Here is a 71,417-nt window from a genome sequence, read left to right as displayed (position 1 = left end):
TATATTTTAAAAATATATATATTATATATATTATATAATATATATTATATATTATATATATATATAATTTATTGTCAGATTGTCAGATTTATATATATATATTATATATATATTATATATATATAATTTATTGTCAGATTATCAGATTTATTGTCAGATATAATTTATTATATATATATAATTTATTGTCAGATTGGCTTGGATACAACACACGGTGCTCATTCCAACAAGTGCCCTTCTCAATGCCCATCGCCCATTTTCCCCTCTCTCCCCACCCACCCTCAGTTTGTTCTCTGTATTTAAGAGTCATCCTTGACATTCTACATGTGGACCCAGGAAAACGAACTGCAGGGCCTAGATCTCAGCCACTGCACTATACTACCTCTTGCTACATAATAACATCACATTTTCACAGTGCTCTACCGTGAACAAAATGTGCTTACATACATGATCACCCTTCACCCTCACAGGAACCTTGGGGTAGGGGAACTCTTACTTTTGCATGTTTCCATTGGCGATTGATAAAATTGAGGCTCAGAGACACTGAAGTGATTTGTCCACAGTCACACAAGTTGTTAAGTGGTAGCTGGGGTCCTGACTCAGAATCCCAGACTCTCTCTGCATTAACTCGCTGAGGCCGTCATAACAACGAAGCACAAATAAATGTCAAACGGGCAGACACTTACTCTCTCACAGCTCTAGAGGCAAAATCAAAGTGTCCACCCAATTGGTTCCTTCCGGAAGCTCTGAGGGAGATCTGTTCCTTGTCCCTGCCCGAGCTTCTGGTGAGGCTGATAATCTTGCGTGTTCCTTGGCTCAGAGCTGCGTCACTTCAGTCTCTGCCTCCCTTCTCACGTAGCCTTCTCCTCCCCTGTGTCCCTCTCCTCTTATAGAAGGACAGCAGCCATATTGGATTTAAGAGCCCACTCTCCTGGCCTGATCTTAACTTACTTCTTAATTATATGCGCAAAGACCCTGTTTTCAAATAAGCTCACGTCCACAGGTATCAGGGGTTAGGACTTCAACATATCTTTTCTGGGGAGGTCACAAATTAGCCCACACCACTGTCATAAATTACATTCTTGCCTAATAGACAATCCACAGAGAACCATCAGACTGGGCCTAAACCAGAAGTAATCCTTGCTGCTGCGGTCTTGCGTTGCCAGAGCCAAGGTTCCTGGAGAGTACATCGAAGTACCACAAGGGGGCACCACTTGACCAAGAAAGTAACAAAAATGCCTGCGCTCTTATTAAATCCCTCGCTGAATTTGTTCCTCAACTTTTTTTTTTTTCCTAAGTTTATTTATTTTGAGAGTGTGTGCATGAGCGGGGAAAGGGCAGAGAGGTGGAGGCGGGGAGGAAATCCCAAGCAGGACCTGCCATCAACACGGAGCCCGCCACCAGATCATGACGCGAGCCGAAATCAAGAGTTGGACGCTCAACCGACTGAGCCACCCAGGCGCCCCATCTTCATTCTGTTCCTTAGATCAGGATCTTCAAATAGGACAGCCCAGAGAGATTCAAAGATTTCCTGATTTCCCAACGATGATTTCCAAGCAGCTTCAAAACTCACTGTTCCCGTCGTGTAGCAGTGTATCTGCCCTGTGCTGGTAGATTTTTCAGGAAGAGAGAAGTAGCTCCTCAGTGTCCTTACCATGGGGCACCCTCTGGGGATTCCAGAAAAGCTCAATTAGAGGGGCCAGAAGCTCCCAATGAATCCAAGATTCAAGTGAAATCACTCGTGAAAAAATAAGTTGAAGAGTAAGATGGCCACCCTTCCACGGATGGACCAACCTTGCATCTCTGAGCTAATTTTCAATGCTAAGCAAATCTGGCCAAGAAGAGTCTGCATTAGGCCACCACTTCCTTGTGGACCCCATCACTCCACCCCTTCTTCCATTCAGACACATGCTCCAGCCACCTTGTTCCCACACCCCCATTGCATATTTGTTCCCACAGAGCCCCTCAAGTTCCGAAACCACTTCTCCTGCAAACAAAATTTCCATTCCTTTAAGCTCAGTAGTGAGGAAAGACGCCTCTTGACTCAAACACGGTGTGAAGCCTTCTAGGCTGAGCAAACAAAGGAGGCTGGAAGGAAAACCCATAGAAAGAGCCTCAGTAAAAACAGTCTCTGATTCCTACCCCTAAGTGATTCACCTGTTCCTTGGTACTCTGGCACTTAGCCTCCACACAGCCTTAACATGGACTCGTCTGAAATGGTTTAAAGGCTCCATATATTCTCCACAGTCAGCTCTGCTGTTTACAGGTGGTAACAGCATTCATTTGTTCATTCATTCATTCATTCACTCATTCAATTCCACAAATACTTTGAGGCACCTAAAATGTGCCTGGCACTAGGGCAGGTGCTAGAGGGGGGAAAAGAGTGAGAACAATGAAGGTCAAGTCTCTGCACTCAGAGAGTTTACATTCTAGTGTCAGAGGCAAACTCCTTGCCCGGTGAATCCGGGACTCTTGCTAAATTATGGGGGCAAGCAGAGGAAAAGAAAGAAACCAGACTGTGCTCTTAAGAAGATTCACCACCTCAACAGAGGATCGAGGGTAAGTCTTTGAGTCAAGATCCTCCTTAGGAAGGATCAGTCGGTCAAGTGTCCAACTCTTGATCTTGGCTCAGGTCACGATCTCACGGTCCGTGAGTTCGAGCCCTGCGTCGGGCTCTATGCTGCCAGCTCAGAGCCTGGAGCTTGCTTCAGATTCTGTGTCTCCCTCTCTCTCTCTCTGCCCTTCCCCCCACTCATGCTCTGTCTCTGTCTCTGTCTCTCTCAGAAGGAATAAACATTTTTTTTTAATTTTTTTAAAAAAAGAAGAAGCAGCACACTTCACCCAGCTGTTGGTTGGAAATGGTATTGACTGCTGTTTGGGCTCAGAGAGCAGCAAACACAAAGGCGATTAAAAGAGGGAGAAGGACAGTCTGTCAAGATGTCTGCAATCAGAGGAAACCGTGGTTAGTCTCTGCAATGGGAAATCCCTACCCAATCTCATACGACATATTTTCTCATGTGACAGCCAGTAATCCTCTATCAAAGCTTCCTACGTCAGCCCAGAAGGCATTGCAAAGGGACGTGGAAGAAGTTTGCGGGGGATATAAAGGTTCTATATCAAGGGGCGCCTGGATGGCTCAGTCGGTTAAGCGGCCGACTTCAGCTCAGGTCACGATCTCGTGGTCCCTGAGTTCGAGCCCCGCGTCGGGCTCTGGGCTGATGGCTCAGACCCTGGAGCCTGCTTCTGATTCTGTGTCTCCCTCTCTCTCTGCCCCTCCCCCGTTCATGCTCTGTCTCTCTCTGTCTCAAAAATAAATAAAAAACATTAAAAAAAATAAATACATAAAGGTTCTCTATCAAGATTGTGTTGTCTTTTGTCACACAACTACGTATAATTTGTCAAAACTTATGGAATCGCATAGTTAAAATTGTTGAATTTTACTGTATATAAATTATACCTCAATAAAGCTGATTAAAGTAAACAAATCAGCTCATAACATAAAGTTCTGGCTAAACGTATTTGGTAATCAGGAGGAAAAACAAAAACCACTCATTTTGCAATCTTTTTTTGAAAAAAAAAATTTTAACATTTATTTCTTTTTGAGAGACAGAGTGAAACAGAGCATAGGTGGGGGAGGAGGGGGGGGGGGACACAGAATCTGAAGCAGGCTCCAGGCTCTGAGCTGTCAGCATAGAGCCCAACGTGGGGCTTGAACTCACGGTCCACGAGATCATGACCTGAGCCGAAGTCGGATGCTTAACTGACTGGGCCACTCAGACGCCCCTACAATCTTTTTAACAAGAAACCAGACTGGAAATAGGCCAGTTGATTCAAAATGTGTAGAAAAGTTTAGATCTAAAGATTTAGAAAAGAAATGGAAAAATAAAACAAAGATAATTGTAGTTTTAACAGAAAATGGGAAGAAAACACATGTATTCTAGTATCCTCAGTCGGATAGTTAATCTGAGCTCTAAAACATGATTAAAAGAGGGGTGCCTGAGGGGAGCCTGGGTGGCTCAGTCGGTTGAGCGTCCGACTTCGGCTCAGGTCACGATCTCGCAGTCCGTGATTTCGAGCCCCACATCGGGCCCCTGTCGTGACAGCTCAGAGCCCGGAGCCTGTTTCAGATTCTGTGTCTCCCTCTCTCTGACCCTCCCCCGTTCATGCTCTGTCTCTCTCTCTGTCTCAAAAATAAATTTAAAAAAATTAAAAAAAAAAAAAAAAAAGAGGGGTGCCTGGGTGGCTCAAGTCGGTTGAGCTCAGGTCATGATCTCACATTCCGTGAGTTCGAGTCCTGCTTTGGGCTCTGTGCTGGCAGCTCAGAGCCTGGAGCCTGCTTCCTATTCTGTGTCTCCCTCTCTCTGCCCCTCCCCTGCTCATGTGCTCGCTCTCTCTCTCTCTCTCTCTCTCTCTGTGTGTTAAAAACAAATAAACATTTAAAAAAGTTTTAAAATATGATTAAAAGAAAAGAAGAACCAGAAAACCCTCTTTACTGAATGCAGAACAAAAATCAAAAGGACTCAGAAAAAAAAATCTCTGAGTATCAATGTTGTTAAATGCAGAAACAAGCAGAGAAGCATTCCCATTAGAACTAAGAAGATTTGCTGGTAACTTTCAAATTAAAAGGTGAAGGTGAGGGACTATTACGTCACCAAACTAAGCACTGTGCCCACAGCTCTAGCCTCTACCTTTCATACTGTTACACGGAACATTTGCAGTATATTCTTGTTGGGTAAACACAAGTCTGTTTGCCTTTAGAAACAGGTTCAGAGACTTGAGTGGAGTACTGGAGAATTGGATGTGACCTTCAGGGTTCATGTTCTAGCTTAGAGCTAGCTTGAGCTTATGCTTAATTTATAGAGGTGCTCAGGGAATTTTTTTCTCCAGGAAACACTTTCCCACTCCTGTCTCTGTCTTTATTTAGCATCATAGTGCAGTAAAAAAAAAAAAAAAAAAAACAAAAAACCCTGGCCTGGAGCCATCCTCGACTATACAAGGAGGGTGAGGAAAACCACCTTGTCAGGAGACGGTCAGGGAAGTTACATAAAGCATCCAGTACAGGGCAAGACCCCAAGGGCACTATTTTCCATAGGTTCCCTTCCATTGAACAGTTTGATGCCTTGTGAAGTCACGCTTGTTTGGGATGTTTTTATACTGCATTTTCTTCCCTGTTACACACTATCGATGAAAAGGAGAGGTGTCTAGTTTAGTGTGGGTTTAGAGAAAAATCCAAACATTGACACACATTAGCCCTGAGAATTGGGGCAGACTATATAATGCACCCGGACCTTTGTTTCCTCATCTACAAAATAGGATAACATCTCATGAGTCTGTAGTAAGAAGCAGGTTTTGCAATAATACATGTGAAGCAGGAGAATCTCAAGCAGGCTCCGTACTGTCAGCACAGAATCCAACGTGGGGCTTGAACTCACGAAACTGAGATGGTGACCGGAGCTGAAATCAAGAGTTGGGTGCTTAACCAGCTGAGATATCCAGGTGCCCCACCAAATGCTATTTTAGGCACGAGGACAGACCTGAGAATAAGAGAGATACAACCCCTTCTCTTATAGACCGTGCCATCTAGAGGTAGAGTAGACAACATACTAATAAATGATATATGTGTTAGGTGGTGGTAAATGCTATGAGGGGGCACCCGAAGTAAGGAGTGTATGAAATGCTGTGCGGGGGGGGGGGGGCAGGGGAAGAGGGATCACTGTTCTGAAAGGGAAGGCCTCACAGATGAAGTGCCATATAAGCAGAAAACATAAAGGCCACGAGGGCACAAGCCATGTAGAGATCTGGGACAAGAGCATTCCAGGCAAAGGAAAGGGCACATACAAAGGCCCTGAGGCCAAAATCTTCTTGATGGGTTCAAAACACAAGAAGGCCTATGTGATCAGAGATAAGAGAGTAAGTGTGAGAGTGGAAGGAGAGAAGTTGGGAGACCATAGACGATCTTTCAAGCCAGGGTAGGTAAGATGAAGGGTTTTGAGCAGAGTGTCAGGATGGAACTTATATTTCCCTTCCCTCCTTCTCCACCCACCCACCTGCCCCCAACCCTGGCTGCCTTTAAAGCGGTATTGTTCTTCTTGCTTTTGTTTTTGTTTACTTACATTCACTAGGATCGCTCTGGCAGCTGTGTAGAGAACCGACTGCCAGGAGACAAGGACAGAAGCAGGAAGGCCAGTTAGGAGCATAATGCAGAGAAAGGTGATGCAGGCTTGGACCAAGAGAGAACGACACAGGGGTAAAGTGGCCGTGTTCTGGATGTCTTGAAGGCAGAAAACTTGCTAATGGACCAAACGTAGGCATTAGTGACAGTGAGGAGTCAAGGAGGAAATCAAGATTTTGTCCGGCACAAACTGCCACTTAACTGAGATAGGAAAGATTGCACAAGTTCGGTTGAGGAATTTGGATGTTTGCTTTTTATTCTTTTAGTGTGAAGAAGCCTAACAAACGTTCAAGTGAAGGTAGCAAATGAACAACTGTATGTAGGAGCCCAGGCAAGAGAGAACTTCAGGAAGCATCAACTTTAGATGGTATTTAAGGCCTTTGCAGCTGGATGAGATCCACTAATGAGTAAGTGAATTGGACAGGGGAGGAGAAGGTAGCACTCCCTGAGCTCGGGAGACGGTGCTGGGAGGCCATGGAAGCTGAGAGGTAGCTAGGGCCCTCAGGGCCCAGTAAGGGAAGGAGGGAGCTGTGCAGAGACATAGCACCAGAGATTTGAAAGGGTTCCCTTCCAGCCCTCACCTACTGATGGGTGCAGGCACCTGGGGGAAGTACCCAGGGCCAGGTAGAATCACGTCTAAGGGCGCCTGGGTGGCTCAGTTGGTTAAGTGTCTGACTCTTGATTTCAGCTCAGGTCATGATCTAATGGTCTGTGAGGTGGGGCGCTGGGCTGACAGTACAGGGTCTGCTTGAGATTCTCTCTCCCTCTCTCTCTGCCCCTCCTGCACTTGCTCTTTCTTTCTTTCTTTCTTTCTTTCCCTCTGTCTCTCTCAAAATAAATAAAGATTTAAAAAAAAGGATCCCCTCTAATTTTTACATCAATCCCCAGCACACACACAAAGCCCAGAAGAATTCCTAATCCTTATATATTATACATACAATTAAACAAAGTAAGCTCCTCAATGTCTGGCATCTAATCAAAAATTACCTGGCACATAAAGCAGGAAAACACCACCTACAACAATCAAGGGGAACTGTGTCAGAAATTCCTCAGATGATAACATTAGTAGAAAATGATGTTAAGAGCATTATTATAACACATTCTATACGCTCAAGAAGCTAAAGGAGAAAATGAGAATAAGTACTGAACATGATAGGCATATATGCAAATGGAACTTCTAAAAATGAAATTACAATGTCTGAAAGGGAAAAGACACTGGATAGGATTAACAGAGTAAATATCGCAGAAAAGATTAGCGAACTTAAAGACATGGCAGTGGAAGTGATCTAAAATGACACAGAGAAAGAGAAAAGGTTGGCAAAAAATGAACAGAGCATCAGTTACCTGTGGGATAAATTCACATGGCCTGATAGATGTACAATGGAGTCACCAAAAGAGAAGAGAGGGAGGGGCAGAAGAGACATTTGAAGAAATAATGGCTGAAAAAAAACAAACCAACTCCGATAAAAACTATAAATTCACAGACCAAAGGAGCTTAATGGAACGTGAGGACAAGAACTAGGAAGAAAACCACATGAAATCACATTGGAGCACCCCATACAAAAATGCATACACTGGTAATAAAGACAGCATCTTTAGGGGCGCCTGGGTGGCTCCGTCGGTTAAGCGTCCGACTTCGGCTCAGGTCGCGATCTCACAGTCCATGAGATGGAGCCCCGCGTCAGGCTCTGTGCTGACAGCTCAGAGCCTGGAGCCTGCTTCCGATTCAGTGTCTCCCTCTCCCTCTGCGCCTCCCCCGCTCACGGTCTATCTCTTTCTGTCTCTCAATAAGAAATAAATGTTAAAAATTTTTAAAAAAAGATAGCATCTTTCAAAAAGGCAGAGATTAAAAAAAAAAAAAAAACCCAATGCATACAAAGGAATCAAGAATGGCCACAGACTTATCAGAAACAATATAAGCCAGAAAACACTGTGTTAGAAGGAAAAAAAGAAAAAAAAAAACTTCTGAGAAATCTAAACTTAAGAAAAACATCACTCAAAATAGAAGTGAAATAAAGATATTTTTAGATATATGAAAGCAGAAACAATTCATTCCCAGCAGACCTGCCCTTCAGGATCTGCAAAGAGAATTACTTCCAGCAGAAAGGAAATGATACCCCATGGAATCTGAATCCACACAAGGGATGGAAGAGTGCTACACATAGTAACTAGGTGGATACATGGAAGTATTTATTTAAATCGATTGAGGACAGAATTTTCTGGAAACTATTCCAGAATTTTCTGGAAACGCATATGTGTATGCGTGTTTTATAGATCTCATACACACACATAGAATGTACACACACACACACAGGAACATTATTCATTCTCGAAAAGGAAGGAAAGTCTGACACATGTACAACATGGATGAACCCTAAGGACATTATGTTAAGTGAAAGAAACCAGTCACAAAAGGACAGATACTGTTTGACTGCATTCATACGCGGTACCAGGTTCTTATACTCTGCATAAAATGGCATGGCACTTGAAGGTGGACTGTGACAAGTGAAAAACCTGTACCATGAACCCTAAAACAGCCACTAAGATAACCTTCCAAGAAGGTATTCCTAATCAGCAACAAAGAAGATAGAATGGAATCGTAGAAAATGTCTCCACTGAAAAGGCCCACAGTAGTAACATCCCAGTGGCACAAGCATGGGTAGACACCTATACCAAAAGTCATCACTTGTGTACTTCAAATACACTTCAACAAAGTTGTTTCAAACCAGAGCAGACCGAGCTGCCTCGACAGGTACAAAGCCCTGTGGTGGTCATCACATCTTTCCAAATACACCCTCTTCTCCTTTCCTTCTGGGACATACAATGTGGTACCCCCCACCCTCTTCGAAATCAGGTGTGGGCACGTCACTTGCTTTGGCCCATGAAACATAAGTGGAAACGATTCTATCCATTCCTGATGGAATCTTCAGGAGTGGATGCACAATCGGTGCCGGTTCCTTCTCCTGCCTGGGTAATGGTGGGAGCGTGTGTTTATCCGAGACTTGGGTCAGCCTGGGTCTATGGGTGCTCACGCGGAGCTGAGTCTCTGCACCATGAGTGGGGCAGGTGGTCTGAGAGATGAACGCCATTGTGTCAGTCATAGGCATGTTGGGAGATCTTTGTTACTGCACATAATTTAGCCCATCCTGACTGCATATTCCCGAACAACAGGCGTGTCCAATGAGAGACGTGGTAGTCTTGTTCGGCCCTGGAGAGCAAACTGGTCTAGTGGCCTCTGAGGTCTCGTTCAACCTGAAGAGTTACAGGTCACAGGTGTCACCAGCCTGGGTGTTTAACTGAGGTCACCTTTTCAAGCCTCTACCTACCTGGGCAGAACCTGGGTCCTTCTTTTTGTTGTCGTTTTTTTTTTTTTTTAATTTTATTTGAGAGAGCATGCAAGCAGGGGAGGCAGGCGAGAGGGGCAGAGGGAAAGAGAGAGAGAATCTTAAGCAGGCTCCACGCTCACCACGGAGCCTGACAAGGGGCTCGATCTCACGACCATGAGACCATGACTTGAGCCAAAATCAAGAGTCAGACGCTTAACCGACTAAGCCACCCAGGTGCCCTTCTTAAAGTAACACCAAGATATTTCTGAGTCTTCAAGGACCCAGACATAAGTTGGCTCGTGTTCTTCAACTCCAGCCGTCAAGTAAAGTCACCAAACCACATAGGCTGTAACCAATGCTCTCCACCAAGCCTAGCTCCACCAAGGATGCCATTTCCTTTCATTCCCAATGCCATTACTTTCTGGGCCATCAAGGCTATGCTGGATTCTCATTCCTAAGGCTTTTTAGGGATCCACTCCATGGGACTGGACCACTGGTCTCGGTCCAACCCTTGCCTAGGAGTCTAAAAGGCCCCTTCAGTCATTGTCCATCTGTGCTCACTGTTTCCTACAGAGACCGCTGTCCCTACCCCCTGTGGTCCTCTGCTGGTCCTGGAGAACATGAATCCTTGTGAGGCCGGCAGCCCCCTGAGATTCCTAACTGCTCATTTCATGTGAAGCATTGCCAGGGAGCAAGAAGGAAAGTAAAGGAGGCGTTGGAGGAGTGGATCTTCTGGAAGAAATCCTTCTCCCTTCATTTCCTGTGGACACAACCCCAGTGTGCTGAGGCTTTTGGAAACTTACTTTTACTCCACCACAACCCCCCCCCCCCGAAAAGAAAGGAGAAAATAACTGGATAAAACACTAATTTTGCAATAAGTTTTCCTTCCACAATCAACAGCACCTCAAAATCAAAGGTGGTCTCGAAGAGATTTTAGGAGAAATTTGGTTTCTCTCAAAGATCCACAGTTACTGAGATGCAAAGAACCTTCCACACTGCTATTCCAAAAATGTGGCTCCTTCAAGCCTCAGCTCTTGCGTATTTCCTTTTCTAATTGTGATATGTGCCTCTGTATTTGCAAACTAGATTTCTTTGGGTAGTTTTTCCAAAACAAAGAGTTTTCCCCAAAGGTCTAAGTCTTCATGGTCCACAGAATAGAAAACTTCTCTCAGCTTTGAAACAGCAGCTTAATTTTTTTATTTCTACCACTCTGTCCAGAGTTTCAGAGATCTTGAGGTCCAGTTTTAATCAATAACCCAAGCAATCACTGTAACTTGGTGATTTCTTTCTTATCCACAAAAGCTTCTGGCAGGCAGAAATCTTAGATTTAAAGAATGGGATCCCTGTCTTTCGTTGGAAATAGCTCCATCAGATTAGCCTGCTATACTCAGGAGTGTAAATCAGAATTAACATGCAGAACACCAAATTAAGAAAGCAACAAAGTATCTCAGCCACCGAACAAGAAATATATGCAAAATAATTCTAGATTATAGTCCTCACAATATTTCAGCATGGGGCTTCTCTGTGATTTAGAAGCAAGGATATCTATTTGCTATTAAGATCAGAGAGAAGAGTAAAATGTAGAGCCAAATGGCCATTGGGGAAGAGGGGAAAGTTCTCAGTCGAAGTCTGATGCCAATTTATGAGGAGGATGGAGCCAAACGGACTCGAAAAAAACGTATTTACTAGCCTTTTCCCCACAGTGCATGTTACTTGCGAGCTTAGCCAAGGCATATTTTAGTATCTATACCTTTTGAATAAGGTTGGGCCTTAGGACATATGACGTGACTCTGGTCATGCTCAGACGAAGCAAACTCCCAGCCAAAATTCTCTTCCTAATAAACATTTACCTCTGCACTTCCAGCAGAAGGGGATTCTGAATTCAGCTTTGCGCCTTAAATCAGAATACCCAGCCACCGAATCCTAACCTAAGCTGAGGTCCAGGAGATGCTTCCTGCCCGTAAGCCAGATTCCCTTAACATGGGACGCAGAAGGGCCAATGTCTACAGTCTTCTGGGGACTCTCTCCAGCACCAGGGCACCTTAAGTTCTGACCGTTTTCTCCAGACACCAGCTTAGCCCAACAGGAGAGGGCCTGGCAGGTCTGCATAAAGCTCAGTTTCCCGGCTAAGCCAGCCTCCCCGGCCACAGGGGCTGGTCTTCTAGCTGGACAACTGGGGCTACCGCCTCCTAGTTACCCATTAACCACGTTCCCCGGTTGACCATAATAGTTTAAAGAAGTCTCTTCCTGCCTGCGAGCCGCTAACGACGACGACGACAAAGTCTTTACCGCGGAGGGCCAATCCGGCAGGACTGTCTTCCCACTGCAGGCATTTTGCCGTCCCTGCCCAAGAGCTAGACCCCACTGTCCCCAACACTCGGTCACCCCACAAGCCTGCGGATCGCAGGCCCCTCCCCACCCCTGCAACCCGACCTCGGCCAGCCGCAACCCTCCATCCGCGCCCTGCCCCACCCCGGTGCTCCCACTCCAGCCCCCGCCTCCCCGCGCCGGGCGCCCCCCGCCCCCGCCTCCCGGCGCTCCCCGGCCCCGCCCCTGGCCCGGGCCAGCTGCCCCCCCGCCCCCGCCGCCGTCTGCGTGCGCACGCGCGACCACGGAAGGGCCGGGCCTCGCGCCCCCTTTCCTCCTCCTCCTCCTCCTCCTCCTCGTCCTCGTCCTCCTCCTCCTCCTCCTCCTCCTCCCAGTCCCCGTCCGGGCCCGGCGGGGGGCGGAGGCCGTGCGCCTGCGCGGAGCCCGCAGTCCGGCAGGGCCGCAGCCGCGGGGTGGCCGGCCGTTGCCGTGGGGACCGCGGGCCCCTCCCTCCTCCGCTCCCCTGCCGCTCGCCGTTCCCACCGAGGCGCGGAGGACGACGCCGGCCCCCCACGCCCGCCGGCCCGGCCGGAGCTGCAGCCGGTGACCCGGCGAGAGGCGGTGCCGCTCCCAAGATGTCGCAGACGGCCATGTCCGAAACCTACGGTACGAGGCGGCCGGGCGAGGCGGGCGGGTGCGCGCGGGGCCGCGGGTCTCGGGGGCGCGTCCGGGCCGCGGGAGGTCGGGGGCGGCGGGGACGCGGGGGGCGCGGGCCCGGCCGTGCGCAGCCCGTTTACGTGATCTGCTTTCTCAAGTTTCCTCCGGCCTTTTCTACGCGCTCACGCGCGGAGGGTTTTCCAATTTTCAGTAGCTCCGGGTCTGGAAAGCCAGTTGAAGACTTTCCTCTGCGATGTTGTCCCCGGCGAGGGGCCGTGAAGGACTTAGGGCGACGCCTGTATTTCAGTGTGTTCTTCGAGTATTCCAGCATGACCTTTCCTGGGTTGGAATTCCTTTCTTTGCCCTGGGATTACAGTGAGAAGTAATCGATAGACTAACCCGTGTCTTCGTGCGGAGACCTCTTGCCTCATTTATTTCGCTCCTTCTCCGTCTCTCGGGTGTTTAGTCCTTTCTGGGTTGCATTATGGCTGTTTATAAATGTGCCTTTTTAAAATCATGAACACCCTGGAAGCAGAGCCCTGTCTGCCTGATCTTTGCTGCCCCTGTAGCACCCACACCTGGATGCTATAAGGGAATCATTTTTTTTTTTGAGTGATCGAAAGCCTTCCCAATTCACATACTGTGTTGTCGTGCTTTGTTTTAGTCCTGCGTGGTAAAAATCACTGATATCGTACACGTCTCCTTTGCATCAGGCTCGAGATGTTTACCAGTCTCTGATTCCTTGTTCGGAATTGTACGTTCTCAGATTAAGACTTTGATTGGGAGTTTTACAATCCCAGGGAGAGGTTCGAGTTCAAAAGTATGTACCCGGACTCAGGTCACGTGTGGTGGCCCGCTGCTCCTTCAACAGACACGCGTGGAATGGCAGGGTGGAGGCCGCAGGGTGCTGCAAATGCCGCAGGCCAGGCGACAGGCGTGGTTCTGGTCTCACGGAGCATGCAGTCTAGTGGCGGATACAGGGTTAATGCCGTCAGGGCACTAACGAATGAGTAGTTAAAACAGCGGGCAGGAGTTCTGGAGGATTGTGCCTTCGGAAAGTATGTTAGAAGGAACCCTGGCCCAGAGTGGGGAGCCTAGGCGGTAGTAACTGGTCAGGGCGGCAGAATGGCAGATGCCCAGGGCCGGAGAGAAGTGGAGTTCCAATAAGGGGAGCCTAAACAGTGGTACAGAGGCGAGGGCGAGGTGGAGAGAGCCTATGGAAGGTTCTACCTTTCCCCTAAGAGGGGTGAGGTCACAGTGCATTTGCTTCACCTTCAGCCTCTCCTGTGACTTGTGATTGCCCTGTTCTTGGTGCCCCTCGGGGCATTACACCCATTCCTAGAAGGCTTAGGACATCCTCCAGGAACCCGATGGCTTTTGAAGTGTTGTCAGAGCCACAAATGGTCGCGTTCGTCCATGTGGTCGGGTCCTCCCTGTACAGAACCACAGTCGGGAGATTTTGCAAAGAAAATACGCTTGTCTAGCGATTTTTGGTTGTCCTTGTGCTTTTCTTTATTTTCGAGTGCTCCTTACCCACACTTTTTTTCTCTTACCTGAATAGGAGCGTTAGGGAGGGGTGGAAAGTCTGAATAAGAAAACCAGGTGGGGATTTTGAATGAGGAGGAAAGGACTGGAAGAGTTCGGGAGACGGAGCTTTTACATTTCATTTGTGTTATATGAACTAACCTTCATAAAATATCGCATGTCTCTACTACACTTTGGATGCAGTTAATTGAACTTTTGAGCATCACAGATTAACTGATTAAATTATGATCATAAGGGGGCACCTGGGTGGCTCAGTTGTTTGGGCGTCCGACTTCAGCTTAGGGTATGCTCTTACAGTTCGTGGGTTCAAGCCCCACATCGGGCTCTGTGCTGACAGCTCAGAGCCTGGAGCCTGCTTCGGATTCTGTGTCCCCTCTCTCTCTGTACTCCCCTGCTCACGCTCGCGCTCTCTCAAAAATGAATAAATGTTAAAAGAATTTAATAAATAAATAAATATCATAAGGCTTTAAGCAACAGTATTCTTTTGTCATGATTCCATCCAAATGTGTTTTTACTCACAATTTAATCTTTTTCTCTAATAGAGAAAGTTAGAAGAAACTAATGGAATAGAAAATTGGTTTTTAGGGGCACCTGTGTGGCTTCAGTTGGTTCAGCATCGGACTTCAGCTCAGGTCAGGATCTCGCGGTTTGTGAGTTCAAGCCCCGTGTCGGGCTCTGTGCTAACAGCTTGGAGCCTGGAGCCTGCTTCGGATTCTGTGTCTTCTCCTCTCTCTCTGTCCCTCCCATGCTCATGCTCTGCCTCTGTCTCTCAATAATAAATAAACGTTAAAAAAGAAAAGAAAACAAAAGAAAAGAAAAAGAAAGTTGGTTTCAGAAACTGCAAATGTGGCAGTTGAAACTGCCAGCCAAAAGTCGTAAGCTGTCACCTTCATTTATCATTGACCATATTTGCACAGCATTGTTCCCCAAAAGTAAAACAATCAGGTTCCACCTTCCAGACGTGTGCCTCTTGGCTAGCTGGTAAAGGAATGTTTGCCTAACCTTTAAACTCCTTTGTGCTCTATACTTATTTTCTCTTCCAGAAAAGGAGGCTCTGTGTAGCTTAACAGCAATAGGGTGAAAAATAAAGAGCCAGTGCTTATAAAGTACTAGCGATGAGCTATATCTGCCTTTAATGCTTTTTAGCAAATTAAGGCAATATGTCTTCTTCCATCGACTGAGTAGTAAACATTTTGCCCGCCCTGAAACTAATAACCACATGAATACTGTATGTAAGATTGTAACACAAAGTTAAAATCTAAAACAGATCTGTTTCCGTTTGAAACCCTTGTCTAAGTATATCTAAACTGAAACAGTGTTTCCCCAGTGTAGATTTCAGAGCATTCTTAAAGCCAGTTAGTATGGCTAAAGAACTCCAGCCATCTGAGACTTGGGAGGTGACACAAATTGGCCTTAAGTAATTCCTGACACCAAGATTTGCGAGACAAAATTAACAAGTGGATTAGGTAGTCCCAAGCAATGATGGCCAAGAAGGGGCTAAAAAATATATAAGTGGTGCAGAAAATGCTAGGGGAAAAAAAGCAAGGACTAAAGCAGGCTAAGACTGAGGAAAAAAATCTAAGCTCAGTCTCCACACTTTGGACTTTATGCTTTCTACAACGAACACGGTTTAATGAAACAAGAACGCAAATTGTTAGTCGTGTGCTGAGTTTATTACAATATAGTCTTCATATTTTTATTTTGTGCCTTATTTGGAAAGCACAGTATTACAGTATTTACCACATCACTTGGAGAATTATCAAGATGTTTTCTTTTAGAAATATTTCATTGTAGGCCGTTGCGGGTTGAATTGGATCCCCCGAAAGATACGTTCAGGTCCTAACCCCAGGTACCTGCGAATTGTGACTTTATTTGGAAATAGGAATGATGTAATCCGGTTAAGATGAAGTCCTGTTGGATTCGGGGAGGCCCTAATCCAATGACTGCTACCCGAATAAGAGGGGAGAGATTTGGGTATAGACACGTACAGGGAGAATGTGATACGAAGGGCAGGCTGAGACGGCAGTGGCCAAGGACCACAAAGGGGGTGGGCACCCACCAGAAGCTAGCAAGAGGCAGGGATGGGTCCTTCCCTAGAGCCTTCAGTGAAGGCATGGCCCTCCTGACATCTGATTTCAGACTTCTAGCCTCTAGAACTGGTGGACAATAAATTTCTCTAGTTTTAAGCCATCCGGCTCGTGGCATTTTGGTATGGCATCTCTGTGACACTAAAACATAGGCCTTGGTAGTCAGAATATGACTCATGGAGAAATTTGGGCTTAATAGGGGAAGTAGAGTAAGGATATTTGGGGTAAAGGAAGTAACATCTTCAAAGGTATGTGGTGCCAGTAAAGTATAAAATAACTTACTGTTAGAGAAATCACCAAACTAACCATCACCTGAATTTCATAAAAGACATAAACGTCAGTCAAGGAAGCGTCTAACAGCGGCATAAAGGACCTTTCTCCAAATCGAATCTATTTATCATTTCTAACGTTTGTGTTTTCCTTTCCTCATGTGCTGGAAACGGGTGACCATTTAAAGAACTAGAGTGTGGCGAACACTACACCAGAGGTCCTCAAACTGCTGGGCCCCCGAGTCCCCTGGTGCGTAAAGTGGCAGTTCTGATTCAGTAGATGGGGGGTGATGGCGGCTCCACGGCTGATCAGCTCGCAGCCCACGCAGGTGCTGTTGGTCCAGGGACCTGATAGAAGGTCGAGATCCTATGCTACATAATGGCTCCCGTGCCCAGACCTTTGAAAACTTGTTTGTTCGCTTTTTGGTGGTGTGTTTGTTTGTTTGTTTGGGGGCGCTCTTGAGATCAAGGCTGCCCTTTATTTTTTTTTTAATTAATTTATTTTCCAACATATATCCAAGTTGGTTAGCATCTGATGCAACAGTGATTTCAGGAGGAAACCTTGTTCTTTAGAAAAGCAAAAGTGGACGATAATTTTCACAGTCACTTGAACTATAAAGCATTCCGTCCCAGTCCTTGCCTGTGACTTCTGCCACTCCTGAATCTCTGTTTCCAGTCATATCAGTCCCTCAGGCTTAAGAGCCTGTTTTGAACTCCATACCTAACTATTCCATTTGGATGGCCTGGGGTATCCTCACACACTGCATCCCAAACCCAACCAACCCATTCCTACTCCCCAGCCTTCTATTTGTCCCTGGTACCCATCCACCTGAGAGAAAGTTGGAATCTTTAATTCTTCATCATCCCATCTCCTGAGTCCAGTTGGTTTCTGTCTTTTAAATAGACCCCTTAACGTAGTTCAAGTTACTGTTAACCCTAGGAGAGGCAAGGGAAGGTTGGGGGTGGGGGCAGATTAGTGGATTATAAAACAATGCCTGTCTCCAGGCACAGCAACCCGAGTAGTTGGACCAGTTGTTTGCTGCTGGTGGTATGGCGTCCTTGTAACTGGCGGTAAAGCAACCTCTGTAGCTCCTGCATGCAGGAAGGGAAACCGACCGCCTGGGCAAGGGTGAGGTGGGTTCGGGTAGGGGTGAGTTAGAAGGGGTCCTGGTAAAATCTATTCGGGAACCCGGACTACTGGCAACTTAGGCCACAGCTTCACGGGAATATCATCATGATTTAAGTAAATGGTGTTTCCAAAGCTTCTTGTGCTCCTTGAAAAATAATTCCACGTAAGCCTAAAATGTGAACTTTCCTTCTTAACTTAGTAATAATAGTAATACCTCTTCTGTTAAGAACCACGTCACCAATGTGTTTTGAAAAGTATCTCACGCTTTGGGCCCCGAGGCATGGAATTAGCCATAACACGATTCTTTCCACTTTTAGCATATCTAATCAGGCAAGCGTTTTGCTCTGAATATTTCTTTGGAATGAGGAGAAAGCTGATGTTGTTTCTTGAACGTCTTCTCATAATCCACCCTCTAGAGATTGGTTAGGCTAATGGAATAGATTTTCCTTTTTCCCAGTTCCTGAAAACTCCGTTAGGATACATGCCAGTGAAAATAGTTTGAGAGAAAAACCTTTGAATCCTCTGTGCTCTGTGTTCTCTGAATATCGCTGCTTTCTCTACCAGTCTGATCTTAGTAACGGACCATGCTCTGTATGTTTGAAGAATCCTTTTGTGCTTCTCTGTAGCCGTGAATGTAATTTAAAAGCTAAAATGACATGCAGGGTACTGTGGTTTAAAGGGTGAATAAAGCTGGGTAAATGTGAAGAATAAACACCACTGTAACATATGAGTCAAATAAACGCCGTGTAACTACAAGTTTTCTCCCTTTGTAATCCCCCTCTGAGCTCCCCAAACCAGGGTAAATTAATGTGGAGAGGTTTGGCCAATACCAAGAAGTCCCTGATAATGATGGCTGTGACACCTGGAGAAAGATGCTTTGTACTCTGCCACAGCCAAGTGCATTCTTGCGCTACTCAGAATGGCAGGCTCCTGTATGACAACGCGTAGTTATCTTGGTCTTTGTTTCTTTCTGTCTCTCTTCTGTGCTGTGTCTTTGGCACCTAAGTCCTTAAAAAAGCAGCTAACGATATTGAGGTGTGCAGGGTAGGGTACACCGTTCATCAAGGGCTAATAAATTATGGGCGAGTGGACGTATGTTAGAGGGAGGCTTGTAATTTTTCAAATATGAATTTTTAAGCATGCAGAAAAAATTTGGAACTTAAAAACAAAGTATCTCTCTCTTTTGGTATCATTTAAAATGTTACTGTATGTGGTGTGCTCCCTTAGTTATAAGACTGTTTCTCTTGTTCATTTGCTTGTGCCCTGTTATTGCAGAAGTCCTCATAAAATATATACTATCTTTGCACTGGACTTTGCATGTCTTTTTTTTTTTTTTCTATGTTTATTTATTTTTGAGAGAGAGAGAGAGACAGAGCAGAGCATGAGCAGGGGAGGGGCAGAGAGAGAGGGAGACACAGAATCCGAAGCAGGCTCCAGGCTCTGAGCTCTCAGCACAGAGCCCAACGCGGGGCTTGAACTCAGGAACTGCAAGATCGTGACCTGAGCCGAAGTCGGAGGCTTATCTGACTGAGCCACCCAGGCACCCTGCATATCTTTTTTTTTTTTTTTTTTTTTTTAAGATTTTATTTGTTAACTAGTCTCTACACCCAGTGTGGGACTCGAATCCACAAGCCCAAGGTCAAGAGTTGCATGCTCTACTGACTGAGCCTGCCAGGTGCCCCAGGACTTTGCATATCTCTTTTATAATTTGCTCAAATCTCAGTTGCGACAAAGAGAATGTTTCTTTCAAGATGAGACCATGAGCTCTTTGAAAGCAGGGGTCTGCTGAGACGTCTCTGTGTCCCTGGTGCTCCTGGACACAGCCTTCTGGGACTGCTAAAAGCACCTTTGATTTGATTCCGTTTGAGAGGTGGCGTTTTTCTTCTGAGTTACAGAGTATGAAACAAAAGGCCAGGTTAATAGGAAAACCGACTTTAAGACATAGTTTTTTTTCTTTATGGTAGAAACCAAGCAGTCTTTACATCATGTGTAATATAAACGCAACACTAATTAAAACGTCTTCCACAGACCACGTTTGCTTGACTTAAAGAGGTCACACAGGGCATCCTTTAAAAAATAGATTTCCCTTCTAAGAACTCGGATCTGAAATCAGTTCACAGTCCACGGTGGGGCAGAGAGTTGTGGAGGTACTTTCACGGCTTCCTGGAGCTTCAGGGCCTCACGGCTGCCCAATGGTGAATGTACCTAGGGAGAGAACAGGTCGACCAAGTGGAAGGAAGTTGGGCAGGCTTTGGTGTATCCATCAGGCACTTCAGCAGGAGACTGGCACCCCGCTCAGTAGCCTGGGAGCACTTGGGGGCAGACATAACCCTGTTGTGATGGCAGATGTCTCAGATGATCTGAATGTGTGGTTCCTAAGCATTCAGATGCCTGGCACTTGGTAGTTGCCAAGTAGCCAGTGGTTGGGTGAACTCCCCTAGTCCTAAATCCCGGCTTACTTGACCGCCTTTTGATTTTAAACCGATTCTATATGACCAAAAATAAAAGAATTTTTGAAATTGTGCGTAACACAGTTTCTGTTTAGTCGATGATAGGTGATGAGCCCTTTGGGTCGTTTCATCAGGCGGAATGCTTCCAACTGCAGGGGGCAGAAAACCCCACTCAAAATGCTGGAGGTAATATGGAAAAGTATTTTTTTCAAATAACTGTCAGTGGGGAGGGTGTTCAGGGTTGGCTGAGTCAGGAGCTCAGCTGTGAGGGCAAGGACCTGTAGCACCGTCATCCTCACCCCTGCAGAGCCATAAAATGACTACTCTTTGTAATCCGAGTTTCTTTCTTTCTTTCTTTCTTTCTTTCTATTTATTTATTTAGAGAGAGACAGAGAGAGTGCAAGCGGGGGAGGGGCAGAGAGAGAGAGAGAAAGAGAGAGAATCTCAAGCAGGCTCTGCACTGTGAGCGCAAAGCCCCACTCCCGGGGCTCAAACTCTCGAAACTGAGATCATGACCTCAGCCGAAGTCAAGCGTCAGATGCTTAACTGACTGAACCACCCAGGCACCCTTCGGTCACTTCTTCTTACGTCCGTAGGAAAGAGGAGCTCTTCCCTGCATTGATGGAGTAAAAGTTCTTCCTCTCCACCCGGTTGAGCCACATTGGGTCAAGTCCCTGTCCCTGGACCCATTATGTGGCCAGGGTAATAACACTTTGCACTGATTAGCTTAAGGCTGTATATTTTTCTTTTTAAAATTTTTTTTAAGTTTATTTTGAGAGAGAGAGAGCGAGCAGGTGAGGGGCAGAGAGAGAGGGAGAGAGAGAATCCCAAGCAGGCTCTGCACTGTCAGCACAGAGCCCAGTGTGGGGCTCAAACTCATGAACCTCAAGATGATGACCTGAGCCGAAACCAAGAGTCTGACGTTAACCAACTGGGCCACCCACGCGCCCCAAGGCTGTATGTTTTTCTAATCCAGTCTGGCAGGGAGGAGGGGGCTGGGAATGGCCATAATTGGCTTAAAATAACCAATGCCTGTCTCCAGCTTTGGGGTCACATTCACCTGTTCCTTTGGCTCCTTGGGGAGTAGCTGTTAGGCAGACAGTTATCTGCGACGACAGCATCTACCGCAGCCTCCAAAACATGTAAGCTGCAGTTCCCTTTCAACTGTTTGTTCCAAGTAAGGATCTTCCCGAAGAAGATGATGGGCTTAAATGTTCCTTCACGCCTCCCCTCCTCCGGTGAGGAAGCAGTCCGAGAAAGCAGCACAGTAGTGGAAACAGCGTGGGCTTCCACATTGGCCGTATGCACACACGTTAGAATCCCTTGTCTTCTTAGAAAACAAGAAATTTCTCCTGTCGTTTTGCAAATGGGATACACTTGCACTCGTTCTTAGTTCTTACGGTCTTTGTGAATGCACTAAAAATATTTGGTGTTTTGAAGACTAACGTTCCTCTTCAGAGTCACTTTGACCATGGTAATATTTGGGGGGGAAATGGAAGTTGCTATTTGGTGGCCATCGCTATTTTCCCACTTGTCGTACATTAGCACCTTGAATAATTTTGTCATAAATATGTATATAACCTAGGATACTATATAAGAATGAAGTCCAGGGGCTCCTGGGTGGCTCAGTCGGTTGAGTGTCTGACTTCGGCTCAGGTCATGATCTCACAGTTCGTGAGCTCAAGCCCCGCGTCGGGCTCTGTGCTGATGGCTCGGAGCCTGGAGCCTGCTTCAGATTCTGTGTCTCCCTCTCCCTCTGCCCCCCCCACTCCACCTCGCTCACACTCTGTCTCTCTCTCAAAAATAAATAACCATTAAAAAAAAGGAGAAGGAAGTCTATATTTTGGATTATCTTTTTTTCAATTTCATGGAGACCTCCATAAGTCTGGACATTGACTGGTAAAACTTTATTGGTAAAATTGATTTTGAAGTGTCTTCTGTTACCATGTAAACAAGTTCCTTTAAACGTTTACAAGTATAAAAACATTGTGAGTTAGAAGTGACCCATCTCTGTATTTCCTCTGGGACCTAGTATACAATAATAATTTTCCCTATTACATTTTGCCAAGAACAGTGTTATTTCTAGCTATTGCATGACCAAAGAAGCTTTTAGGTCAGTATCTTTGAATATGTACCGATTGAAGATTCTTCTGGTATTAACGTGTTGCTCTGTTTCCATGGTTGTACAGGAAATTTTTCCTTACTGAAAAACCGATGGTGTGCCGAGCCTAAATTATAACTCTTACCTCTGGATAAAGATGAAGTTAGGGCACGTGGTTGGTTCAGTAATAGAGGATGCACCTCTTTTTTTTTTTTTAACGTTTTATTTATTTTTGAGACAGAGAGAGACAGAGCATGAGCAGGGGAGGGTCAGAGAGAGAGGGAGACACAGAATCCGAAACAGGCTCCAGGCTCCGAGCCTTCAGCCCAGAGCCCGACGCGGGGCTCGAACTCACGGACCGCGAGATCATGACCTGAGCCGAAGTCGGACGCCCAACCGACTGAGCCACCTAGGCGCCCCGAGGATGCACCTCTTGATCTCAAGGTTGTAAGTTGAAGCTCCACGTTGGGTGTAGACATTGCTTTAAAAAAACAAAAAAGATGAAGTTCTAATAATCTACGCAGAATAATCTACTGGGCTTTGTGTCCAGTGTCTCTGACCCTTACAACAACAGTGTAAGGTAAACACTATGTCCCACTTACAGGTGAGGAAACTGAGAGGTTCGGTGCTCTGCCTGAGTCTCAGAGCTGGGAGTTGTAGAGCCAGAATCTGGGCTCAAATTTGCCTTGTGTCACATTCTCAAGGGTAGTTAGGTTTTTATTCTGCATATCTTGTACAGAAATCTCTTCCATAAAATCTCCGCTCAGTGGTGACCCAGATTAAACATTGCCACTGGATGTCATTGCTCCCCTGCATGTTCTAAACAGACATGGACATTTAACATGAGTCAAAATCTATCTCTGAACTCAGGGTAAAACTGGGGGGTGGAGGGTAACGGGGACCAAAGCTTATACCTTCCAGACCAACGCGGAAGACCTTTAACATTCACAAGGGATGCTTTCACAGATCTTTGTAAATGTGCAAATATTGTTAACGGTATTCAGGTTTGCTCCAAAGTCGCAAGTCAGAAAGACAACATTTTGTGTATGTATCCTCCAATAAAAAATTAACTGTTCACGTTCTCTTTTTTAATTACACCAGTTGGAGTGTTCTCTGAAATATTTGACAAACAACTTGCCCTTACTTCTTAATATGATTTTATCTTCTCGTGTATCAGAATCAAATGGAACATCCTACTCTTGGAAGTATCCAAAACTGGGCACCTGGGTGGCTCAGTTGGTTGAGCTTCCGACTCTTGATTTCAGTTCAGGTCATGATCCCAGGGTCATGGGACTGAGCCCCTTGTCAGCTCCGTGCTGAGTGTGGAGCCTCCTTAAGATTCATTCTCTCTCTCTCTCTCCCTCTCCCTCTCCCTCTCCCTCTCCCCCCCCCTCCCCCTCTCTCTCTCTCCCTCAGTCACTCCGCCACCCCTCCCCCACTCGTGCATGGTCTCTGTAAAACAAATAAAATGAAAAAAAAAAATGCTTGAAGTATCCAAAACTTGTTCCCTGCTTAAAGATGATTGTTTTTATTAGGTCTGTTTGTCTCTGTGTACCACACTGGTCACTGATTTCCTTTTCGGGACAGTTTTGCATGTTGGGAGAATTCTTTCTGTTTTTATGTTATTACATCACATAGAAAGCAACTAGGAACTCACAGCTTCAGTGCTGGTGGCTGACCAGGCTCATTCATCTGCTAACTACCTTGCATCCACACCCCCGGGCCCCACAGCGGATTTGATCCAAATGAGGTCTTCGGCAAAATCACAGAGCCCGTCACCGGACCTTGAGCAACCATCAGAGTCTGTGGTGCAAATGTTAAATCCACACACATCATGCTTCCTCTCTGCCGGCATCTAACTCAGAGTACCAGAGTCGGGCTTTAGGCTTTGCCTTCTTTCCCACCTCCCTTGCCTTATTTTTACCTGTCCTTCACAGGTCATGTGTTCTTCCACCACCCGAACCATCTCTCTCTCCCAAGCCAACACTTCAAGCTTTTGCAGCTTAATTCCTGCCTGACCAGCGTTACCAGAACGTTTTTCTCTTTGAAGCTCGTGCCATCTTGCGTTCTATGCCCTACTCGATCCTGCTCATCGCTGTGACGTGATGACCTCGGGGCTATGCCTCATTCTACGAGGTCCCCTCGTGTAGGGTCTCATGCCCCGCCCCCGCGCCTCACCGCTCCTGGGTGACTGCAGCGTCCGTGCAGAGGGGTCAGTCCGCAGCTTAGTGTCCATTTCGTCACTTCGTCTCTAGGCACCTTCTCTTCCCCGCCCCCCCCCCCCCCCAGGTACTTCCCTGGCTGCTCATTGGACACAGTCGCATGGCACCTGCTCCCCTTCTGTCACGTGATGAGCTGCTCGCTCTCCACACGTGATGCTGTGATGCCGTGATGCCGGCGCCTTTCCTTCCACCCGTCCCTTCTTGGTCCTTCAACCATGCAGATCCCCGGCCCTGGCTTCCCAACCCGCGTGACCTGCCACCGTGCAGACAGAGCGCTCTTTAGATTAAGCTCACTGCGGATTTGTGGTCTGCTTCGAAGGGGCTCTCGGTAGTACTTGGCGATGCCCTCTCATCCTGGCCATCTTGCCCTTTGTCCCCACCTTCGCTAGACCCCTTGTCTCCTGTCCAGTAGGAGACAGGGGAGAACGTGCCACGCCCAGGAAACCACCTCTCCTCCCCTGCCCTTCTCCAACCCGTGAAGTGACTTACCTCCACACTCGCTCGTCCTCTACCCTTCTCTTGCAGTTGTGGAAGAAGGGAGGTCTCTCTTCCTGTCTGCGACCAAGCCCTCCCTCCCACCTTGGACTCACCCCTCGAGTCTTCAGACTCGCGCCACCGATCACCCTGGAAGTTCCACTTTGTTCGCCCTACACTCTGCAATCCCCCCGGACGCCCAGGCTCCTTGTGAGGCTGTCAATACTTTTCATCCACCGCGTCCCGCCTCTAAATCTTCAGCCGACTGACTTTGCCCCGTCTCAGGAGAGGATGAATTCACCTGGGGTGCTGGGGCCTCCTCCCTTGGGAGCACCGCTCCCCCCACATCTCCACCGTGTCGGCTCACCGGTATTTTAAGTTTCACCTCTCTGTATTTGCACTCATTATTTTGCCATGAAATGGATTCCTCTTCCAAACCTTCAGTATCTCTTATCACAGGTGTTGGTGTCCCACACCAGCTGGTTGCCAAAGCCAGAAACCAAGGAATCCTCTCAGATGGCCCCACTGTCCCAGCACGCCACATTTCTTCTGCCGGGAAGTGAAACGTGGAACCAGTCCTGTGGCCCGGGCCACCAGCCCTTGCCTCCTTTCTGACCTTTGGAAATCTTAAATGCCAAACCATTGCTCATGGGAGAAACTAGGAAGGCAAAGGCCAGCTTGTCTGCTCACTATGACTTAATTTTCTGGAAGATTCAAGGTCATCGTTGGCAATCAATTGCTGAATAAGTGTGCTGTGCTCTTAGAGTCACTTCCTGGCTCATTTCCTGGTCCGTGGTTGCCTTTGCTGTGAGCACTTGATTGTCCTTGTACCTGAAGTTCACAGTCCTGCTTAGTATATATGCTTCTAACCTGCTCTGGTCTGAGAAGTTAGAGGTTCTTGAAAGGAATGTAAAGACAAGTCAGCGAGTCCCCAACGAGTGAGGTTTCTCCCATAGAGTTAATCCTTTGGCTCTCTGTTAGCTATTTCACTTGGCATGGAGGCCATTTGTTCCTGATCTGTACTTTGTCCGTGTTCCTGAATTGCTGACTTTTAAATAGGAACTGATTTTTATTTATGTGATACCTTTCCTATTATCACATTTAAATTTCTTGTGAAAAATTAAAAGTACATTGGTAGCATATATTCATTTTAGATTTTCTACTTTGGGATATGGTCTTTCCCCCACTTCTAGGCTAAATTCATGCCAAGGAAACCCTCATCAGGTGAATGTAATTATCATAGATTCGATGCAGAAAACTTCTTTGTGATTTTGAGCCCCCAAGTTAGCAACCATTATGATAAAACTACATCAGGTCTGCTTGAAGTAAACCTAATTATTTAACAAGTTCTCTTTAGGTTATCTTATACAACCCACCTGGGCATTTTTCCTTCCTTAATTACTCTGTAATATGGTTAGTTACCTGCTCCTAATTAAAGCCTTTTGTAGCCGTTAAGCACCGTCCGCTTGACATATAAAACGTATATGTACTTTATATTTGATGTGTATGTCCTTCAGTTTCAAAGACAAGAGAAAAAGAAAGTAAAACCCCACGGTGATAAAAACAAAATAAGTCAGTAAAATCAATTCAAATTCTACCCTACCCATGGACGTGGGGGCATGAGGCCATCAGACCTCAAATACTACCTCTCTGAAGAGAGAACATCAGGCTGTACTCCTGACCCCGGGGTTGAACATGAGCACACGGGGCTCCCGTCTCCTGGCACTCAGTTACAAAGGAGGTGTGTGAAATCCAGATCCCCTTGTAAACAGGAGGGGCATTAACTGAAACTCCTCACAGGGTTGGATTCTTCTCACCTACAAAGAATAACTCATTACCCATTGTGGTGCTTGGTTTTATCTGTGTTAGCCAAACACCAATATCTCCAGGCAGAAAATAACATACTGACTGCACTGCTTGGCTTTGTAGCTGCCCTGCTTCCTTCTGGGTACCATTTCCTTCTTGAAGCACATCCGTTGGTAACTCTTCCAGTTTAGGACTGTGCATAGTAAACTTATAGAATCGTTATTTGATATGTTACCTATTCTTTTCTTTTTTAATTTTTAATTTCTATTTATTTTGAGAGAAGGAGACAGGGAGCACATGCAAGCACAGGGGAGGGGCAGAGAGACAGGGAGAGAGAGAATCCCAAGCAGGCCCCATGCAGTCAGCACACAGCCTGACATGGGGCTCGATCCCCCCAAACACAAGATTGATCGTGACCCAAGCCAAAATCAAGAGTCGGATGCTTAACCAACTGAGCCACTCAGGCGTCCCTATTGTTTAATTTTTTGTAAAGCTTTTTATCTTGAGATAATTATAGATTCACGTGCAGTTTTAAGCAGAATTACAGAGATCTCATGTCCCCTTTGTGTTTTTCCCTGGTGGTAACGTCTCGAAAAACTTGTAAGACACCACAACCAGGATATTGATGTGGCCACAGCTGCAGGTACAAAACATTCCTAATCAGCACAAAGATCTATTGCCCTTTATAGGCACACACTCTTCCTTCCTGCCCCCACCCCCTCTGGAGGCCCTGGCAACTACTAATCTGTTCTTTATTTCTATAATCTTGTCACTTCAACGGTGCTGTATAAATGGAATCATGCATTGCATAATCTTTGGGGATTGACTTTTTCATTCAGTGTATTTCTCTGGCGATTCCTCCAGGTGACTGCATATGCCGACGGTTCATTCGTTTTTACTGCCCAGTAGGATTCCCTGGTATGAATGTACTAGAGTTTGTTCACCGGTTAAAGAGCATCGGAGTGTTTCCAGCTTGGGGCTATGACAAATAAAACTGCTGCAAACATTCATGTGCAGGGTTTTGTGTGAACATAAATCTTAATTTTTCTGGGATAGATGCCTAGGAGTGCAATTGCTGAGTGATACGGTAGTTGCACGTGTAGTTTTTTAAAAACTGCTATTTTCCAAAGCAGCTACACCATTTTGTATTTCCACCAGCAGTGTGTGTGATCTGGGTTCCGAGCATTCTTGCCAGCATTTGGTGCTATCACTATTTTTTATTTTAGCCATTCTGATAGGTGTGTAGTGATACCTCACTATGGTTTTAATTTGCATTTCCCTGGTGAATGGTTAATGATGAGAGACATATTTTCACGTGCTTATTTGCCATTTCTCTATCTTTTCAGTGAAATATCTCTTCATATTATGTGCATTTTCTAATTGGATTATTTGAGTTTTTATTGTGGAGTTTTGAGAGTTGTTGTTTGTTTGTTTGTTTAACGCATATAACCTAGATGCTAGTCCTTTGTTGGATATATGTTTTGCAATCTTTTCTTCCATCCTGTAGCTTATCTTTTCATTCTCCCAACAAAATTTTCTACAAAGCAAAAGTTTTCAGTCTTGAGGAAGACCATTTGATCAGTTTTTCCTTCTCTGGCTTGTTTTGGGTTTTTTGTTGTTGTTGTTGTTTTTCCGAGTCAAGTCTAAAAACTCTTTGCTTTTTCCATAGATCATGAAGAATTTTCTCCTAATTTTTCCTAAAAGTTTTATAGTATGATGTTTTACCTTTAAGTCTGTGATCTGCTTTGAGTTAATTTTGCATAAGGCATGAGACTTAAGTCAAGTGTCATTTTTTCCCCTTATAGATGCCCAGTTGCCACAGCACTATGTGTTGAAAAGGCTAACTTTCTGGCACTGAATTACTTTTGCAGTTTTAACATCAGTTGGATGACTTCGTGTACGTCTATTTCTGGGTTCTTGATTCTGTTCCATTGATATGTGTCTCCTCATGTCAGTACCATTCAGTCATGATTACTATAGCTACATAATAAATTTTCAAATCGGGTACAGTGGTTCCTTCCACTTTATTCTTCTTTTTTCAAAGGTGTTTCATCTATTCTAGTTCCTTTGTCTTTCCATATAAATTCTAGAATAAGCTTGTCTGTATGTACCGAAAAGTCTTGCTAGATTTCTAGTAGAAACTATTAAACATATGTATCAATTTAGGGAGAATCGACATCTTTACTGTGTCCAGTCTTCTAATCCATGAACATGGTATATCTCTCCCTTTATTTAGATTTATTTTGGGTTTTTTTCCATTATCATCGTATACTTGTCAGTATAGAAGTCCTTTACATGTTTTCTTATATTGAGACCTAAGTATATTTTTTGAGTGATTGTGAGTGGCATTATATTTTTAATTTTGATGCCCACGTGTGTGCTGTTAGTATTAGAAATACAGTTGATTTTTATATTCTCTAATCTTCACCTTGATGAATTCACTTATTGATTGTAGGAGGTTGTTTTGTTTGAGAGTCCTTGGATTTTCTACGTAAACCGCCATATCGTCTGCCAATAGGAACAGTTTTATTTCTTTTTGATCTGTGTGGCTTCATTTCCCTTTCATGTCTTATTGCCCTGGCTGGAACTTCCTATATGATACTGAATAATAGTGGCAGGAGCAGATATCCTTACTGTGTTCCTCATCTTTGGGGTGGGGGGGGGGGGGGTAATCTTTCATCATTGAGTATAAGGTTAGCTGTACAATTTTTGAAATGTTCTTGATCAATTTGAGGAAGTTCTATATTTATTTTTTTGAGGGTTTTATCACAAGTGAGCATTGACTCTTGTGAAATGCTTTTTCTGCACCAATTGGTATGATCGGCTGGCTGGCTTTTCTTTTTAGCCTAAATAGAGTAGTGACATTGATTTTCAAATATTGAACCATCCTTTTATCCCTGAAATAAAGCCTACTTGGTCATAGTATATAATTTTATTTAAATTTGTAAATGTAAACATTACTGAATTCAGTTTCCTAGTATTTTGTTAAGGATTCGTGAGAGATACCGTTCTATAGTATGTTTTGTTTTAATACTGCCTTCTTCCGGTTTTGGTGTCACTGTAATATATGTAAATAAAAATTTTTAATATTTTTATAATATGCAATTATGTATTTAATAATACATACTTAATATATTTTAAGCTTAAAATATGTATATGTATATAAAACATAACATATTTAATATATAACGTTAAATATATAACATTAAAATATTTAAATAAAAATGTATAATAAATCAGGTAATAATAAATATCAGCTTCATAAAATGACTTGGGTAGGATTCCCTTTTCTATTTTCTCAAAGAGGTTATATGGAATTGTGTTCTTTTTTAAATATTTGGTAGAATTCTCTAGTGAAAGCATCTCAGCCTGAATATTCCTTTTTTGTGAGTTTTAAAATTACAGATTCAATTTCGTTAGTCACTGGAGGGCCATTCAAATTGTCTGTTTTATGTCGGGTGAGTTGTGGTACTTTGTGTTCTCAAGGAATTGGTCCATCTCATCTAAGCTGTTGAATTAATGTGTATGGAGTTGTTCGTGTTATTCCTTTGTTATCTTTTTGATGTCTGCAGGGTCTCTGGCGACATGCCCTGTATCATCCCTGAGACTGACTATTTGTGTCGTCTTTTTTTCCTTGTTATAGAAATGGATTAAAGATGGCCCTGTATATTGGTCCCTGTGTTGTTTTCTTTCTCCTGGCAAGCTGGGACATCAGTTCAGAGTCTACCAGCACTAACCTCAAATTCTTACACACTCAGTTGCTTAAAATTCAGCCCAAATAAGCATATTTTTAGCCATTTAGAGACTTCCTGCTTTGCATACCCTGTGAAATTACAGGCACCATCTGCTAACCTTTGACAAACTCAAGGGCTATGAAGGATCTCAAGCTGCTAGCTGCCCCACCAGACTGCTGGCGACATCATCCAGACACATAAATCCCCTCTCAAATCCCTTCCCCCCCAAAAGTCCCCTTGCCCTGTTCCCCTTCTGGGCATCTTGTCTGGAAGTTCTCCTGCTGAGAGGGATGTCCCCTCCGATGCAGCCTGTCCAAGTGTGCCCAACAAAGTTTATTGTGCCGTCTGACAGTCTTGCCTTTTTCCTTGCTCAGACCTCAATTCCTTGAACTCATTATGGTTTTGCCAGAAGCTTATCAATTTTATTGATCTTTTCAAGGAGCCAGCTTTTGGTCATGGGTTTTCTCTTTCGTTCTCCTATTTTCAGTTTCATTGATTTCTGCTCTTTATTATTTCCTTCCTCCCGCTTGCTTTATTTTGCTCTTCTTTTTCTAGGTTCTTGAGTTAGGAACGTAGATAATTGCTTGTGACTTTCTTTTTTTCCTGATGTATGCATTTAGCGCTCCAAGTTCACCTCTCGGCCCTGCTTTTGCTGTATCCCACAAAGTTTGATAGGATGTGTTTTTTTTCCATTCGGCCCAATATACTTTTTCGATTTCCCGCGAGACTGCTTTCAATCATAGATTATTTAGAAGTGAATTATTTAGGAGCACCTGGGTAGCCCAGTGGGTTGAGCGTCCGACTCTTGATTTTGGCTCCGGTCACGATCCCGGAGTTGTGGGGATTGAGCTCCACGTCAGGCTCTGTGCTCAGCATGGAGCCTGCTTAAGATTCTCTCTCTGTCTCCCTTTCTCTCTTTCTTTTCTCTTTCTCTGTCCCTCTTCCCCACTCGAATTCTGTCTTTCTCTCAAATAAAAATTAAATAAATGTTAAAAAAATTTTTTAAAGAAGTGGATTATTTATAAGTATCCAAGTATTTGGAACTATTCCTACCATCTTCATCTTATTGATTTCTAGTTTGATTACATTGGGGTTGTAGAACACATTGTATGTGATTTCAGTTCGTTTAAATGTGTTGAGGTTTGTTTTACGGCCCAGGATATAGTCTAACTTGATGGGTCCCTGAAAAGAATGTGTGTGCTCCTGTTGGGTGGTATATTCTATAAATGTCAGCTGGGTCCGGTTGGTTTACTGTGTTTTTGTTCTTTATGCTTGCTGATTTTCTGTCTCGTTCTCTTGGTTGTGAAGAGCTCTCAGTGGTGTTGAAGTCTCCAACCATAATTGTGGGTTTCTCTGTTTTTCCTTTAAGTTCTCTCAGTTTTTGCTTGATAAGCTTTTCAGCTCTGTTATATACACATTTAGGATTCCTAGTCTTTTTTTTTTTTTTTTTTGAGATATAAATGACATAGCATTGTATTAGTTGAAGGTGTGGATTCCTGCATCTTACTGGTCGATTTATCCTTTTATCGTTATATAATAACCCTTTTGGTCGTAGGCAGTTTCTTTGCTATGAAGTCTGTTTTACCTGATAATAATATTGCTTTCCTTTGATTAATGTTTGCATGATACGGCTTTTTCTATCCTTTCACCTTCAGCCTGCCTGGGTCATTATAATCAAAGTGAGTTTCTTGTAGACAGCCAATAGTTATGGCATATTTTTAATCTAATCTGCCAATTTTTGTCTCTTAATTGCTACATGTATACATTACCCAATTATTGTAATTACTGATATATTAGGACTTATTTTTGCCATTTTTTTATTCTGTTTTTCATTTCTCTTTCCAGTGTTCCTGTGGTTTATGTGAACATTTTTAAGAATTCTTTTTTATTTATGTATACTATTTTTGAGCATCTCTCTTTGTATAGCTTGTTTAGCGGTCGCTCTAAGTATTACATTGTATATACATCTCAGTCTACTGGTGTCACCACTGTATGCATTTGAGGGAAATATAAAAACTTTACCTTCTTTGACATCCCTTTACAGCAACCCACCTTTAACAAAATTGTCTGAAATGTTTTCTGCACTCATATTTAGAATCACATTGGACAGTGCTAATCATTGTTGCTTAAATAGCCAGACATAATTTAGAAAACTCAACAGGACAAGAAGAAAAAGCCTATTGTAGTTATCCATGGTTTTGTGTCCCATGGTCCTCCTTCCTTTGAGGATAGGTCTGTTGCTGACAAATTCTGTAGTGTTCCTGCCCCCCTCCCCAAGAACGTCTCGATTCCCCCCTTCATTCCAGAAGGTCACTTTCACCATATATAAGATTCTGGGTAGAGAGTTCTTCTGTTCCAGCCCTTGAAAAATATTGTGCCACTTCTTTCTGGCCTCTCTGGTTTTTGATGAAAACTCTGCTGTCATTTGGATTACTTTTTTCCCTATTAGGTAAGCTGTGATTTTCTCTGGCCTGTCATTTTTCTCTGGCTGCTTTCAAGATTTTTTTTCTTTGTCTTTAGCTTGCAGAAGTTTAGTTATGATGTACATTGGCATGGATTTATTTGGATTCATCTTCTCTGTGATTTACTCAGCTTTTCAAATCTGGGTTTGTGTCCCTTGCCAGATGGAGAAAGTTTTCAGCCACTGATTCGTTGAGTATCTCTGCAACCTTGTGGTCTTTTTCCTCTCCTTTTCTGACTCCATTGACACAAATATTAGAGCTTTTTTTTTATAGTCTCAAAGGTCTGTGAGGCTCTACTTATATACTTTTAGTCTATTTTCTCTTTGTTGTTCAGAATTGGATATTTTCTATCATTTTGTCCAGTTCACCAATTGTTTCCCTGCCCCTTTCCATTTTGCTGTTGAGCCCATCTGCTGAACTATGTATTTCAGTTACTGTATTTTTCAATTCTAAAATTTCTACCTGATGGTTCTTCCTTATATGTTTTATTTCTTTGATAAGACCTTCTCTTTGCTGAAGATTTCTGTTTTTCATTTGTTTAAAGAGCAGTTAATGTGTAAAAGTTTTCTCTCTTGCTAGGTTGCCCTTGCCTAGTCCTATGGCCAGAGAGAGCTGACTTTTGTTTGTTTTTTATTTAATGTTTATTTTTGAGAGAGAGAGGCAGAGCATGAACAGGGAAGGAGCAGAGAGAGAGGGAGACACAGAATGTGAAGCAGGCTCCAGGCTTTTAAGTTCTACTGAGCAGGAGGAATAGGGAAAAGTCTCCTATTCTATCTCTTGGAAGCAAAAGTCTACCGTGGCATTGAGTATAATATTGCTTGCATTGAATTCTGCATTAGACAGTTTTTGGTTTGTGCTCCTTCCTTCAATACTGTGAAGGTATTATCTCATTGCCTTCTCCTGTTTGGGGTAAGGAACTTAGTTTCTTTATAGGGAGTTTTTCCATTCTTTCTGATCGCCTTTATAGTGTTTGTCTGTAGTTTCACTATGGTAATGAGGTGTTTAAGTGTGGATTTACTCTCCCTGACAGTCCTGTATCTGGGCCCCTACTGCTTTTTTTCTGTTTCTTCTCTGTTCCAAGTGTCTAGAATTTTCCTTTCTTTCCTGAAAACTCCGCTGTGCATTTTTTTTGGGGGGGGGGGGGGGGAGCGGGAATGTGATATATTTTATCCAGCATTTCTAGATGGTGACACAAAAGGGTTTTCCAGCAAAAGGGTTTTCCACTAAAGTATGAATACTTAACCTGTTTGAGCTACAAGACAGAGTATAAAGAGTTTTTGGAGGAGCTTTTACGTCTGGAGACGACATATCTTTTGTCCAGCAGGGTGCAGCTCAGTGGATATGTTACCCTTTTGCCTTTTGGAGCTATGGGACAATCCGGGTAGCAGTTACCATAGTAAAGTACATTTAGCAAAATTTCCAAAGGAGAAGAAAACAGTGGAACAAGAGTCAAGCCAAAGTCTATGTTTAGCTGTACGAGTTTTTGTTCCAGGAGCACGTAGATTTGTGATCCTCATTTTTCTGTGTAGACGTAAAACATAAACATTTCAATTTGCGTGTATAAATTCTTTTCTTTGTCAGTACTTACTGTTGCCTGCATATTGGCAGCATCTTTATTTAGCCCTCACCCTTTTCTGTTTCTAACTTACAGGGTTGACTCTCGAACGACACAGGGGCAAAGGGTGCCAACCCTCTGGACAGTTGAAAACCTTCATATAAATTTGACCACTCAAAAACTTAACTGCTAATATCCTCCTATTGACGGGGAGCCTTACTAATAACATAAAATACCAGTTGACACGTATTTTCTATACTGTATGTGTTATATATCACGTTCTTATGATTAGGCAAGCTAGAGAAAAGAAAATGCTACTAAGAATATCACAAGGAAGAGAAAATACGTTTACAGTACCGTACTGTTAAAAAAGATCCACACGTAAGTGGACACACTCAGTTGTTCAAAGGTCAACTGCACAATGATCGGGCTTTATATCTTAAGTAGAAGAAGATATTGAACAAGATTGAAAGATTCCAGTGTTTTCATTTTAACCTGGCAATCTTAACCATCTTCCCTTCGACGTCTTAGGTTATAGAAGCCGTTTGATGAAAATGATTAGATTTGGCATGTTTTAGTGTGTGTGTGTGTGTGTGTGTGTGTGTGTGTGTGTGTGTATGTGGTAGAATTACGTAAGATTTGCCATTCCCCCCATTTTTAAGTCTGCAGTTCATTTGCATTTAGCACATTCACATTGGTGTACAACCGTTACCACAGTCTGTCTCCAGAACTTTTTCATCTTTCCAAACTGATGCTCGTTTCCATTAAACAGCACCTCCTCGTTTCCCCTCTTCCCCAGCCGCTGGCAGCCACGGTTCTACTGTCTGTCTCGGAGTCTGATTACTCTAGGTACGTTATAGAAACGGAATCATACAGTATTTCTCCTGTCGTGACTGGATTGTTTCCCTTAGCATAATGTCTTTGAGGTCCATCCGTGTTGTGACATGTGTCAGAATTTCCTCACTTTCAAGCCTGAGTAATATCCCGCTGTTTGTATGCGCCATATTTTGTTTATCCATTTATTTATAAATAATGCTTCTTTTGGACTACTCCGGATAATGCTGCCGTGAACCTGAATGTGCATGCTTTCAAAACACACAACGAGAAGCATAAAACTTGTTATTTTTAAGCGCCGACAATTCTGATAGCACTATCCACTAAGCTCATTGCCTGTAACCTTGTGGAAATCGTGAGAGGTTGAATCGGCTTAATCTGGGAGTGATGATGAATATAGGTCTTAAGAAACAGGGCTAGGCTAAGCTTCAGCAAAGAAATGGGCTGTGTGAGCTTCCTTGGGGGAAAGAGGGAGCCAGGGCTCGGAGCGCTTGGTCTGGGTTTGGAAAAGATGTATGGAGGCAACACTTTCAGAGGTGCAAACCGGGGAACCCACAGTACAGACTCATCAGGGCCACGCAATGAGTCCAGCAGCATGGGGGCTAGCGGTCGATGGGTTCTGATCAAAGTGGGAGGGGTCGGGGTGGGAGGGGTCCTCTGCAGCACCTGGGCTCCGCATAACTCAAGTTCTTTGCTAACAGCAAAAGCACAATGGATTATTAAGGCATCGTGGGGCTACCGATGCTACATCATACTGATTAAATAACAAATTGCACTGGAGAGTCTTCATTTCCATTTCATGTAAAATAATGTCCCAAATTAAACATATTACTCTGTGTAAAGAAGAAATGAGAAATTCTTTCTACGCTGAATGAGACAAATTTCACATTTGGAATGCTGACTCAAACTTGGCTCAAGCTGTCCTTCCCACAAGTTACAGATAAGGGGATAGAAGCAAGACCACAAAAATCCGCAAGGGTGGGGGGAAGCGTACCTATTTTTTTTTTATCTTTTTAAAAAATTTTTTTAATGTTTTTATTTTATTTTTGAGAGAGGGACAGAGTGCGAGTGGGGGAGGGACAGAGAGAGGAGGAGACAGAATCCAAAGCAGGCTCCACGCTCCGAGCTGTCAGCGCAAAGCCCGACACGGGGCTCGAACCCACAGAGTGCGAGATCACGACCTGAGCCGAAGTCGGACGGCCAACTGACTGAGCCACCCAGGCACCTCTGGAAAGCATACCTATTTTTAAAAGGAAAAGAGTGAACTTCTCAAAGTTTCCCAGGGTTTTCCTTTTGTACAGAAACACTTGAAATTTCTAGGCTATTTTTTCTTGTCACTGCTTATGCGTATTTCTTAGAATAGTGACTCGCAAAGGGACAAATTTTATACATTACAAGAACAGTCGCCAGACTTCCAACATGAAAGGAAGTTGTCCCAGGAGCACAGTTTGGGAAACCACTGAATTGGCATGTAAGCCAAATAGCCAAGAGGTGAAAAGGTAAGTTGACACATGTATTGTTGTTTTCACAGGGTAGTTACCTCTCTTTTCTGTTAACAAGTCAGGTCTTACTTTTTTTTTTTAATCATAGTCTAAGAATAAACATAGCACGTTTTAAAGGTTTTTTTCATAGTCTCTTTTTGTTTTTCAGATTTTTTGTTTAAGTTCTTGGTTATTGGAAATGCAGGAACTGGCAAGTCTTGCTTGCTTCATCAGTTTATAGAAAAAAAATGTAAGTGACATCAAATGGTCAGTGTTTCGTGCATGTCTTTTTCTGAGAGTGCTCCCTTGCTCAGATTTGTTTGTAGTAAAACTTTTGAATATATTTCAGCAAAGAGTTATAGTTTAAAATATGTTAAAATAACGTTAAAAGTTTATGTCGTATTAAGCTTTCAGCAACATGCCTTTGGTTTTCATCAAGTTATTTCAGTTTCGTGATGGCTCATCATTCAGTATATTATCATACCATCCATTTTCCCACATACTCAGATACATTCCAGATACTGAGATACAACATGGTGAAGCGGAAGGCAAAGGAGGAATGTCATTCCCTGACAGGGAGCCAGCCGCCCAAAAAGCCCTAGCAGCACATTGTAGATAAGCCAGTCATGTGGGGTCCTCGGCAGCCTTGTACTACAGTGAAGGCAGCTGTTGTCCTCAGTTCCGTTTCGCAGGTAAAAGGCGCAGGTGTAGAGAAGTGGGTGTGTGCTCTTGGGACGGTCATCCCACCACCTTGGGAGGGTAGTTGATTAGACTCAAGCCCGGACCTTTTGACCACAGACCCATCTTTTTGCCATTGACTTGGCGCTCTTTTGGTAAGGGAGGTTGGAATTTTTACTCCGAGATATTGTAAAAGACTTTGTTAGACCTAGAGACCCTGAAAATAAACAGTGCTCTTAGAGCCATGGAAAGAATGGTGGGGAAAGACCTGTTTCGCGGCAGGTGGGTAAAGGCACGGAAGCAGAATTAACTGCCCTTGCTGAAGTCGGGGTGGGTAAAATGGGCAAAGAGACGGCAGAGGGTATCCAGGCAAAGAGCTTTGAGGAGTAAAACTGTAGAAGTGTATTCTGCTATTTCCATTTTCAATCTCCAAGGACTTGTTGGAACCTCTGTCGAGTGACACGGCCCCAGCATGGATTAGTCACAGAGCCAGTCCTTACCGAGTGGAACACATATTCCCCCCCTGGGGGCCCAGGTCCCCTCACAGGTTGCCAAGACTGCATTGTAGCATCTCAGAAGAGAAGGCCCCCAGGACATTGGGCCCAGTGCCCACCTGCCTATTAATCCTTGTGTCCTCTCTCTGTAGCGAGCTCTCCCTTGATCGTCCTCCCCTTAAGGCCTCGCCACAGAGACCGGTACCTGTGTGGTGTTAGTCCGCGTGGTCTAGAGCATCACGGGAAAGGTTTCACTTTATTCCTCTTGTGGCCATGTTGTAATCAGAATGCCCTCCGACCTTAGCCATCACCCTTTGAGCCTTTTACTCCGAGGTTTCTCGGTAGCTTGAATTCTAGAACGTCCACACTAGCTCCACACTGTCTGGGACAGGCTTGTGTGGTCAGTATGAACCTGTTTTGTGCGCGCGCGCGCACACACACACACACACACACACACCAGGAAGCTCAGCACCCCGTCACGTGGCATCCCTGACTTTGGCCCTACGGCTATAAAGTGGAAGCCAGTCACAGGCCATGGAGCCACAAAGTGGAAGCCAGTCACGGGCCGTGGAGCCATCCTCGGTGTTCATCACCACAGCAGTGTTCCTTCACAGACCGCTTACTCGGGGTGGGCTTAGCAAGCTGCTTATTTTGCCCGCCTCCCGGCACAGAGAGTATTGACTTCTCCAACAAGTTCATTCCAAGTTATTGCCACACAGTACTAAAATCCACGATAATACGCATAGAGGCTTTGGGTTTGGGGTTTGTTTGTTTTTGTTTTTGTTTTATCTTCCTCTTTTTCCCTTCATCTCTGGTGTCCATCCAGTTTCTTTTGGGGGCTACGGTGTTTTTCCTCCCCTTTGATTTCTTTGGAATATTTATCCATTCAAATAGTGGGAATTCTCACCTCTTCATTACTGACTGAGGTGCAGTGGGCCATAAGCCCTTTCGGGGGGCACCCGGGTATTTTATGCAGTCACCATTTGTGAGTGCCCTCCCCGTGGACGGGTAGATGTGGTTCTCATGTGGTGTAGCCATTTCCAAGCCTAGACTTTAAAATGTATGGTTTGTTTTGGGGGTCTTGCAAAAGAGCCTTATCGCCTCCTTCAGAAGAGGAAGTGTGTGTGTGTTCTGTTTAAAACAGTGAGTGCTTCGTATCAACTGACTGTTGGAAAAATGAAAGGCTACAGTAAATTACATTTCCGTTGACCTTAACCCTTGATTTCACTTGTTTAAATCTGTAAGCCTGTTTCCTTAATGTTCTAAAATTAAATATCTTGTTCTTTTTCTTTTTCAGTCAAAGATGACTCAAATCATACAATAGGAGTGGAGTTTGGTTCAAAGATAATAAATGTTGGTGGTAAATATGTAAAGTTACAGATATGGGATACAGCAGGCCAAGAACGATTCAGGTAGCTTTCTCTCTAACTTAACAAAAATATTTGAAAATTGGATTTGAAATAACCAATTATAGCCTTTTAATATGTGTAGTTGTCTTCTCCCCTACACAGATTTCAGAACCTTCACCTCTGGAAGCTTAAAGAGCAGCTTCTTGTCTTAAAGGACTGTTTTCTCCAGGTGGCATTGACTTGCTAAAGAACGCGTTAGAATCTCTTTTGAGCGAACACATCCTAATGTAGAGGCTGAGTTATTCTTTGGGACTAGCGAGTACATTTGGAGGATGTGACATTGTATATTCTGCAGTATACTTTGAGATTAAAATTAAGGCAAAGTAATAGCACAACAATTTCTTCTCTATCTTCCACTTTTAAAGGAGAATTTTTAAAAACCTCTTTTGCGGTTTTATTTTGTTTTACATTAACTAGCACGTCCTGACGGCTGGTATACGTTCCACCAAATATTCTCTCCTGCACATTTTTATTACACTATAGTCATAACTGATGTTTGAAATTATGACCCCAGATCACTGCATAGGAGGTTACATGTTTAATAGTCTGTAACTACTAAAGCAAGAAAGTAGATTGATATTTTAGGTGTGTTTTTTGAACAGATACACAAAGTCAAAACAGAACGGATATTCACGGTCTTAAAATTCAGTTAAGTAAAACTCACTCTCACTATAAGCATTTCATTTCATTAAAGTCAGGAGTATATTATATTTTAAATGTTCAATAATTGTTTGCTTCAGAAATATTGAAACCATTTTTAATCACGATCATTCTTCTGGAACCACTGATCAAACACACAGACTTGTGTTTTCTCAGCCCCAAACCCTCACCGGAATGACTATAAAATAACAGAAATGGCATTAACTCGCAAACACCCAGAAAGGGAGGGTACGTGATTAGTGGATGGTGACTGACTAAAAGCTACATCTGAGTGCCCATAATGGGGGAGGCCAGGGAGCTGGAGGCCACGTCCTCCTGCTGAGTCCCAAGAAAGGTCAGGATTTGGAAGCTTCAGGTTCTACAGGAGGGAGGTTTAAAGTGTTTCTGTATGTGCGCACACACACACACACACACACACACACACACGATGAGAAGTTCAGTCTCTGAGTTAAAGCAGGGTCTAGACGCGAAGTCATAAGGCGCAGCAGAGGACAGGGACGAGGGAAGGACTGAAAAGAAGGAAATCGGTGAAAGTCTGCGAATCCTCGCCCTCTTCTCCCACCTCTTCCCTGGCTGCTGGCCGCCAGGTGCGTATTCAGGAGAAACAATTTTTCTCTGCAGAAGAATGAGTAGCCCCAAAGGAAAGGCCTAAATATAATAACATGCTGGCGTCTCCAATGAAATAGCCCAATGTCTGTGATTTTTCTACTGAAGAAACGAGATTCCAGATGTATCGGGCCCGCCTTAGACCAAATGCAAATGAATGGGGCAAAAAATCCCAACTGGCGTGCATGTCGTGTGAAATTTCAGAGGACAAAGAGGCAGTGGAGACACAAAAAGATCCCCAGAATAAAAACACAGTCACATTAAAGGAGCAGAAATGGGGATTGCATTTCACCATTCAACAGCAGCATGCAGAAGCCAGAAGATACGGAAGCCTCACCCTGCCAACTCAGCATGAAAAATCCCATTCCGACCTTCAAAACTTAGCCAAACTATCAACCAAGTGTGATAGATAATAAAGTCAGAAGACCTTCAGATATTCAAGAGTAGGGGAAACAAAGGTTATCTTTCACACACTCTTTCTTAGAAACTTCGGGAGGGTACGCTTCATCCATACAAAGAAGTAAACCCTGAAAGAGGACGGTGAAGCACCGCAGGCCGGTCGGTGGCAGGCAAGGGTGCTCCCCGGGAGGAAGAGGAGACGGAGGGAAGGGGGTGGGAGGTTATGAGTGTGCTAGATTCTTATCAAAGCAGGAAAGCAGTAAGCCCTGAAACTCACAAGTCGAATAGTTTCATAAGCATCTTACAGAAAGATGAAAGCAAATGCCGGAGAAAGGAAACGAAGATCCGTGAAAGTAGGGACGTTTGTGCGTTTCTTTGTTGCTTCTTCAAAGCCCTGGGGAGAAGATAGCACGTAGGTGTTCAACATGTATTCTGTTAGTGACTTCATTTAGGAAAAAAGTCAAGTGCAAGGGAAGGAACTCGCCTTGGGAGTGGGGCTCCCAGGAAGAGTGAGGCGGGAGACAGCGGAGTTTCATGTTGAGACTTTCAGCACTATTTCCTTTTCAAACTACGTACCTGTATTACTCTGCTTTAAATGACTTTTGAGAAACATTAACTGCCTCAAAAAAAGTACTCTTAAATGCTTATATTTGTATACTTGAATAATTTGTTAGACACCACATGTCAAAATACCGTGTTTTAAAGTGAATGACGCGGCCGATATAATTCAGTTTATCTTGAGGAAAACTCTTACCCCTCTCTCTGGATACTAGATATCTGCTAGTTTCTGGAAACTAAAATAGAAAAGAGTTGCCTCCGTGTATGTGGAGAAGAGGCCTCCCTCCAGTCCGAGAGGCGGCCCCAGGAAGCACTCACAATGCGGCCCTTCCCACGCTGCACCTGTCCGCCAGGTCTCCAAGCATATGCCCTGCAGAGCGCGGTCAACGGGTAGAAAGGAGAAGCCTCAAGCTATCTGTGTGCCTTTGGAGTTTAAGAGCCGAAAAATACATTCAAAAATAGCTGCCCTTTTCAAAGTATCAAACTAATCATGAGTCATCTTGTTTGTTTTTGATAAGTTCCCCAGTTTCCTTTTTGCCCTAAAGATAGGCACTGTTCTGTGATGTGTATTTTCTGACACCAAACGGGGGGTTTTCCACACCTGTTCTCCAGTTTTCCGATACCAACTCGGTGTCCAACAATTCAACTCCAATTCTGACTCTCTCTGGAGTCAGCATCCGACCCCACAGGCTAAGGGGTCCCACAGACCTGCTCCCACTTCATACACTAGTCCTAAATTAGGTGCCCAGGCCATCCTCCCTTCTGCCCAGCAAAATACAAATTCACAGGTTCCCACAACACATCCCCCAGGTTCAGTAATTTGTTAGAACAGCTCACAGAACTTAGGAAAGCACTGCATTCACTGTCACCAGTTTATTATAAAGGATACAACCCAGGAACAGCCAAGAGATGCATTGGGCAGTGTATGTGGGAATTGGGTGCTGAGCTCCCAGGCCCTCTCCGGGTGCTCTGCCCTCTCTGCCCCTGCAAGTGATCATGAACTCAGAAGCGCTCTGAACCCTATCATTTAGGGGTTCTTACGGAGGTGTCGGTAGGTGAACACGGTTGATTCAATCATCGACCGTTGGCAGTTGAGGTCCATTTCCAGCGTCTGAGCACAGGAAGCCTTGTAGGTGTTGACGAGGAATTTGGTTGCTCAGGAAAATGGACCAAGGGGCACAAGTGGTAGTGGGTGACTGCAGGGATCCAGGCGGAGACCGGTGGTTTGGGTTAGGATGGCCCTGCTGAAGCTGGAAGAACATGGACGACACAGGAGACGTCAGTTAGCGAGCCAAGACCTACTGGTGGGTCCAGTGTGGAGAAGGTTGAGGATAAAAGCAGAGTTTTCTGGCTGATAAACAGAGGGGCGGTGGCGTTCCCCACCCCCCAAACCAGAATGGACGTGGCGGGTAGGAGCCAAGACGTCCTGTCTTGTAAATGTTAAGTGTGACGTGTTCATTAGGCAGTCACGAGGGGGCGTTGGGGCAGCAGCCGGATCTTCCAGAAGTAGCCCGAGCCGCAGATTACTCTCGGGTCAAGGTGTGACTAGAAGAGAGAACCCGGGACTGAGCCCCAGCTCCGAGGAACTCTGGTACAAACAGGGCAGGCTGGCTCGCGAGAGTGTGACCCCGAGCTGGAGGAGGAGAAGCGGCCAGTGAGGGAGGAGAGCGGGGCGGCTGGTTCAGGGAGGGGTGACGCGGGGTTGGAGGGATGAGGACCCAGAAATGCCGCCGGACTCGGAGACGCGGAGGAGCGGACACGGACGCCAGAGCAGTGGTGAAGAGAAGGAAACAGCTGCTGGGGACAACTGCTTTGGAGGAATTGGGGTGCAGAGAGGAACAAACAGCGGGACGGTAGCCGAAAGGACTGCGCCGCACGTCTTGCTGTTCAAGATGGGACGTAGCGGAGCACGTTTTATGTTGCTGATGGGGGGTGGAATCGAACAGAGAAGGAGAGGCTGATACTACTGGGGAGAAAGCGTGTTACTGAGAGAAAATAATCCTGAGGACCGTGAGAACGGATAAGATGTGTCAGAGGCACTCAGTTGGCATAGGCGAAGCGGCCTTTCCTTGTTAGGAGTGGGGAGGGGAAAAGAAGGTGAGTACGGGGGCGGTGGGGGCAGTGGCTTCCCGGTTGGAAGATGTAGTGGATTCCCACCCGAGGACTTCCCTTTTCCCGGGAAAAGAGGGGGGCAGCTACGCAGGGCCATGGAGAAGGCCTGAAACTCCCCAGAGGAAGCAGGGCAGGAGTGCTGGGTGCTGAGCGCCCGCCTAGGGGTTCTGATGGCTCCCTAAGACGCTTTGCCCCTCCTTGTAAGTTCAGAGCTGATCTTGGGTGCTGGGGGAGAGCTTCATCTACCTGTTAGGAAATGTCATCGTTGTCTCAGCCGCACGTCCCCCCACCTCCCCAGCGTTTCTGTGACGTGATTTCAGACAGGCGAGCCCGTCGTGCGCTCGCTCAGATGTCTGCATCATTTCTGTTTTAATGCAACACCTGTCCCTGCGTGGTGGTCTGCAAAGCAAAAATAGGTGACAGTGTTCAGTGGGAGAGGATCTTGATTGGCCGGAAGTAAGAGTAGTGTAACTCTTTCAGGTCTGTGACGAGAAGTTATTACAGAGGTGCCGCGGGAGCACTCCTCGTCTACGACATCACCAGGTAACGTGACCCCTCCCGCCCCAGTCCCCACCCCCGGTAGAAGAGGCAGCCCTGCTCCCCGGAGCCTGGTCTTGCCAAAGCGCACCTGCGTGCAGTGTGTGCTTTGTGCCTGGGCTTCTGGAATCCCCTCGGCCCCTTCATCCGGGGCTTTAGAGGTATCTGAGCCAGCCACTGCTGCCCCTTTGCCATGTAAGGAAATGCATCAGTGAGGTTTTAGATAAAGCATCCCCAGCGGTTCATTATGTTTCTTAGCTTGATGCTTTGACACATTCCTCAAGGTTCCCAAAGTGAATGTTTAGGTGTGGTAAATTATTAGAAGTCATCGATGTCGACGAAGGGTGAGGGCCCAGGCTCTGGGCTCTGACCGCCTGGGTTCGCATGCAGCTCTGGGCGGCTAGCTGGGTGGTCCTCGGGGAGGGTGCCGTAGCGTCTGGACTTCAATGTCCTGGTCCGTTACAGGGAGCGCTGATAATTGCGTAAGACTTGGGAGGTTTGCAGCTGGTTAAATCGGTTGGTGTAAGGCTCTTGGCACATCATAAGGATCTGAGTGCACTGTCACCCACATATCACGAATTAAATTAGAAATTTGGTTCCTTGGTCTCACTTGCCCCATCTCGAGGGCTCAGTAGCCTCATGGGACTGGTGGCTGCTGAATTGGACGGTACGGATTATAGAACATTCTTGTCCTTGCAGAAGTCCCATCAGACAGCACTGATCTCAGTGTGTGCCGGCACCACCTTAACGTTTATTTATTTTTGACACAGAGAGAGACAGAGCATGAATGGGGGAGGGTCAGAGAGAGGGAGACACAGAATCTGAAACAGGCTCCAGGCTCCGAGCTGTCAGGACAGAGCCCGATGCGGGGCTCGAACTCACGGACCGCGAGATCATGACCTGAGCCGAAGTCGGCCGCTTAACCGACTGAGCCACCCAGGCGCCCCCGGCACCACCTTAAAAATGTCATCTATACCCTATCATCTGGCAGCTCTTTCCGGTAGGAACTTGCCCAAAGAGTGTCACCTTGCTGCTGTGACACCCAGTCTGTATGTTCGGAAGGAGGCACGCTGGCAATGAGGTGGCAGCTCCTGGCCCGGCCCTGCCGCACTCGCTCAGGCAGTGAAAGGCTCAGCTTGCCAACTGCAAAGTCATCAGGCTAAGTAATCTGCCCGCAGGGCAGATGTGTCCCTGAATGTATCCGGACAGAAGACGGCAGATGGCGGAGCTGGTCCTGGAGTCCAACGGACCCAGTCAAGTCCTGGCTCCGCCACTGGCTGCTTGTGTGACTTTGGGCAACTTAATTAATCTCTCCGGGCCTCAGGTTTCTCATGGAAAAGGGAGGTAGAGTTTATGCACAGAGTCTTTATAAAGAATGTGATAAATTCCTACAAAGTACGAGCATGCCGCACGGACCTGCTACATGATAGCAGCTACCTGTTAGAACTTGCTTCCCCACGTTGCACACAACTGAGCCTAGAGCTAAGAGCTCAATAAATATTAGCAAAATGAATAAAGGAACTTCTGTTTCCTTTTGCACCGATTGGGCAAAAACAAATAGCAAAGTATCTGACTTGCTGTCGCCATTTTTCTGGAAGAAAAACAAACAAACCCTATGGCGTGGTGTGTAATTGAGCGTTCAGGTTACCTGAGTAACCTTAAAGGTTGTTGACCTTACCCTGACATGTTTAAAAGCAGTGTGAGTAGTGTGAATGATTGGAAAGAGTTGCTAGTTTTATAAAAAACATGTATTATTTTCACAATCTTATATTATGCAGCCGAGAAACCTACAATGCGCTTACTAATTGGTTAACAGATGCCAGAATGCTAGCGAGTCAGAACATTGTGATCATCCTCTGTGGGAACAAGAAGGACCTGGACGCAGATCGTGAAGTTACTTTCTTAGAAGCCTCCAGATTTGCTCAAGAAAATGGCAAGTGACCTTTTACTTGATACTACCGCTTTTCAAATGGGCGGATCTGGGGGTAACAACATTGCTTTGGGTTTACCGTATCTACTGAAATTTTAGGATTAAGCCGTACTTAAGAAATGTGAGATCTCCTGTGGTTTTTAGTAAATTTAGACTTACTTAACCTATTTTCACTGTATTCTGCCCGCCAGGTTACGATGAGGATAAAAGCAAATGTGCAAATACTGTGTAATGACCTTTCAGTCCAAGGTCTTTGAACAGCCCAGGCTTTGGTCTAAAGTGAAATTTATAATATTAATTTTTAAAGGCCCTAATCAGGTGATGTCCTGTCCTTTTTCACCCCCCCCCCCCAGTGTAATTTGGAGCTAAGTTGGTAAAATGTTAGATCTAAATAGAAGAGGAAGCAGTGGAAGAGATACTAGGCTTATTGGCTTTGTTTTAGTTACATTAAATTAAAGTCATTTGGTTCTAGATGCCCTTGAAACCTCTATGATTTTCCCTACAGAACACCAGAGAGCGACACATAAAATTAATGGTTGCTTATAGATCACAAAACGATCAGAATTTAGACATTTTAAATAATTTTTAGAACCAGTCAAGAACTAAAATATCCTAGCGCCAATTGTCCCTTGGAGTCTAGGACTACCAAATTACACTCTTACAGATTGGTGTTGTGCTAAGAAAATAAGCATGGGAGAAGAACCTAAGCCATCGTGAGTTTGGAAAGAAACCATTTAGAAATACAGAAGCAAGGCGAGCCGGCCTCCCCACTGGGGTAGTAAGCGCCCCGGTGGATACGAAGAGTATTAATTCATAGAAGGCCTCTTCGCCGTCAGAATGACAAGCTGCCGTGTAGTCCCTTCCAAAATGAAAAACCTTTCGGTTGTATCCATGGTGACATGAAGAATATTTGGAGGATCTCCATCTCGTGTCGACAGCTGGGCCTTCTCTAGCAGCCTGCTTCCTTACCAAACGCTGGAGCTCGCACAGTCTCTCCAGTAGACTTAAGTGCTAACACAAGGTGTCTCCCGCTTTTCAGGAAAGCGTAGATGTCTTCTAACATTTAAAAAGCCGTATTTACATTTATTGATTTTATTTGCAGAAATATGTGGTTCCTAAGTAATAAATTCCTTTTTTGCCTGCTGTTCGAAGAGAATTCTGAACAGGCTGTCCGTTATTGAATTGTGATCGTCCTCTAAACATGGCTTCGTGTTTTGTTTGATGTCACTTTTAGAGCTGATGTTCTTGGAAACAAGTGCACTAACGGGGGAGAATGTGGAAGAGGCCTTTGTACAATGTGCAAGAAAAATACTTAACAAAATTGAATCAGGTAAAAAGTTTTCCATCAATAAACTTTTCTTCAGCGTATTTTACTGTCTAGCCCAGTAGTATCACCTTTTAGTTTTCCAGGAGTGATTTAGTCCAGGAGTGTTCTCTCTACATCCGCCAACCTAAAATTGCCACTTACGGTTTTGAAGGCGTTGTGCACATGGCTGAGGTGAAACCCCACCCTTGTTCATAGTGGCTTCCATGGCCCACTGGTGACAGAGGATGGGCAGTCGGGGCCTCAGTGGGTGTTGGCTTTCAGAACCCCGGCCTTTTTGGGATCCATCACTTCGAGGAGGAAGATTGGAGCTCTGTTCGCTCTCTGACCACAGCTCACTAGCCCTGCTGGGCCACGGTCATGTGGCGTGATGGTGGACCGCCTGCGTGAGGTTAAGGAAGTTATGGGTACATGCACGATGTTGGTACTTGAAGCTTGTACCTCGTGGATAGTTTATTTCTGAAGCTAACTGAGCGTGCTTCGGTAGTAACGTGTCTCATTATTTTGTTGTATTTGTCGCTTCAGTAAAAATGAGTTTAAAATAACCTCGGGCTCCGGGGTGGCTCTGCCAGTTGAGTGTCCGACTTTGGCTCAAGTCATGGTCTCACGGTTCGTGAATTCGAGCCCTGCTTGCGTTCTCTGCTCTCGGTGCAGAGCCTGCTTCAGATCCTCTGTCTCCCTCTCCTCGCCTGCTTGCACACACTCTCTCTCTTTCTCTCTCCCAAAAATAAACAGTTTTTTAAAAAAACATAAAAAAATAAAATAACCCTTGTTTAGGCAGCCGACAAAATAGTATGTAGTTGTCATTATTAAAGTTGAGTTTTATTAAGATACCGAAATTATATGTAGATGTTCGCTTTTTAATTGATTCACTCAAATATCTGAAGGTTGGTTCTTTGTCAGGTGCTAGGATACAAAAACGAATTAATCACAACCTTTGCCCTCAAGAAACTGTCTTTCATGAGACACATCAAAAGAATTACAATACGGTGTGGAGGATACAATAATTGGGAGGCGCATAGAATCCTGGGGTCGCACAGAGAAGGGGAACCTGCCCAGCCAGGTCGCGGAGGTGGTGTCCCTCCAAGAGGAGGTGATAACCGAGCCCAGTCTTTCAAAATGTAGGAATGAGCCAGCCTAGGGAGTGGAGAGGAGGGTAGTCCAGCAGAAGGGACAGCAGGAGTTGAGACTAGCAGAAAATGACCGCAAAGTTGAAATCACTAGAACAGAGAGACTACAGTGGGGGGGTCGCAGAGGAGAAGGTTGGAGAGAGGCACCCGCCAGGCCAGTGATTCTCATCAAGGATCTGGAACTTTGTCCTGTGGGTTACTGAGTCTCACCTCTGGCTGTCCACTAGAGTCACCTGGGACACGAAAATTCAGATCCCAGGCCCCACCTCTTGAGATGCTGATTAATTGGGCTGAAGCATAGTCTGGGCATCAGCATTTCTAAAAGCCCTCGTATGTGATTGACTCTAGCGCTCCTCCAGGATTGAGAACCACGGCTGTACGGGATGGGAAGCTATTCAGGGATGGGAGCAGCGAGTGGTAAGGTCAGGTCGGGACCTGAGATACATCATGCATGTAGGCGGCCACATCGAGGACAGAGTGAAAGAACAGGACTAGAGACCGGGAGAGCAATTAAGGCATTTTTGAGTAATCCAAGTAAAATATGACTGATTAAAGCTTTAAGGAGGATGTGGAAGTAACGATAAGGAGATATAGATGAATCTAAGAAATATTTTGGTAGCAGCGTCATGTGACTCCAACGCTAAATAGTAGGGCAGTTGGTTTTGGGGTGAGGGGGGCGGTGAGGCGGTGGGGTCAGGAAGGCATGAGGAGCCAAGGATAACTAGATGTCACACTTGGGTAACTTGGTAAAGAGATGTCATTAAGCCAGAGGATAAGCAGGCTCAAGGGCATGAAGGGGAGTCCGTTTCAGATGGGTTCCCTTTGCAGTGCCACTGGCACAACAAGCACGTGCAGTTACAAGCTCTGGGGAGAGGTCTGGGCTGGCGGTATCCATTTGGGAGTCATCAGTACGTAGGAGTAGTCGAAACTACGGAAGGAACGTGATCATCCGAGAGCAGTCGAGAGTGAGAAAAGCAGTGATCAAAAGCAGAGCCTTGGAGACCGAGAGAGAAGAGGAGGAACCTACAAAAGAGAAGGAAATGGTCAGAGATGTCTGGAAAGAACCAGGGGAAAGTGGGTATCATCTCAGCCCAAACACTAAGCGAGTCAAAGACTTGTTCGCGATCAAGTGAGATGGAGACCAGTCTGATAAGCTAAGAACTAAGCTAAGAAATAGCCACAGGGGTGGGTAATAGGAAGTCACTGATCATCTTCATCAAGAACAGCTCCAGCAGAATTATGAAAATAGAAGACAGCAAATGAGGAACAAAGAGGAAGTGAGAAAGCAGAGTGAGTTTTGATTCCTCTCTTGAGGAAGAAGGTACTGGTATGGTAGGGTACAAAGGGGTAAAGAGGTTTCGGTGATGGAAGACATTTTAGCATTTCTAAGTGCCGAGAGAACATGAGGTAGAAAGTAAAGGAGAGGAGGTAGGGAGAGGGCATGACAGAGAAAGTAGGGCACTGGGTGAGGTAGTGGGAGAGGGGGTCGAGGGCCCAGATACAAGAGAGGGACACTTCATCCTTCTGGATTTTCTTGATCTGAAAACAGAATATTTTTTCTTTACGAAATTTGGCACAAAAACTGTTACTTTTAAAGACTCTATGACATACATTGTTATTAAAATTGACTTGGTGTTGAGTGTTGCCAAGCTCAGCCTGAGGTTTTATTTAATTACCTTGCCGCCTTAATACTGCATCCATGAATATAGTACACATAAGTTGACTCATATAAAACTTTCAAGGTCTATTTCTTCTGAGATCCTCAAAATCATAATTATGTCTAGGTGAAAGAATATAAAGATATTAGTTAAAATTTTTCAGCAGTATTTTTAAAATACGGTTCAAAAGCCATCATTTCCTCCTCTTTTTTTTTTCTTTTTTTACACAAAAGTTAGCCTGCTATAAATTCTGCTGCATCTTGCTTTTTGTACTTAACTAGATCTACGGATGATTACAAATCAGCGTACAGAGACTTCCCTATACATACATATGCTAAGGTACATATGCATAAGGTATTTTGTGTGCACATGTAATATTCAGTTGTCTGTGTTGCCATAATGTATTTAACCAGTCTACTTTGGACATTTGCTGTCACAGATAATACTGCAGTAAATAACCTTTTATATTCTCGTTTCGCATGTGCGGAGTGTGTGTGTAGGATAAGTTCCCAGGAGTGGAATTGCCAGGTCAAAGAACCTAAGCATTTGGATATTAGGTCGAGGCTGTCACATTCCTGCTATATATGAGGAATGGAGCCCCACTCTAATGAATAGAAGTGCTTATTGCACTAAAGCCACGCCCACGGGGGATAGTACCACACTTGGGTTCATACCATTCTGGTAAGTAGGCAGTGGTCTCCTTGTAGTTTAATTTGAAATTAATTTAGTTTTGTGTACATACTGCGTTCACATAATTCCAAATTCAAAAAATACAAAAGAGGATACAGTGAATGTCTCCCTCCACACCCCTTGCGCAGCCCCTAGCCATCTAAAACTCCTTCTTTTTTTTTTTTTTTTAACGTTTATTTATTTTTGAGACAGAGAGAGACAACGCATGAATGGGGAGGGTCAGAGAGAGGGAGACACAGAATCTGAAACAGGCTCCAGACTCTGAGCCATCAGCACAGAGCCCGACGCGGGGCTTGAACTCACGGACAGCAAGATCATGACCTGAGCCGAAGTCGGCCGCTTAACTGACTGAGCCACCCAGGCGCCCCTAAAACTCCTTCTTAAAGCCAGCCGTTATTATCACTTCTTTATATATCCTTCCAAAGGTATTTTTATGCCCATGCAAGAAAATGTGTATATGGTTTTACTCCTTTATTCAAAACATTGGGTTTTTTTTTTAATGTTTATTTATTTATTTTGAGAGAGTGTGAATGGTGGAGGGATAGGGAGAGAGGGAGTGAGAATCCCAAGCAGGCTCCACACTGTCAGTACAGAGCCCGGTGCAGGGCTCAAACTCATAAACCGTGAGATCATGACTGGAGCCAAAATCAAGAGTCAGATGGTCAACTGACTGAGCCACCCAGACCCCCCTCAAAACACTGTTTACACAGTGTTCTGCACTTTGCTTTTTTCACTGAATATATTTGGGGCACCACAGAAACATAAAAACTTCTTTCAAAGAAGACTTGCTTGGTCCTCAGGTGAGCTGGACCCAGAAAGAATGGGCTCTGGTATTCAGTACGGAGATGCTGCCTTGAGACAGCTGAGGTCACCACGTCGCGCACAGGCCCCAAGTGCTCAGGAGTGTGGTTGTTAAAAGCAGCACGGGAGTACACAGGTAGGTGCTCACATCACAGCATCTTGGCTGACACAACCTTGTACTCTTCGTTACTTGGGCGTTCTATACATGCTTAGCTGTAAAGGTTGCTGTCGCTTTTTGCAGCTACGTTGAAATGGAGAGGTGATTGTATCATTAAAATTAGGTGTTTTCAACAACAGCGTTGAAACATTCTTCTCAAGCTCACATGGAACATTCACCAAGATAGACAACATTCGGAGCTGTAAAACACACCTTAACAAATTTAAAAGAATAGAAATTACACAGTGTCTTCTCTTAGACCACAATGGAATTGAACTAGAAATCAATAACAGAGAGATAACTGGAAAATCCAAAATCTGTGGAGGTTAAACAGCACAGTTTTAAATAACTCGTGGGTCAAGGAAGAAATCTCAAGAGGAACTTAAACACATTTGGAATTAAATGAAAATCAAAACTGCTTATCAAAATGTGGAATGTGGTGTAAGCATTGTTAGAGGGAAATTTATAGCATTGAATGGATAATTAGAAAAGAAGAAAGATCTAAAAATCCGTCATCTAAGTGTCCACCATCAGCAACTGGAAAAAGAAGAGCAAATTAAATTCAAAGTAGGCAGAAGAAATAATAAGAACTAGAGCAGAAATCAATGAGATTCAAACCAAGAAATCAATAGAGAAAAATGAACAAAATCAAAGCTGATTTATTGAAAAAGATCAATACAATCAATAACCTTGTAGCCAGGCTAATTAAGAAAAAAGAGAGACATAAATTACTAATATCAGAGATGAAAGAGGGGAATCACTGCAGATCCTATGGACATGAAAAGGATAGTAAAAGAACACTATGCCCACAAGTTTGATAATACAGATGAAACAGACCAATTCCTTGAAAGACCTATTTGCCAAAACCCAAGAAAAAAAATAGACAATTTGACTAAGTCTACATCTATTAAAGAAACTGAACCAATGATTAATAATCTTCGAAAATAGAAAACACCAGGCCCAGATGGGTTCACTGGTGAGTTCTACCATTTAAGGAAGAAATTACACCATTTCTCTACAATCTCTTCCACAGGACAGAAGCAGATGGAATACTTGCTACTCGTTCTACGAGACCAGCGTTACCCTAATTCCAAAACCAGACAAAGACATGACAAGAAAACTACAGACCAGTATCTCTCATGAATATAGATGCAAAAATCCTCAATAAAATTTTAGCAAATCAAAGCCAACACTGTACAAAAAGAATTCTATGCCACTTCCAAGTGGGATTTATCCCAGGTATGCCAGGCTGGTTCAACATTCCAAAATCAGTTAATGTAATCCATCACATCCATGGGCTAAAGAAGAAAAATCACCCGATCACATCAAGAGAAAAATCATTTGACAAAATCCGACACCCATTCATGATGAAAATTCTCAGTAAACTACGAATAGAGGGGAATTTCCTCAACGTGGGGAAGAGTATCTATAGAAAACTGCTAACATCATTAAACTTGAAGCTTTCCAATTCATAACAAGACACAAGGAAGGATGTCTCCGCTCACCGCTCCTTTTCAGCATCATCCTGGAAGTTCTAGCTCATGCAGTAAGACAAAAAAGGAAATAAAAAGTACACAGATAGGGAAGGAAGAAATTAATGTCTTTGTCCACAGATAACATGGTTATCTATGTGGAAAATCCAAAAGAATCCACAAGCTCCTACGCAAGCGGTTATACGGCAAGGCTATATGGCAAGATACAAGGTTAATAGACAAAACTCAATCACTTCTCTATATACCAGCAATGAACAAGTGCAGTTTGAAATTAAAAACACAATACTGTGTATATTAGCATTCAAGAAAAGGAAATATTCGGGTCTAATTCTAACAAAATACATATAAGATCTATATTAGGAAAAACCAAAGTGATTCTAAAGTTGACACGGAGTGACAGAAGACCCAGAACAAGCAGCACTGTATTGAAGGAGAAGAACAAAGCTGGACGACCATAGATCCTGGACTTCAAGACACTATTCAGCCATGGTCGTCCAGACAGTTTGGTATTGATGAAAGCATGAACAAAGAGATCAGTGAACCAGAACAGAGAGCTCAGAAATACACCCACGTCAATATAGTCAGCTGATCTTTGATGAAGGAGCAAAGATGGTCCTTTCAACAGACGGTGCTAGAACAAGTGGCTAGCCACGTGCAAAAAAAAAAAAAAGACTCTAGACACCACACACACACACACACACACACACACACACTCCTACCCCTTACCCCCCTTTTCGCAAAGATTAAATCAAAATGGATTACAAACCTAAATGTAAAACATAAAACTATAAAACTCCTACAGGATAACGTAGGGGAAAAACCTAGGTGATCTTCAGTGTAATGATGACTTTTTAGATACAGCACCAAAGGCACCATCCACGAAAGAACCAGTCAATAAGCTGGGTTTCATTACAAAACTTGTGCTCTAGGAAAGACACCAAGAGAGTGAGAAGACAAGCCACAGACTGGGAGAAAATATTTCTGAAAGACATCTAGTTAAGGATTGTTATCCAAATAATACAAAGAACCCTTAAAACTTAACAGAAAACAACCCAGTTTATAAATGGGCCAAAGACCTTAGCAGACACCTCACCAAAGACGACGTACCATAGATGTCAGTGAGTATACGACAAGATCGTGCACATCATATGTCATCAGGGAAATGCAGATTAAAACAACGATGAGGTACCACCACAGCATACTTACTAGAATGGCCAAAATAAAAGACGCGCACAACACCAGATGCTAGCGAGGACGTGGAGTGGGAGAACTGTCATACGTCCCTACTGGGGATGCAAAATGGTCCGGCCGCTTTGGAAGACAGCGCGGCAGCTCTTAGAAGACTAAACATTCTCCTACGATGTGATCCGGCAGTCTCACTTCTTGGTATTTACCCAGAGGAGTTGAAAACACAAAAATCTGCACGTGAACGCTTAAAGCAGCTTTATTCATAATTACCAAAACTTGGAAACAAGTGAGATGTCCTTCAGCAAATGGATCACTGAACTATGGTACATCCAGGCAATGGACAATTCAGCGCTAAAGAAAAAACAAAACAAAACAAAAACTCTCAAACCATGAAAAGGCTACATATACTGTATGCTTCCAACAAGATGACATTCTGGAAAAGGCAAAACTATGAAGATAATTAAAAGATCAGGGGTTGGGGTTGGGAGGGATGAATAGGCAGGGCCTAGAGGATATTTGGGGCAGTGAAAATACTCTCTATGATACTGTAACGATGGATACGTTTCATTATATATTTGTCCAAACCCATACAATGTACAGCATCGAGTTAACCGTAGTGTAAATAATGGACTCGGGGGGATGACGATGTGTCAGTGCAGCTTCATCCCTGGTAACAAATGTTCCACTCTGGTCTGGGATGCTGATCACGGGTGAGGCTCTGCATGTATGAGGGGCAGCGGGTATTTGGGAAACTGGGAAATCTATGAACTTTCCCCTCACTTTTGTCGTGAACCTCAAACTGCTCCCAAAAAGTAAAATCTTAGTAAGAAGAAAGTCCTAAAGCAACCGCTACAATAACATGACGAAGAGTTTTGGCTCATTAACCAACATAGGAATGAGAAGGAAATAAACACATAATTAATCTAAATAACCAAAAAGAAGGCAGAAAGAGGAAAGGGAGAGTAAGGAACAGATCAGACAAACAGAAAACAAATAGGAAATGGTAGATTAAACTCTACAAATTAAAAAAAAATGTTCTGCTTAAAAGAATGTAAACTTTAGGCTCTTAGAAAGAAAGGAAGGGTGGTCGTTGATGGGAGTAATTGAGATAGAGATTCTTCTGCCTTTGTATCAATACGGAGACTTTTTTGGGTTAAGTGAAGTCTAAATGTGTCTGTTGCTAAAATAGGCTTTTTTTAAATAAAATTTGCAAGTAGAGATCGTAGCTTCGTAAAGCTTCCCTTTTCCCATTTACCACAGTGGACTTTTTTATGCACCTGCAACATCATCTAACAGGTGTACGTGACGTTTAAGTGGAGTAGGAAGATCTGTCCACCAAGTCCCTATGGGACTTTAAGCTGTATTTGCCTGCACGTTTATAGTTATGCGGATTTCTAAATTGTTCTTCATATTTTTTAGGTGTTCAGGTGTTATTTGGGGCACAGTTGTCGGAGCTTGAAGAAGAAGTTTTTTACCACCGTCTTTTTCTACTTTATACAGAAGTAGATATTCTTGCGAAGAAGAATTCATTTGGGGTGATATGCAAGCTAGTAGATGTGGCACAGCAAATGATATAATAAATCTCATTAAATGGACAGTTACCGTTAGAGGTATACATGTATGTAAAAATTTTCTGGTCCATATTTTCCCTTTCATCTTTGGTTTAAATCCTCACTGTGTGCTGTATATAGACTCTTACTCAATACGTCTCCACGGCATGGTATCTGATGTAGGATCTGATAGAACGTTGCTCCCAGTGCAGTCTAAAATTTTATTTTTCTTAATCGTCTGAACTAAAACCTGTCGATGGCGAGTGTACTTTGATCATCCTGTCAGCTACATTGCACAGTTGGTTATATTGATGACCCGGTATTCGAAGACTCTGGCATTGACGGCCAGTGAGATGCTTCTTTACTTCCCATTTGCCACGGTCCACAAAGTGTTTACGTAACCCACACTTGAAATACTAGACCAGTAGTTACTCAGACACGGAAATAAAATGGGAAATGGAGTTTTTCCATGAACTTGACGCTTTCCAGCACTCTGTTGATTTTACAGCACCTTCGTCCAGATCGATTCAGGAAGTGTAGCCAGAGTACCTGCTGTGTTTTAGGCACTGTGATCAGCACTAAGGATTCTGTTACCTTTACCCAGACTTACCAGGAAATCGATTCTGCTTTCGGCTGTTGGTAAATGCGACGGACGGTATAACTGGGGCCGCTCACCTGTTCCCCGTTTGCTGCTCTGTCTGGTCTCCCTGCTGGAAAACACTGTTCGTTACTGTGCTTTTCCTAGGATTCGGTGTATGACGTCACTGCCTCTTTTTTAAGTCTTTTATTGTTTTGTGTTCATTTTAAGGAAACCCACTAAATCAAGTTAATATTAAAGGAATACCACTCATCAAGAAATTTCTGTATAGCTTTTGCTGAATACTGAAATGCCTTACTACGGTTATCAAGTTGACATGTTTTTAATTCACATAAGGTATATCGAAGTGTAAAATATATTGTATTACAAAGACTTGTTCTAATATTTTAAAATGTCGATGCAAAAAACATATAATAGAACTTTTCTTTAAAGTTGAAATACAGTATTATTTAAGGCCAAAAGGTTAAAAAGCATTCTTCACCTTATATATGTTCTTTCACTGTGACTTTTCGCTGCAGACTGATTGGTGGGTTTCACTGCCTTTCAGTTAGAAGCTGCCTACTGCTTTTGTTGTTTTATTTAATCAACAGAGCACAGTGGCACTAGAAACTCTGGGAGGTGACTTGGGTAAAAAGATCAGTATGTATCTGTTTTAGGCGTCTTAATTTTGCTTTTTTTTTTTTTTTATTATTGCCTGGAATATTTTTGTTTTGAAAAGTCAGAAAATGAAGTAAGTTTTCAGACTGAACTACTACATGGACCTCGCTGGAAGAATGTTCGATTCGGCATCTCATTTATGATAGTTCTGCAGGCTGCTCATTTTTGAACAGCTCTTTGCATGGGATAGGAGCATGTCTGTTCTGCCACATCGCTTGATTCAAAAGCAAGAATTTTTAAAATAAGATGTTAACTTGGTTTACAAATGAGCCTATTAATTAAACCACAGGTACTGCATATAATTCCACATCGTTTGACCAATAAAAGTTGCTGGAGAACCAAACCATGGTGGTTCTTAATAAAGGCCTTTCAGGAAAAATGAAGAAGGGAGATAATTTAGTATATTGGTCAGTGGAGTGTTTTCCAACGCCCTCAACCAGTTCTCTGATTCTCCAGAGGTATGAGGGGGGCGGCCTACAATTCAGTTCCAATATTCTATACCTAGAGATAGCATCAGATCCCACAGGTTACGGGCCTCGTCTGCCCCACCCCAGCACACACACACACACACACACACACACACACACACTTCAGATACCACTGGCACAGGGATGTGTTCTTGTTCCCCAACCTGGAACCTCATCACATCTTGTTGTTCAAGAGTTCAATCTCCAGCCTGCACCCCACCCTTCCCGAGTTGAGGTGGTGGGCCTGGAAGTTCCAGCCCCTCTAATCGTTTGGTCTTTCTGGTGACCAGTCCCATCCTGAGGCGCATGGGACCCCACCCTAAGTCACCTCATTAGCATAAACTCCAATGTGCTCAAAAGTGACACTTGGTGATTAACAGCAGACACCCCCATCGTGGAAATTCCAAGGGTTTTAGGAGCTCTGTGCTGGGAATCAAGGACGAAGACCAAATACATGTTGTTACATCATACGCCGGTAAATGTTATGTGTACGCTTTCCACGACTCACTACGTTTTCAGGATGCTCTCAATTCACGTTTCTAGAGAAGCGTTTTTTCAGTCGTCCTCGAAAAATACTCTAAACCCCATTTAGATTTGAAATTGTTTATTTTACAAGCCCAGCATTTAGTGAAAATGAGAGCATCCCAGGGTGGGAATCTGTAATGGTTTTTTTTTTTATAAAAAACATTTTTGGGGACTTATAAAAGAGTCTTTGAAGTCTCAAGGAACAGTGGTATTACTCAGAGTGAAGAATCTGATGTTAAAATAAAATTTAAAAAAAAAAAACTTAAATGATTAGCAATTCACACTGCAAGCCAGTAGGGGGTTCTTAATTTTCTGTGAAGTTTATCCGTTTTTGTTTTTTGGGGGTTTTTTTTGTTTGTTTTTTTGAGGAGAGGATTAGAAGGACTTTAAAACACCTGTGAATTTTTTCATAATTTTTTTTCTGTGCCACTTGTAGAGTGAATCTCTTTAAAGACTAATCATTCTGCCTGTTCATGGACAGTCACAATTTGTCCCAGCTAGCCGTTGCTTGGTTAATTCCCAGTTGTATGAAATTCTTCAAGGAGTTGTTTGTAGACCTTTAGATTTAGCCAAGAACACTCACCAGGCTCAGGAAGACCCGTGGCTGAGGAAATGACGGCCATCGCCCTCTCAGGTTAGAAAATACTGCTTCTTGTTGGAAAAGAACAGTGTGATCAGGGGATCACCTTTGTTTTATCGACCTTTGCCCCACATTTTAATGCTGTAGCATTTGGAAACACCCAAGGCATCTGTCGTTTCACCCGAAAATAGTTGAGTATGCATCTCTGAAAAGAGTTTGTGATTTTATATAACACCAGAGCACTGGGGACTTCTCGAAAGACATTGATAACAAAGCCAAGAGTGGTTATGTTTATTGTTACCTTGCACTTATGTAAAGTTTTCTGCCATGTGTGGAAAAAGCAAAATGCACGTCTTTCATACAGTATTGTCAGAGCATGTGGCTGATTGTACCAGAAGCTCTGTCCCTCAGCAGGGACAGCAGGGCAGCGGGCCTGCTCCCCACGGCCAGCATAGCATCGGAGTGGTTGGTGACCTTGCCGTATTGGTTAAGTATTTTCAGTATTCCCTCTGCCGGTGCAGTAGCATGAGAAATACTTCATTGAAATCATCCTAATGTGCTTATGTCCCATTATGAAGAATGCATTTGACTTCAACTTACGCCAGCCAACTATGAGGTGGGTTGAGCCACACCATAAACTTGCAATAATGTCAACGTCTTTGTGTTAGAGGACATCATCCCTAAACTTCTGTGTAGATAAGCCTCTGCTCTGACTACTCGTTTCTGTAACTTCTGGGTGATGTGTAAGTTTCATTTTAAAGAAAGCTGGTGTGAAGTACACAGATTGCTAAGTTTCTGAGTATTTTGCAGTCTCAAAATATGGAAAATATCCAAAACATGGAAATAATTGCGTTCACTAAATATTTAAGGACCAGCTAACAATGTATGAAAGTGAAATGCTGATTTCTTTATGTTGGGTGGAGGGCCCTCAAATCATTTTACACTGAATTGTTTTGGTAAGTCAGAGTAAGTCTCCCACATTATTCTCTTTTCCAGAAAAGTCATTGTAGTAGTTTCCATGGCCATAAATCTACATCACATACCCCATAGTACATGTTACGCCCATTTCCTGGGGAGAATGGTGCTTTTATATGACACTCGTGTTTTTCTGAATGCCCCCTGCTTTCTCACTGCCGCGGTGCCTTTGCATGGACTGTTTTCCCTCCCTGGGAACGCACCCCACTGGCTCTCCAAGTCAGGTTGTGGCCCTGTTGCCCGATAGGGGGCAGCGTAGAACTTCTCCACTGGGAGCTTTCTCTAAACCCCTCCCACCTCCCCGACACCTGCAAACACACTCTGCTCCTGTCATTCTCTGTCCTAACCTTTCTTCTGTCCTAACCTTTCATTTATCTATATATTATCCTTATTTGTCTTCTCTCCTGGGCTAAGACCTCCCCGGGACAGCGCTGCATTTGTGCGCCCGCTGCCTGGCACGTAGGAGTGCTTGTGGGAAGGACACATGATGAGTCAGGTCTGTCCCCAAGGCTTTCTAAAGTACTTGGATGTCCAGTCTGTCCACTGCAAGATCCCCTTTTTCAGACTCTCCAAAAGGTGGTCATACGATCCTGCTTAAATTCCATTCTGTCTGGGAGGGAGTTTCATAACTCCTAGCTCGCCTTTCCAGATGAGAGCACCGAGACGGTGAAGAAGTCCCCAGCCTCTGTCCCCCAACAAAGACCGACTTAGACAACATTAGACAACTGTCCACAAAATCCATTCCAAGCGATCTCAGGAGTCCACGGAAAAACTCCAGCATAGTGGGACAAACAACCTGAGAATAACTACAAAAAAAGGGAAGGAAGAACTTCATTTGGCCTCTGTCACCTCATCCTCCAAGGATGAATGCCTCCAGCACTGGCTCAGCACCGAGAGAACTCCCCAGCCTTTTGGGGCACCACACAAAGGACCCACTTCGGGTCCCCCCGCCCCCAGACACGAGCAACACTGAGACCTACGGCCATGGCTAAGAACGAGGAAGGGGGACAAGGGCTATAGTAGCAGCCACTCTGCAAGAGTAACCACGGTTGCCAGTGACCTGCTCTTACGGAGGACCCCGCGGCTTTCACCACTGAAGAAGTAAACAGCCCTCCCACCTGCACAGAGCCCCTACACATTTCGTCCTTTTTTGCCCCGGGGCCAGATGCCTGAGTCCCGCTCTGCTCCTTCCCAGTGCCCCCACCAGAGCCCCGGATCTGCACTGGCAGCCTGCCCAGGCCTAAGAGTGCAAGATGCCAGCCCGGATCCCCCCCCCCCCCCCCGGCCATAGCTGACTCCCACTGCCATGAGCACCCTCGTGGCTAGCCCCACCAGCGGTGCGTTTGCAGACTGCCAGCCTCTCATCACTGGCCGATCCTACCACCATGGAAGTGCACACCGACAGCCAGGGACCCCCAGCTGCTTGCTTATGGACCCGCAGTTGGCCCGAGCCCTTGCTGCTGGCTGCGGCCCCAGCCCCTGCCACCACACGGGCAGCTGCGGCTGGCTTCCACAGCCAAGTGTGTGCACACCACTAGCCTGGCCACCACCACTGCCTGCCCTGGTCCCTAGCTTCTCAACCTGGAGGCGGCACTGAGGATCCAAACAGCCCTGGAAGCCACTGCGGAACCCCCACGGCGTCCGCCGAGGCTCATGCGCTTGATTCTATGGACCTTGTAGCAATGCAACCCGAACCAGTGCAGCATCAGACCTGGAGCTGCCACATGCCCTTGCACTTGGTACCCTGCGCTGCTAGCCTTGGAGACACAGCCTGCTCCAGCGGCCCCCACTCGCAGGTGAAGGTCTTTCCTTACTGAAGCCGGTCCACAAAGTCTGGAAGAGGTGACTGCTTCCTCAAACGCCTACACAAGGTAACGGGGATCACAAAGAATAGGGGGATCATAACACCACCAAAGGAATACCATAAACTTCCAGCAACTGACCCCAAAGGAATGGAGATCTATGAGTCGCCTGATAAATTCAAAACAGTTGTTCTAAAGATGCTCAAGAGGATACAAACGGTTACAAAATCAGGAAAATACAGGAACAAAATGAGTCCAACAAAGAGAAAACCTAAAAACCCAAAAAAAAAAAAAAAATTTGGAGCTGGAGAATACAATTATTACACCAAAGAATTCAGTAGAGAGCTTCAGTAGCAGACCGGGCTGAACAGAAGACAGAATCCACGAGCCTGGAGGCAAGTGGTGTGAAATTACCCAGAGAAGCAAGGGGAGAATGAAAAGGGATGAAGAAAGTCTACGGGACTTACAGGACGCCGTTAAGAAACAATCTACGCGTCACTGGAGTCCCAGACGGAGGGAGGGAGGAGGGGGAGAACGCTTATTTATTTATTTATTTATTTTCAACTTTTTTTTTTCAACTTTTTTTTTTTATTTATTTTTGGGACAGAGAGAGACAGAGCATGAACGGGGGAGGGGCAGAGAGAGAGGGAGACACAGAATCAGAAACAGGCTCCAGGCTCCGAGCCATCAGCCCAGAGCCTGACGCGGGGCTCGAACTCACGGACCGCGAGATCGTGACCTGGCTGAAGTCAGACGCTTAACCGACTGCGCCACCCAGGCGCCCCAAGAGAACACTTATTTAAAGTAGTGGCTGAGAACTTCCCAAACCTGGAGAGACATTTGCACATCCAAGTTCATGAAGCTGATGAGTCACACCAAAATTTCTTCTCTAAGGCACATAAAAGTGTCTAGAATCGTATCTCCTGGTGCAGCCTACACCCTTTCCAAAAGTTGGGTAATGAACATAGGTACCCAGTTATTTTAAATTCTAGGGGCAAGAGCTTTGACTCTGGGGCAGCAGGTTTTGTTGTTTGGGCTAGCATTCTGTGTACCCTTGGCTGGCTTCTTGGCACCTCGCGGCACAGCCCGTGGGCAAGCAGGTGGCCAAGGTCCACGCACCGTCATCACCAACCTGCTGCTGCAGTCACCGAGCTTTAGGCTTGAGGGCTGTGGGAAGCCATCGAGCATATGATCACCCATCAGCCCCTGCTTTCAGGCGTAGGCATGCTCAGCTGTCTAAGGATTGTATGCTGGGTCCTAAATGCTTGGGGCTGCAATGTGTCAAATCTCTCCACTTTGTTAATCACATAACCCTGTTAACAACAGACAAGTCCCCGTGTTGGAGGAGCCAGGGCTAGAGTCAGATCTTGAAAACTCAGTACCTGCAGCCTTGCCAAAGGGGTAGAGGAATGGCAACGTGCAAACTTTGCATTCTCCTTGAATTGTTTATACAGGTTTTTGCCTGGTTCTCCGCACCTTCACCCTGAGCGATGAGAACTGTACTTTTGCACTTGGAGAAATCCAGTTCCCGTTGCCGAGCGCTCGTTGGGTCGTTCACGGTCTCTCTGATCAAAGTGCAGCCGTCCCCCCATCATCCACGGGTGTGCATTCTAAGACCCCCCCAAGTAGGTGCCTGAACCTGCAGCTATAGGGCTGAGCCCTACATACTGTGTTTTCTCCTGCACGTACATAGCTACGATGAGGTTTAATTTATAAATTAGGCACAGTAAGAGAATGTCCAAATTGCCAGCGTCACCACCCTTGTGCTTTGGGGCCATTATTAAATAAAATAGTACTTACTTGGACACAAGAACCATGGTACAACAGCCAATCTGATCATCAAGTCAGCCAAGTGACTGATGGGCACGTAGCGTGCACAGCCCGGATATGCTGGAAAAACGGATGATTCACCTCTTGCATAGGACAGAGCAGATTGGCACAAGATTTCATCATGCAGCTTAATTGAAAGCTAATGAATTATTTATATCTGAAGTTTTACGTTTGGTATTTTTGGACCAGAGTGACCACAGGTAACTGAAACCACAGATGGCCGGCAGGACAGGTGGTGGTGGTGGTGACCACTGATTCTTTAAAAAAGAGTTTATTGGGGGCGCCTGGGTGGCTCAGTTGGTTAAGCGTCCGACTTCGGCTCAGGTCATGATCTCGCGGTTCGTGAGTTCAGGCCCCGCGTCGGGCTCTGTGCTGACGGCTCAGAGCCTGGAGCCTGTTTCGGATTCTGTGTCTCCCTCTCTCTCTGACCCTCCCCCATTCATGCTCTGTCTCTCTCTGTCTCAAAAATAAATAAAGGTTAAAAAAAAAAAAGTTTATTGGGGCACCTGGCTGGCTTAGTAGAGCACGTGACTCTTGATCGGAGGGTTGTGAGTTCAAGCCCCACGTTCGGTGTAGAGATTAAAATCTGTAAAAAAAAAAAAATTGTAAAATAAAAACGCTTACTCGTGAAATTACTAGAAAACTTAGTTTAGCAAGCTCATTTTTAATACTGTCAATTAAAATGTCCATAACATTAAGCCCTGGAGAGAGCTCTGCGGTTTTTTGCAGCGTAAAAGTATGTTCACATTAACCCCTGATTTAGCCTTCAAAACAGCCCTTTGCAGTTAGGGCCCAAAGGGCAGAGGGTAGCAGCCGGCCACCCCTAGGAAGTGAACAGGAGGCCCTGGGTGCAGGCTGTGGACCCCACCGCACAGCAGTCGGAAAAGGCACTGGGATTTGTGTTGATTGGAATCCTTTCTTCCCTCAAAATTTCAAACACACATTTACTGGAGTTTTTAAGAACTTATAGTTTTTATTTTACATAGTAAAATTTTTTATTTTAAAAATAATCTTTAGTGGGGGGCCTGGGTGGCTTAGTTAAGTGTCCGACTTTGGCTCAGGTCATGATCTCTCAGTCCGTGAGTTCAAGCTCCGTGTCAGGCTCTGTGCTGACAGCTTGGAGCCTGGAGCCTGCTTTAGATTTTATCTCCCTCTCTCTCTCTCTCTCTCTCTCTCTCCCTCCCCCACTTGCACTCTGTCTCTCAAAAGTAAATACACATTAAAAAGAATAATAACCTTTAGTACTTGAGGCGCCTGGGTGGCTCGGTTAAGCAACCACCTTCGGGTCAGGTCCTGATCTCCCGGTTCGTGGGTTCGAGCCCCACGTCAGGCTCTGTGCTGACAGCTCAGAGCTGGAACCTGTTTCGGATTCTGTGTCTCCCCCTCTCTCTGCCCTCCTCCTCAGGCGCCCTCTCCCTCTCTCTCTCTCAAAAAATAAACATTTAAAAAATTAAAAAAAAAAACTTTAGTGCCAAATCGTTAGAGGTGGGGAAGATATTGATGTCATCCTTGTGACACCATGTTTTGATGTACAAAAAAAAAAAAAAACAAAAAACAAAAAACTTACAAGTTTGATAACTTGCTTTTTGGCCCTGCCTTCAGTAAGTTGAAAATATTAGCAGGTGAAAAGTGCGTGACCGAAAGCGCATGCTAACTCTTTTCAGAATGCTTGTCACAATCTTCTCGTTGGCTCTTAAAGCTGTCCAGTCCTGAGGTTGTTTGCGAGTTAAATATTTCTTTGGCAAAGGTAAGAATGTGCCTGTGAGGCCTGTGCTAATGGCAGTCGCCCCCCTCATGAGAGTGTCCTCTACCTTATACCTGGGGCTTACATCCCTCACCGCAACATTTCGTGTATTTCCTGTGGCCACATTCCTGCGCCGTGTGTGTGTGTGTGTGTGTGTGTGTGTGCGCGCGCACAATAAACTCTGGACCCAGGCTAGTCGTAGCCTCTGCTGCTTCTCATCTCTATTTATTTCACTTAGTCTTCGAGCAAGAGTAAAAGATCGACTTACTTAGGATTTCACTTAATCTATACCTATCGGATTATTCTACTTTTCCCCTTTTTATTTCCAGAAGTAATTTTGGCGGGAGGTGCGAGCCTGTTGCTTCAAACTTTTACCAAATGTAGTTATATCTTGGGACCTGTCTAGTGGCCTCAACTGTAGCCCAAGTCTGGGATGTGCTCACAGGGCTCTCCCGTTGGCGCGAGATTTTACCCCCATGTCGGGTCTGTTCTGTCACTGGGTGACACAGCAGAGTACTCGGCTGCGGGTAAAGTAAAAGTCCAGTCCAGCGGGTGTTGTAGAAAGCAGGAAGGGTGGCAGGAATCAGGCACCAGTGAGCAGGGTGCAAAAGCCCCGGGTGCTGAGCCGGCGTGCGGGGCCCGCCCAAGAAGCAGGTGGCCATCCGAGCGTGGTGAGCCACTCGAGGAGGCTCTTGGCAGGAAGCAAGCGTTTGATCCCAACTTCCCAGGGTTCCTCTCAATAGCAGGGCAGCACAAAGGCAAGGTAACGCCCCAGTTGTGAAATCCTCAAGCCATAAGAATGTGAGAGAGAAACCGATGCTGTCATCAGGGATGTTAGTCAACACCTACGCCATAAAAACTAAAAGATAACTTAATGGCAAGGTCAATGGTTAGAAGTAGTTACTCTGGCCCGGGTCAGACTGTCATAGTTCAACACAAACTGAAACCATATACACATAGCAAGATTCCTGCCCCAGGCTACCCCGTACATCTGTGAACAGTTAGCAATGGTGCAGGGAGCCTGTATGCTTCAGGACTGCTGGGCACTTTCCTTTCTTCATCCCCGCACCACCACCCCCCCCCTCCCCCATTGGTCTAGTTCATGGCGAGAGGCAGGCAGTCTGCCCGCCGTGCTACCCTGGTGAATTCCCTCGGCCAGCACACCTGCACTCGGGGATATACCAGGAAGTGCTTAAGAGTGGACCTGCCACGTCAAAGATGTGTTCTGATAAGGCCAAATTGCCCTCCAGTGAACTTAACGCCAATTTACACTCCCGCTCCTAGAGCCAGAGGCCCAATCTTAAATCCACACTTTAGAAAACAACAACAACAAGGTTTATATTTTGTCATTATTAACCTAGAAAAGGTTAGTCCTTTTAGTGAAAATTCAGGATTTATATCTCACTATTCAAAAATCCCAGTGTAGGGGCGCCTGGGTGGCTCAGTCCGTTACGCGTCCGACTTTGGCTCAGGTCATGAACTCGCAGTTTGTGAGTTCGAGCCCCGCATCGGGCTCTGTGCTGACAGCTCAGAGCCTGGAGCCTGCTTCAGATTTTGTGTCTCCCTCTCTCTCTGCCCCTCCCCTGCTCATGCTCTGTTACTCTCTGTGTCTCAAAAATGAATAAATGTAAAAAAAAAAAATTTTTTTTTAAATCTCAGTGTATACTTCATAACAGTGCTGCTGGATAGACTGCTATTTGCGGAGTGGAAGTATACTTTCTTCGTGACTGCTACAGTATTTATGGAAAAGCTAAAATGTAACAAAGACGAATCTTCAGTGGGAGGACATGTCTTTGGAGAGGGGTATTTAGTTTGTGTTCTCTCTAGGACTTCTTTAAATACCGAATACGTTCTTATCGTTCAAAAATCAAAACGGTATGAAACGTAAACATTGGCCTCTCTCCCCAACCACAACTCCATTCCTTCCCTCACCTCTATAGGTAACCACTTGTTAGTTCGTGCCTCTTTCCAGTTTCTTGATGTAGAGACAGATATTTTTTATTCTTTTTTTTTTTTTTCTTAAATAAAAGGTAACGTATGACCTACTCTCCATCTATACCTGTATCCTGGAGCTCTTTGCCTAAACACTGAGAGCTTTCTTCTCACTAAAGCTTCCCTTGTGTGCATAGACCATGTTTCTTTAACCAGTTCCTAACTGATAAGCAATTGGGTCATTTCCAATTCCCTGGTTCTTTGGAGGTAATTCCAAAATACTCAATTCGACAGCATTGTTAATTTCTCAGCCCTCGCCTACGTTCTCCTTCCCTCATTTATCAAAAAAATAATAGCGTTCTTTTCACTTTAACCCCTTTCCTATATATAGGAAAGAACCATTTAGAAAATTTGCTGGAAGGGGGTGGGGGAGATCCAGCAAGAAACGTGCAAGACATTTTTGCTGGAGACTCTTGAAATAAATATAAGAAGACTAACTTAAATGGAGACATACTATATTTGGGGATAGAAAGACCCAGTATTATTAAGATATGAATCCTTCAAAATTAGCAAATTTAATGCAGCCTTAATAAAACTCCCACATGGAGGCACCTGGGTGGCTCAGGTGTGATTGGGCATCTGACTTCGGCTCAGGTCATGATCTCACAGTTCGTGGGTTCAAGCCTTGCGGCCGGCTCTGTGCTGACAGCTCGGAGCCTGGAGCCTGCTTCGGATTCTGTGTGTGTGTCTCTCCCTCTCTCTGCTCCTCCCCTGCTTTCACTCTGTCTCTGTCTCAAAAATGAATACACGTTAAAAAAAAAAAAAAGTCTTTTTAAACCTCCCATATGGAATTTTAGAATTGGTAAGTTCATCCCAACGTTCGTATAAAAAAAAAAAAAAGAAGATTGCCAAGAAAAGCAAAGAACAAGATGGGCGTAGAGAGGCTTGCAACACCAGATACTAAAGTATACTGCAAAATTAAATTAAACCAGTGGCAGGAGCTCAGATGTAGACAGATTGATCCACAGAAGAGCAAGCATCTAGAAACCTCATGCATCCATGGCAATTTATGAAAAAATCTGATGTGACATTTTATATCAGTAAGGGCTCTTCACTGGGCAAAGTGCATACACAGGATATTCATCAAAGAAATAGATGATTAATAAACATGAAAAGATGCTAACCTCACTCTTATCAAGTAAACTGCAAATTAACCACATTTTTATCCCTGATACTGGTAATACATGACTTGTTCTTTTCTGTCAGTCTGGCTAGATGTTCATCAACTTTCTCATTCTTTTTGCAAAACCTGCCATTTATTTTCTCGGTTTTTGTTTTCAATTTCATCGATTTCCACTCTTTGTCTTTCATTCTACTCATGTGGGTTCATTTGGCTCATCCTTTTCCAGTTGCTTAACAACTGGAAGCGTAGGTTACTGATCTGAGATCTTCTTTCCTAATATTAGTACTCAAGGCTCTAAATTCCCTTCTAGGCACTGTGCTGTTAGCTGTGCCCACAAATTCTAATATGTTGTAATTTCATTTTTCTTTCATGTCAATATTTTTTTATAATTTTTTAATGTTTATTTTTGTGGGGGGAGAGAGAGAGAGAGAGAGAGAGACGGAGCATGAGCAGTGGAGGGGCAGAGAGAGAGAGAGGGAGGGAACACAGAATCCGAAGCAGGCTCCAGGCTCCGAGCTGTCAGCACGGAGCCCGACTCGGGGCTCGACCCCACCGACGGTGAGATCATGACCTGAGCGGATGTCGGTCGCCCAACCGACTGAGCCACCCGGGGGCAACCTCATTTGAAGTATTTTTAAATTGCTTTTGAGACTTCTTTGATGGATTTTTATGAGTATATGGTTTAACTTCCAACTGATCTGAGATTTTCCTGTTATCGTCCTCTCACTGATTTCCAGTTTGATTCCATTAGAGTCAGAAATACACTTTACGTGGTTTCAATTATTTTGCATTTGGCAATGTTTATTTTATGAACTCGGATATGGCCTGTCTTGATGAACGTTCCATGTGCTCTTGAAAAATGTTTTTCTGTTGCTGGGTAGAGTGTTCTACAAACGCCAGTTATGTGATTAATGATGTTGTTTAGCTCTTCTAACATCTTCGCTTATTTTCTGTCTAGTTCTCTAACCGATAGCGTCAAACTCTCCAACTAGAACTAGAAATTTGCCTACTTCTCTTTTCGATGATCAGATTTGCCTTCATATATTTTACCCAAGCGTGATCTTCTTTGCAGTTCTCACCTTTTTCTGGCAGCTCAACACAGTCTGCCCCCCCACAGCCACTCTTTCCTGTCAGAGCCCCGCTTTCCCTGGCCTTATAGAGAGATTCCTCGTCTTCTTGCGTGCTGTCATTTTGTAGGGACGATGCTGGCCACGTTTCTTACAGAGGTCCGCCGGGTTTTAGGAACATTCACTGTGTCCATGACAGCACTATTAGGACAGAAGCTCATGTATTTTAAAGCACTGTTGTTAGGTTCTCTTTTTTTTTAATTTTTTTCAATGTTTATTTATTATTGAGAGACAGAGGGACACAGAGCGTGAGCAGGGGAGGGGCAGAGAGAGGGGAGACACAGAACCCAAAGCAGGCACCAGGCTCCGAGCCGTCGGCCCAGAGCCCGACGCGGGGCTCGAGCTCACGAACCGCGAGATCGTGACCTGAGCCGAAGTCGGTCGCTTAACCCACTGAGCTGCCCAGGCGCCCCGCTGTTGTTAGGTGCTGAGGAAAAATTCCTAATATGTGTCTTCTCTACTTTCAGTACTCTAACCAGAGCACTAACGACTTCACTTCTGACACTAGATTTGGGGGTTTTCCGCACATCAGGCAGTTTTGTGACACCAGCGGTAGGCTACAATTCAACTCAATTCTGACACTATCTACCTGAAAATACCATCAGACCCCATGGGTTAAGGGCTCAGTCCCACGAGACAGCCCTTCTGTCTCCACTGCAGACGCTGATCACAACTCCAGATTATTCCCTGTTGTTCTGTCTGACCAACTATAAATTGGAGGGTCCCATGACACCCTCCCGGGTTCTATGAAATTGCTAGAGTGGCAATATCACTAATCACCACAGAAACTCAAAACCACACTGAGATGTCTTACACCTGTCAGAATGGCTAGGATAAAAAAGACAAGAATAACAAGTGCTGGTGAAGATGTGGGAGAAAAAGGAACTCTCATCCACTGTTGGTGGAAATGCAAATTGGTGCGACCGTTGTGGAAAACAGTATGGGGGTTCCTCAAAAATTGTGAAGAAGATGGGGCGCCTGGGTGGCTCAGTCGGTTAAGCGTCCAACTTCGGCTCAGGTCACGATCTCGCGGTCCGTGAGTTCGAGCCCCGCGTCGGGCTCTGGGCTGATGGCTCAGAGCCTGGAGCCTGCTTCCGATTCTGTGTCTCCCTCTCTCTCTGCCCCTCCCCCGCTCATGCTCTGTCTCTCTCTGTCTCAAAAATAAATTTAAAAAATTTAAAAAAAAATTATAAAAAAAATTGTGAAAAAGAAACACCATCCGACCCAGTAATTCCACTTCTGGGTATTCACCCCAAGGATACAAAACCACTAATTCAACAAGATATATACACCTTTATGTTTACTGTTTATTGTTACTCATAATAACCAAGACACGGAAGCAACCAAAGTTTCCATTGATAGATGAACGGGTAAAGAAGATGTGGTGTCTACTCACAGCGGAATATCACTCAGCCTTAAAAAAAAAAAAGGTGCAATCTCGCCACTGGCGACGACGTGGGTGGACCTAGAGTGTTACGCTAAGTGAAGTAAGGCAGAGAAAGACAAATAGCCTATGCTTTCACTTCTATGTGGAATATAACACACGCACACACGCACACACGCACACACACACAAAGCAGAAAGAGTCCCATACATGCAGAGAACAGACCGGTAGTTGTCGGAGGAGAGGGGGTGGGAGGGAGCAAAATGGGTGAAGGGGAGTGGGAAGGACAGGCTCCCAGTTTACAGAATGACTAAGTCACAGGAATGAAAGGTACAACGTAGGGAAGAGAGTAAATGGTAATGAAACGGCGTTGTGTGATGACAGACGGTGGCCATACTCGTGGTGAGCACAGCATGATGTACAGACTTATTGAATCCCTGTGTCGTACCCCTGAAACCGATGTAACATGTCTTTCCTTTCTTTCTTTAGTATTTTAATGTAACTATATTTTAATTGTTTTTAAAAAAAGAGAGAGGCTTCTGGGGAAGATGGCAGAGGAGGACTCTAGGCCCACCTATCCCATGGATACAACTCAATGGGACCTCAGTGCGAATAACCCAGAAAAATA

At 44.6% G+C, this 71,417-nt stretch overlaps 1 protein-coding gene across 1 annotated transcript; it reads left to right on the top strand.

Moving 5' to 3' along the window:
* The first annotated feature begins 12,116 nt into the window (after positions 1-12,116).
* RAB4A (RAB4A, member RAS oncogene family) lies at positions 12,117-57,583 on the top strand. The gene is made up of 8 exons (XM_049645071.1): positions 12,117-12,471; positions 36,781-36,861; positions 39,081-39,195; positions 44,008-44,070; positions 45,843-45,997; positions 47,229-47,324; positions 51,597-51,733; positions 55,855-57,583. The coding sequence occupies exons 1-7, from the start codon at positions 12,441-12,443 to the stop codon at positions 51,710-51,712; spliced, it is 657 nt and encodes a 218-aa protein (XP_049501028.1). The 5' UTR covers positions 12,117-12,440; the 3' UTR covers positions 51,713-51,733; positions 55,855-57,583.
* The last annotated feature ends 13,834 nt before the right edge of the window (positions 57,584-71,417 follow it).

This window comes from Panthera uncia, chromosome D2 (assembly GCF_023721935.1).
Source record: "Panthera uncia isolate 11264 chromosome D2, Puncia_PCG_1.0, whole genome shotgun sequence".
NCBI lineage: Eukaryota > Metazoa > Chordata > Mammalia > Carnivora > Felidae > Panthera > Panthera uncia.
The sequence above is the reverse complement of the archived record's forward strand: the minus strand, read 5'-3'. Positions and strand labels throughout refer to the sequence as shown.

What these genes read in the sequence shown, in the direction of transcription:
- RAB4A (XM_049645071.1), top strand. Translation starts at nt 12,441, where the DNA reads ATGTCGCAGACGGCCATGTCCGAAACCTACG. An exon ending in GCAGGCCAAGAACGATTCAG is followed by an intron (nt 39,196 to 44,007) that starts GTAGCTTTCTCT and finishes TAACTCTTTCAG; the next exon opens with GTCTGTGACGAGAAGTTATT. An exon ending in CAGATTTGCTCAAGAAAATG is followed by an intron (nt 45,998 to 47,228) that starts GCAAGTGACCTT and finishes TGTCACTTTTAG; the next exon opens with AGCTGATGTTCTTGGAAACA.